This window comes from Dama dama, chromosome 10, assembly GCF_033118175.1.
Source record: "Dama dama isolate Ldn47 chromosome 10, ASM3311817v1, whole genome shotgun sequence".
In the NCBI taxonomy this organism is placed as follows: domain Eukaryota; kingdom Metazoa; phylum Chordata; class Mammalia; order Artiodactyla; family Cervidae; genus Dama; species Dama dama.
Genome location: NC_083690.1, coordinates 26708003 through 26768950, shown reverse-complemented (window position 1 = coordinate 26768950; position 60948 = coordinate 26708003). Strand labels below are relative to the sequence as shown.

Sequence of the window (60948 nt, the reverse complement as noted above, 5' to 3'; positions counted from 1 at the left end):
TCCCAGGTCACCGCAGCAGTCTGCTTCCGGGAGGGATTTATTGGACCCGTGAAAAGGGGGAGGCAAGGAGCACTGTGTCCTTAAGTCACCTGAGAGGTCACCCTCCCCCCAAGTGCAGGCAGAAGAAAGGATGAGCATGGGTGGGGGGGGCTAAATCCTGCAGGGCCATCCACCCCTGCTGGCCTACCCACCCCCCAAAAGTGGGGGTCCCCTTTCCTTTGCCCCACTGTCTCCTATACCACTGTCTGCTTGGGAACTTGGGCGCCAGACAGGGAAGCACCCGTGAGAACACTTGCAGCGGTCCATGTGCCTCACTGTGCACTTAGGAAACTGGGCCCCAGACAGAAGAAGGACTTGAGGCCAGGGCTGCTTCCACGAGGCTGCTGCTTCACCTCACTGACCTCGCACCATTCTCTCACGGAACCTGCCTCCTCTCTGCCCCCGTTTTCTCCCCTGCCCACGCCCCATGCCACCCTCTGTCTGCTCCTCCCGCCGCTGCCCTAGTAGTGACCAACAGACGCCCCTATCCCAGAGCAGGAGTGGGGGCGGGGGGTTCGGAGCAGCTGCTGCTCCAAGGAAGCTGACACCGAAGCCAGCCGCTCAGCAACAACTTGTGGCTTTGCACCCAGCTCTGGGCCCCCACCCACCTGGCTGCCGCCTGCCAGCTCCCTGCTGTCCGTTTTCCCCACTGCTCCTCAGACTTCCCTCTGACCCCGGCAGCCTTGTCTCTAGTCCCCCAGCTCCGTCTGTCCTTATTTCCCCTAGACCTGTCCCCATCAATCTGCCCGTGTCCATTCCTTGCATCTGGAGCCTCTGCTTCCCTGGCCCCTGCCTTTGATGCCCCTTCCCTTGCACCTCTGCCCACAGGGTATGCCCAGCGCCTGAGCACACAGCTCCATCTTCACTCCCCTTGAGCACAGCTCCTTCAGGGCCAGGGTGGAGTACAGACCACACACCATCCAGGGTCTGCCATGTAAACCCTGTGGATTGAAGAGAGCACAGTGTGGGACGAGGTGACCCTCATTCCGTGACTTGGGGTGACCCCTGCCCCCATTCTGAAACTTTGATCCCTCTCTGTCTTCCATCAGCACATTCTGTAGGCTCTTGGGTTTCCCGGCTGCCTGGGTATCCCATTTTCTTGGGGGGGGGGGGATTCCCTCTCAAGGGTGGGGGGGCCCTGAAGGCTCTGTTCCCAGAGGCTGAGTTAGAGCCATGGGCGGGGGGGGGCGTTTAGGGAGAGATGAGCAGTCCTGGCTCTGCTTAGCGGGGCCTGGACACTAAATCCCTTGTTGATAGCTGCAGCAACCCCTCCCTAGGGTAGGGTTACCGTCTTCTGCCCTGTCCCCTTGACCCTCTCCCCTCCCTGCTTCCCCTTGTCCCTCTAGAGCCACTTCCTCTTGCCCCCAAAGGATGTTCTCCCCCTTTTCAGCCCCAGTGAGGGTTGGGTATCTCTGCTGCCATTTCAACAAACTCAGGAAGGAAGGATGAGACTGCAGCAGTAGAAGTAGGTTCAGGAGGGATGAGATGGGAAGGGGGTTTGAGGAAAGGGAATGGAGAGAAGTGGGCTGAAGGGAAGAGCTGGAAGGGGTGACTGTGGAATAAGAAATGCAATGCAGCTGAAGAAGTCAGGGCAATTGGGGAAGGGCTCAGCAGCAGAAGACAGAAAATGAGGTCTCTCTCCCTACCCCCCCCTTCCCTGGGGCTGGGGCCACCTTAGCTTCCCTCATGAGTGACATCTCAGGCTGCAGCCCCACTGTTCCCCCTCGTCAGCAGAAATATCTCTCTCTTCTGACCCCTCCTGCTAGAGTTCCGGCCAGCCAATCCCCGGTCTGAGGGAGGGGGGAGCCTGGCCCCCCCTACTCCCTCATAAGGACCAGCTGGGGGCTGGGGGGGTGGCCGCCTGCTGCAAGTGGAACGGGGGTCAGAGCTTCGTGGAGGGAAGAATAACCTGGGGGGGGGAAGGAAAGAAAGAGGAAGAAACCCAGACAAACAGGCAGGTGGATACACTGAGGAAGGCCCCCGACGTGTGAGAACCCCCCCAGAAGGAACACACTGCCCCCTGGCCCCCACGAAGGGAGCACCATGGAGGCTGCGCACTCCAAGACCACAGAAGAATGTTTGGCCTATTTTGGGGTGAGCGAAACTACAGGCCTCACCCCGGACCAAGTTAAGCGGCATCTGGAGAAATATGGCCATAATGGTAAGTGTTCCCTGGAGGAAAAGGCTGGTAACGCCCTCCTGCATCCCCACAACACACACACACACACACACACACACACACACACACAATCACTCACACACACTGACACACACACACTGAAGCCTCTCCCTCCAGGGTATCTTAGGGAAGAGGCAAGACCTGGTCCTGTGAGGGCAAGGGAGGGGAGGATACTGAGAAAGCAGGATCCCTGAGTCCCTGAGTTTTGGGAAGTTTTTTGGGACAACTTCGGTGAACCTCAGCTTTTTGGTGGCCTGATTCTCTTACCTTACCACAAAGTCCTGGTTGTGGGTGGCATTAGACTGAATGCCAAATAAATAATGTCCTTTTCTTCTTTTTCCCCGGGCAGAGCTCCCTACTGAGGAGGGTAAGTTACTGGAAGCCCTGAGCTCTCATAAATGACACCTCCTTCCCTCTGTGCCCCATTCCCTTCTCCCTGTCCTCTCCTTCCAATTCCTGGGGCAAATGTTCCTCCCCAAAGGTTAGAGTCTGGCTGGGGGCAGAAGTTTCCAGGCACGTTCTCCTTGAGGCATCCAATCCTTGAACAACTGCCCACCACTTTGAGGAGCCTGTTTCTGGACTTCGGGCCAGCTCCCTCTGTCCTTATCTCAGCACCAAATGGCCTGCCCATCACCCTAGACCCTTCCTGCTCCAGGCTGGACCCCAGCCTGCACCTGGAGTCCCTGCATTCATCCGTTAGACCTTAACACACCGCCCCCCACCCCGTCCCCTCCCCTTGCCTCTGCCCTCAGGGAAGTCCCTGTGGGAGCTGGTGTTAGAGCAGTTTGAAGACCTCCTGGTGCGGATCCTTCTCCTGGCCGCCTGCATTTCCTTTGTAAGTGTGTTGGGGGTGAGGTGCATCTAGGGGCTAGCCTGGGCTGTGGGTTGGGGGGATCTGGAGAATATGTTCGTGGGCAGCCCCAAATCAGCGGCTCCTTTGGTCCAAGCCCTCAGCATCCTATCCTACAGACTAGCACTGAGGGAGTGGGGTGACGCTGACTTGCATACTCCTCTGTCCTCCCCCCCACCCCACAGGCAGGTTTTATTTTAAGCTTTAAGGATGTTCTCAGCCAAAACACTGAAGCTAAGCCGCCCCCGGAGCTTCAAGGGCTCCGAGGGCTCGGGTTACCCCCCCAGCGCCGGGCTCCGGGGCTCAGAAGCTACTGCTGTTCCCAGGCCACCGCGGCTCCCAGCATGCCCCGGGGCTCACACACGGCTCCGCCAATCCCCAAGCGTCCCGGAGCTCCTGCCCCGCCCTCCTGGCGCTGATTGGTCGAGACAGAGACTCCCTCCTAGAGGCGGGAAAGAGCTGCTGGTGCGAGGAGGACTCTAAAGGCCCAGACCCCTCACCTGTCCCTGGGCCTCGCCCCGCCTCCCCCCATCAGGGCTGGAACTCCCGGGACCCCCTTCCTCGTCCACTTGACCTGACTCTCCCCTTACCCCTCAGCCTCAGGGCTGCCCCCACCCCCCTCTCTAGGGCCTGCCTCCGCTCCTGCCCTGGAGCTCCCCTGCGCACCCACCATCCCAGCAGTCCCGCCTGCATTTTGGACTTCCTTCCTTAACATTGTAGTCCTCCTGGAAGACAGGACTCTGGAGGCGAAAGCGTCTCCCTGTCCCCTGGTCTCTTAGTAGAGGCCCCGTGGGCCCCTGAGTACTGGCTGGCAGAACCTCACTTCTCCCTTCTCAGATTTGCTCCTTGACATTTGCCTGTGGCTGTTGCCTGGCAGTGGCAACAGCTGGGGTGGGGTGTGTACAGGAGGCCCCGTAACACTATCCCCTCCTCCTGCTCCCTCATGAAATTGGAGCTTCCCTGCCTCGGGCTGTGGGGGAGGGCTGCGGGTGGGCAGGGCGCCTGCGAGGACCACAGGGTTTTTTCTATCGGGTTTTGGCTCCAGTGGGATGGATGTGGCTTGGGGGTAGTGGGCCTGGGTGTCCCCTGAGCTTCGTTTACAAGCCAGCAACTTGGTCAGGGAAACCTGAAAGCATTCCCAGTTAATCCCCGAGCTGTGCATGTCTGTGCCCGCCTGTTCCCGCTGAATAACAGCAGTGGCTGCGCTTGTGTGAGTTAAAGGAGTGGACCGTGTAGGCACTTAAAGGGATGTGGGGCTGCAGTGCCTCCGTGATGCCCCTCCCCCTTTGCTCCTGCACATGTTCTCATCTCTGTCTGCTCCCCTTAACCACTTGAGGGGCTTTATTGTCTGTTGATCTCCTTCCCTTGCTCCCCAGGTGCTGGCCTGGTTTGAGGAAGGCGAAGAGACCGTCACCGCCTTTGTTGAACCCTTTGTCATCCTCTTGATCCTCATTGCCAATGCCATCGTGGGGGTTTGGCAGGTTAGCTTTGACCCCACCCCCCATTCTTTCACATCCTGATGCTGGACCTGAGGTCCGCCTCCCTCCCTGTCTCCTCCTTCTCCATCACTTACCCTGGGCTTGCCTGGCATCTGATCCTTTTGCCCAGTTCAGGAGACTTGGTATTCCCACTCTCACTTGCTGGTTGTTCAACCCTGGGCAGGTGCCTTCATCTCTTGAGTCTCAGTTTCCTCATCCATAAAATGGGACTCATAATCCTGTCCCTTGAGTTGTGGTGAAATTTAACAAGATGATGAGTGTGACAGTACCCAGCCCTGTGTCTGGCCTGTAGGAGGATTTCAGTAAATGCTCATTTGATATCCTTCTTCCTCTTGCTTTCCACCATCCTCTGCTTTTCCTATCCCCTGCTTCCTGATTTTCCTTGATTCTCCTTCTTTTTCTTCCCCAAACCCCCATAGTAGTAGTGGCAGTGTTAGTCGCTTAGTCCTGTCTGACTCTGCAACCCTATGGACTGGAGCCTGCCAGGCTCCTCTGTTCATGGAATTCTCCAGGCAAGAATACCAGAGTGGGTAGCCATTCCCTTCTCCAGGGGATCTTCCTAACCACGGATCAAACCCACATTGCAGGCAGATTCTTTACTGTCTGAGCCGCCAGGAAAACCCCTAAACCCCCTTACCTATTCTCAGCTATGGGTGACGGTTTCCTCACTCGTCCTGTGAGGTTTGTCTGCTCCCCTGGGCCAGGAGCCAGGACCACATAACCTGCCTCCTTCTCTGTGATGCCCCAGCTTCCCCCATGACTCTGGCCCCTGCTCCTTCATCTCTACCCCTCCCCATCCTCCTTGACCAGTTCCTTCTCACCCCACCACCTTCCTTTCTCTGCTGACCCTCCTCTCCTCAACCCTGTTCCCCCCAGGAGCGGAATGCAGAGAATGCCATTGAGGCTCTGAAGGAATATGAACCCGAGATGGGGAAGGTCTACCGGGCTGACCGCAAGTCAGTACAGAGGATCAAGGCTCGGGACATTGTTCCCGGAGACATCGTGGAGGTGGCTGGTGAGTGATGGGAACGAGTGGTCCAGGATGGGTTCGAGGCCAAGAAGATGTGTATGTGGGGGGTGGCGGCTGCTCAGCCCCGATCCCGTGTCCAGGAGGTAGCCAGGATGGTGTCTGGTAGTCTCTGCTTCTCCTTGTCAGACTCCTCGGGGGTCACTCCAGGGCACTGTGGCCACGGCACATCCTCTCCATCAGAGTCTGAGCAGGAACAGCCAGTCCTGTCCCCGAAGCTGCAGGCAGACCCCTTGTTCCCCCTCCTCTCAGCCAGCTCTTGCGAGCAACAGGTGGAACCCAGTCCCTGCCAAGGGCCCCGTCTCCACCCCCTCCTGAGGCCTGGCTTCCCTCTCCTTCCACCCACCCCCAAGCTTGGTCAGCTTTAAATCTTGACCTCTCAGTGCCCTTGAGGCCTCTCAAAGGGGAAGGAGCGATGGTAGAAGGGAAGGGGGGGCCAGAGGCTCGAGCCCCCGACCATGTAAGGGAAACTCAGGCCCCAGCAGAGAGCACGGGACCTGGAGGAGGGGAGCTCAAGGAGGGCCCCGCCTCTCCGGTGAGGGACACTTAATGCCTGACCAGGGAGGGGTGGGGGCCAGGAGGCTAAGATTACTGGGATTCTGCCCCCTTCAGCGGTTTTTATATTTGCCCCACGCCGGCCTTCCCACGTCTCCAGGCCCCTGGCATAGGGAGCCATGTCTTTCTAGGGCCTGCTTCCCTCCACCAGACACCCAAGTCGCCACCCTGGGAAGCTTGGTGAAAGGGAAGGCGGGCGGGCTGAAGACCCCAGTGCCGCATCCCAGGGCCCATCTGCCACCGTGACCCTTTGGAGTCAGCGCCATGAATGTCTATAAATATCCCTTTGGCTTGGGTGACAGGGTGTCCCGCCCAGCTCCATTGCTGACCTCCTCCCTCCTCCGTCAGCTTCCTCTGGCACGGGAGGAGGAACCTTGGGAGCAGCGAAAGGAGAGCAGTCAAACCCCATCCCTAGGACCAGCCTTGGGACCAGGCGGGAGAGGCTGGGGGGCGGTTCTCTTCCTTGGAGAGGTCTCTAAGTCTGGTGGGGCATCCGCCGTGTCTCCCAGGCAGTTTCCTGGGCTGACCCCCTCCTTCTGTGAACATCCCTTGGCCTCCCCCCACCTTTCTCAGCTCCCTGCTGTCTATGGCCCCCACCCCCACCCCCCCACCCCCCACAGCAACCCCCACTGCCTGTTTCCTGCAAATGCCCCTTCTCCCCAGCCCATCTCCCCAGCTCACTCACACTGGCTTCCTGCCTTCCCTTGATGCTCAGACCACGGCCCAGCAGGCTTCTGATGTTCATCCATCCCCTCCATGTGGACCTGGCGGGCCTGCACCCTCTGCCTCCACCTCTGCCCCCTCTCCTCCAGCATCTTCTCTTCTCACACTTCCCTGTCCTGTCTTCTTCCTCCACCTTTTGTCTGGGTTGATACTGATTTTCTCAATTCCCAATTTTTTTTTTCCTGTTTCTTGCTACCTTCTCCAGCTGTTCCACTTTGTTCTCGTCCATGAATACACGTCTATCTGACTTACCCTATATTTTGGGGGCCAGGGCTGCCTCTTGTGGCATGTGGGGTCTTTCCCAACCAGGGATTGAGCCTGCAACCCCTGCATTGGAAGCATGGAGTCTTAACCACTGAGCTGCCAGGGAAGTCCCTGACTCACCCTATTTACTCTAGTTCTTTTCATGCCTGTCCCTCCTCACCTTTCTCCCTCTCGTTTCCCCCTCTGTTTTGCTGTCTCCCATCCTCACTTTTAGGGCTTCCCTGGTGACTCAGTGGTAAAGGACCCGCCTGTCAATGCAGGAGACTCAAGAGTCGTGGGTTCAATCCCCGAGTCAGAAAGACTCCCTGGAGGAGGGCACGGCAACCCACTCTAGTATTCTTGCCTAGAGAATCCCCATGGACAGCAGAGCCTGGTGGGCTACAGTCCGTGTGGTCGCAAAAGAGTTGGACACAATTTACCGACCAGCAACAGGAAATAATCCTCAGTTTTAGTTTCTTGTTAGATGACAAGATTGTCCCGTCTCCCCTGTATCACACAGTGTACACGTATTGAGCACAAGCTGTGTGCCCAGCCCACCCCTCACCAGGCTCACAGCCTAATAGGGAGAAGAACATTCGGCAGGGGGACAGTGGGAGTGAGGGTTAGAGGGAGAGCCTTGCTGGGATGACAGGAGCATAGCCCAGGCGACCCCCCCAAGACCTGAAGGAGGAGGTGAGGTCTTCAGACAAAGACAGTTTTTTTTCGGAAGGGAGAAAACTCCCTTCTCTGCTGACTTCACACTCCTCTTCTCTCTCCACAGTGGGGGACAAGGTCCCGGCAGATATCCGCATCCTCACCATCAAGTCCACCACCCTCCGGGTCGACCAGTCCATCCTGACAGGTCTACTGGCCAGGGGGCGGGGGGAGGGGTACATCACAGGAGGATTTGATGCAGGAGGAACTGAGTGGACAGAGAGAAAGGGGACCCCTGACCATAGGGCCCCCGTCCTGGCCCCATCATGGCAGCGACGTCTGCCCTGGTCAGCTTTGCTCACAGCCTGAGCCTGGAACACAGTGGGTCATGGGAGACAGTGGGATTTTGTGCCCATCTCCAGATGGCCAATAACCCATCCCTTCCACACAGATACATGGGCATGGTTGCCCAGAGAACTGTCCTGCATTTTCAAAAGCCCCCAAGTGAGGAAGCATAGGTCCTAGGATCAGAGACAGGGTTCAGATCCACTTAAAACCTCAGCTGCTTCTGTTCCTGCCCTAGGAGAGAGAGGAGAGAGCCAGTGAGCTTGCTCTGTGGTCCAAGGAGGCCAGCTGGGTTGGCTCAGGGTGATTGCCTGAGCTCCTGCCCTTCTGGTGAGGGAGACAAGGTCCCCAGGGTGGGGGCCTCTCCCTTCCAGGAAAGCGCTCTCCAATTGAGAACGTACTTCCACGTACATCTGCTTATTTGATTTTCACCAAGACTGTGTTCTGAAATGTACACATCATTGTCCCCATTTCACAGAAGAGCAAACCGAGGTTAAGTCATCCAAAGCCATGCTGCTTGTGAGTAGTCAGGCGGGGATTGGGGTCAAGGCTTTTTTACTCTAAGGGCAATGAATTTCCCATCTGCCTCCAGGGGCTTCTTTTCAGAGTCCATACTTCCTCCAGGATTATTGCTTGGTCCTTCCTAGGCTGAGAAGGGAGAGAGTTACGGGCGGGAAGTCTGAGAGGAGGACATGACGTTATCTGAAAACCCCTCCGGCCCCTCTCCACAGGCGAGTCTGTCTCTGTCATCAAGCACACAGAACCTGTTCCCGACCCCCGAGCTGTCAACCAGGATAAGAAGAACATGCTTTTCTCGGTGAGCCCTCCAGGGCCAGCTGTCCTGTGCTCAAGCCAGGGGGCCCTGGTCTGGGAGAGATGCGATGGCAAGGGAAGAGATGAGGCCCACAGCTGGGCGTGGGGTGCATTGCAGCACGAGGGGCGTCGCCTGACTCCCTGCCTCTTCTTCCCCTTCCCAGGGCACCAACATCGCAGCCGGCAAGGCCATCGGCATTGTGGCCACCACCGGCGTGGGCACCGAGATTGGGAAGATCCGTGACCAAATGGCCGCCACAGAGCAGGACAAGACCCCTCTGCAGCAAAAGCTGGATGAGTTTGGGGAGCAGCTCTCCAAGGTCATCTCCCTCATCTGTGTGGCTGTCTGGCTCATCAACATTGGCCACTTCAATGACCCCGTGCATGGGGGCTCCTGGATCCGTGGTGCCATCTACTACTTTAAGATCGCCGTGGCCCTGGCTGTGGCTGCCATCCCCGAGGGTAGGGCGACCTCTCTGTCTCCTCCCTCTCATCTGCAAAGACCCTTTATCTGAATAAGATAACATTTACCAGTCCCAAGGATTAGGACCCGATATCTTTGGGGGCTGCTCTTCAGCCAGGTGGCACAGCTGTTAAAAGAATCTCTCTGCTAGTGGAGGAGACGCGATGAGACATGGGTTCAATCCCTGGGTCAGGAAGATCCCTCTGGAGAAGGAAATGACAACCTGCTCCAATATTCTTGCCTGGGAAATTGCATGGACAGAGGGCTACACAGTCCATGGGGTCCCACAGAGTTGGATATGACTGAGCATGTGCACACACACGCGCGCGCACACACACACACACACACACATTCAGCCTACCCCACTAGGTCTTCCTCTGTCCCCTGGTTTAGTTCCCTCACCCCCTCTCCTTCTTCCCCACAGGCCTTCCTGCAGTCATCACCACCTGCCTGGCCTTGGGTACCCGTCGGATGGCAAAGAAGAACGCGATCGTGAGGAGCCTGCCCTCCGTGGAGACTCTGGGCTGCACCTCTGTCATCTGTTCCGACAAGACGGGCACCCTCACCACCAACCAGATGTCTGTCTGCAAGGTCAGGGCAGGGTGGCAACTCTCACTCAGATGGGAGGTGAAATGGTGGGGTGGTCCCTTCATCACGGGCAGCTTCTCATTTTGGCCTGAGAAAGAAATGCTCAGAAGGCACAGGGTGCCATCCTGCCCGCTATGAGAGGGAGCAGAGAAGTCCCCCTGTCCTGGGTAGACAGCTCTCTGTGGCCTCCATCCATGTGCCAGACACTGCCGTGTGTTATCTCTAATCCCCCACAGCTGCCCCATTAGGGGAAGGTTTTGTTACCTAGTTTTCCAGAGGAGGAAACTGAGGCTCTGGGAAATTCCATGCATAGTTAATAAGGAGGAGAATTGAGTTTCAAACCCAAGTCTATCTGGCCCTAGAGTGCCTGCCTGTGCACCAGACTACCCTCCAGAGTGGTTCTTCATGACGGGGCAGGAGGAACCTGGTTACATGAATCCCAAATGGCATTTCCTAAACCAGGGCCCTTGATCTTTTCTGTGCCTTGGACCCTTTGGCTGTCTGGACCTCTACATTTAATATTTTCAGTGTATAAAATAAAACACACAAGATCCTGTTTTTAAAATACACTGGATTGGGAATTCTTGCTGATCCAATGGTTAGGACTTGATGCTTTCACTGCTGTGGCCCAGGTTCCATCCCTGGTCGGGCAACTAAGATCCTGTCAAGCCGCGCAGCACAGGCAAAAACAGAAATAAAATACACTGGATTACAGAGGAAACCACTGATTGAAATACAGCAATCAAAATATTTTAAAAACAGATTCGTGATTTGGTAACACATATGCTCCTTTAATAATGTATTAAGTAGCAAGTCCAGCAGTAGTTCTCATAAGCGCCTAACGCTGAGGCAGGGATGAGTATAAATGCTATTTTGAGAGCCCTGAAACAATGCAACGTGATAGGAGAGTGTTTATGATTTTATTGGTGGCCAAGTCACAGGTCTTGCTAATGCTAACGTGGTGCATTGCCCACATTCATAACTGGACGGAAATGCTAAATATCAGAAAAAATGAAACGTAATTTAAACATTTTTATTCATTTTTAATTGAAGGATAATTGCTTTACAGTACTGTGTTGGTTTCTGCCAAACATTAACATGAATCAGCCATAGGTATACCTGAAAAAGATGTTAGTTTTGTTTTGCGATCAAAGTTCACAGATCCCTTGGTCTGTGGGGTCATCCATGGACCCCAGGCAAAGAACCCCTGACCTAAACACAATTCTCGGGACTAGCATGTCTGTGAAATAAATTACTGTCCTAAGCATCGAGGCCTCTCAGACCAGGCACAGAAAGGCTGTACCACAGGCCTGCTGGGGTTTGAAAGTCTCGGAGAAGGCTGACCACAGAGAGGGTGGATTTCACTCTGTTTAACCCAGATTTTCGCAGACTTTGCTGGCCACAGAACCATTTTATCTTGGAACGTGTCTTAAGCCCTGTCCCTTCCACACTTGCGCTGGTTCAGGGTGGCCTTCTCACCTCTGTGCTGCGTGACCTACATTCCCTCCAAAGCACAGGCGTCAAAGCCAGGCCACTGGGCTCCTGTCGTGTTTCATAAAAATGAACTCATTGCCCACATTTGAAAACTTAAGGGATTTCGTAGAAGAATAACCTGAATTTCTAGTTCTTCCTGCAAAACTGGAAGATCTGGCTGCAAGAGGCTGGAGCTGTAGATGGGTCACGTGCTGACACGTGGACTGGCGGCCACAGTCCCCAGAACACCTTGTGATGCACCTCTTATTTTACCAGTTGGTCTGGAGGGACCTTCAGTGTGACCTGCAATAACTTTTTTTAAAAATAATTTTATTTCTTTATTGGCCATGCTGGGTCTCTAGTTGCGTGAGCTTTTCTCTAGTTGTGGCGAGCAGGGTCTACTCTCTCGTTGCACTGTGCAGGCTTCTTCTTGTGGTGGCTTCTCTTGTGGCCGAGCTTGGGCTCCATGGCACGTGGCCTCAGTAGTTGTGGCTCCTGGGCTCTAGAGTACAGCTTGACAGTAATGGCAGACGGGCTTGGTTGCTCCGTAGCATGTGGGATCTTCCCAGATCAGGGATCGAACCTGTGTCTCCTGCATAAGCAGGCAGCTTCTTTACCACTGAGCCACCAGGAAAGCCCTGCAATAATTAAAAATATATACATATTCATTTTATTTATTTGTCTGTGCAGGGTCTTAGTCGTGGTACCGGGACCTTTGGTCTTCACTGCGGCATGTGAGCTGTCAGTGGCAGCACATGGGATCTAGTTCCCTGACCGGGGAGCCAGTCCCAGACCCCTGCCTTGCGAGTGTGGAGTTTTAAGCACCAGATCACTGGGGAAGTCCCGTAACTTTTAAGGCCATGGACACAGAATAAGAAGAATGATTTGCAAGGGAGTGGTGGGCCAGGGGAGGATGCAGGAAGGAAAAAGAAAGAATGAGTGGGGAGGATGGTGGGGGAAGTTGGGTGAGTGTGTGCAGCTGGCTGGACAGGGATGCTCGTGGCCCAGGCCTCGCCTTGGTGCAGACTACCTTTGGACACAGGGAGAGTTAGCCATGTGTGTGCACCCCCTTCTCTTCAGATGTTCATCATCGACAGGGTAGATGGGGACCTCTGCCTGCTGAACGAGTTCTCTATCACTGGCTCCACTTACGCTCCTGAAGGAGAGGTGTAAGTCCCCCCAAAGGTCGTCTTCCATGTCCCTGTGCCCCTTCCCCACCACACACACAGACACACAGACACACACACACCGCCTCTCTCTCCCAGGGCCCTCCCTCTAGTTTTGTCTTCCTGTTTCTCTCCTGTTCCTTCCCTGACCTTGTTCTCTCTCCCCCCGCCGCTCATCACCACATTGGTGCCACCTCCCCACCCCCCGTCCCTCGCTGCTTTCCCCAGGCTCTCTCTGCATCTCATCCCCCATCTTCTCTACCTGTCTCTTTCCCTTCCTTCCTCCCCACCCCGCCGCCAGCCTGAAGAATGATAAGCCAGTCCGCTCAGGGCAGTATGACGGGCTGGTGGAGCTGGCCACCATTTGTGCCCTCTGCAATGACTCCTCCTTGGACTTCAATGAGGTAACCTCTCCTCTTCTGAAGTGGACCCTCCTTCCCCCTCGAGCTGTCTGCATCCAGGCCTCCCTGACAGGCCTTAAAGAAGGGGTCTGGGGGAGGGGGTCCCTCGTACCAAGCCTCTCTAGGGTGTAAGGGGAAGAGAGTAGCTTGCTCCCTTCCTGTTCTAGGTGGAAGGTGGGAGCAAGGGGCCAGGAGCCCAGGGCACCTACTTGCTCTTCCTCCTCTGCCCTCTCAGACCAAAGGTGTTTATGAGAAGGTGGGAGAGGCCACCGAGACGGCCCTCACCACCCTGGTGGAGAAGATGAATGTATTCAACACTGAAGTGAGAAACCTCTCGAAGGTAGAGAGGGCCAACGCCTGCAACTCGGTGAGTCTGGGCGCTCCCTCCCGTTTGTCTCCACCCTGTACAGGCCAGGACCTAAGGAGACGGGGCCCCGCAGGCACTTGTGCTGGGAGCCAGCCCGAACAAGCAGCCAGCCTGCCCACAGCTTTCCTTGGCGAGGCTGACTCGGAGCGGGCCTCCTGTCCCTCACTTACACCGCTCTTTCTGGCGCCCAGCTGGAGCATCCCTGGAGGCACCGACAGTCACCTTCCCCACCATGTTCCTAGGGACTGAGCTCGTCCCAGAAACCATAAGTGACCCATCCTGGGATAGCCCAATGCCAGCGGCTACCCACTGCCTCTAGGAACACACTCATTTTTTTTTTTTTATCAGCTCTCAAGACTTGATTTGTGGCTTCCCTGGTGGCTCAGATGGTAAAGATTCTGCCTACAATATGGGAGACCCTGGGTTCAATTCCTGGGTCGTAAAGATCCCCTGGAGAAGGGAATGGCTACCCACTCCAGTATTCTGGCCTGGAGAATTCCATGAAGTCCAGGCTCCTCTGAGCCTGGCGGGCTACAGTCATGGGGGCGGGCTACAGTCTATGGGGCTGCAAAGAGTCAGACATGACTGAGTGACTAACACTTTCAATACCTGATTTAGGATTTGAGAAATATGACTACCTCATATGCATCTGCTTCCCTGATACACAAGTCCAAATCTGAGATTATTACTCTAAGTTCCCACTGTTAATATTTACTGAATGTCTTTATTGATTTCCTCAGGGGTGTCTCATTATATTCCCCACACCACTCATTCTTTTTTTCTTTTTTTGGTAAAGGCAAGATGCTCATTGCTGTTTTAATATAACAAAAATATTGAAAACCACCTAAGTATCAATAGAGGATTCATTTAAAAAAATTTACAAATGATTATATAGACATCAACATATTTAAAATTTTATCTATTGTTGCTATTATTGTTTTGTGGAGAAACATCCAGGCTGCATTTGGCACATTCATTTTGATGAGATGCTTAGTACTGCATGCCAGGCACCAGTTCCCCACTGTCTAACAACACAGAGACCCACACATGTGGTTGCTTACGTTTAAATTATTAAACAAAGTAAAAACTCAGTTCTTCAATTGCACTAACCACATATCCTGGACTCAGCAGCCATTGTTCAGTTGCACTGCATTCAACCACCTAGATTATTAAACATCCCCATCATTCTGGAAGGTTCTGTTGGACAGTGCCACACTACGTCATCTTGTTTCTATCATGCTTTCAGTTGGACACTAAGACTGTAGCACCACTAGCCTTGGAATTCTCTCCATTTCTGCTGTAGGTAGCAGACTCAGCTTGATCTCAGACTCAGCTTGCGGTCTGCTCTGACCTCCAGATCTTTTTTGGCTATGCTTTTAGGGGTCTGGGACTCTTCCCCTCTAGCACAGCATCATCGCTCTTTCCCCGTCCGTCTCAAGTCTGGCCTCTCCCTCCCTGTCTCCTCTCTCCCAGGTGATCCGCCAGCTAATGAAGAAAGAATTCACCCTGGAGTTCTCCCGGGACAGAAAGTCCATGTCTGTCTATTGCTCTCCAGCGAAATCCCGGGCTGCTGTGGGCAATAAGATGTTTGTCAAGGTCAGGACTTTCCGCGTGTGCCTTGGCCCCTCTTCTTCCTAATCCTGAGCCCCTCTCTTTGCCCATGCTGCCTCACCGTGTGTTGGAAAGAACAGCGGTCTCTGAGTGTTGTTCTGCTCCACTAGGGTGCCCCCGAGGGGGTCATCGATCGCTGTAACTACGTGCGAGTTGGCACCACCCGGGTGCCCATGACAGGGCCGGTGAAGGAGAAGATTCTGTCAGTGATCAAGGAGTGGGGTACTGGCCGGGACACCCTGCGCTGCCTGGCGCTGGCCACCCGGGACACCCCCCCCAAGCGAGAGGAGATGGTCCTGGATGACTCTACCAGGTTCATGGAGTACGAGGTGAGTCACCTGCCTCACCCCTTCTGCCACCCGTCACGTCCTCCCTCGTCACGGGGCCTGGAGTCACAGGATGTCAGAGTTTGAAAGAATCTCAGGAGTCTTCCAGTCCAGGCCGCTTGGCCTGTGGTCCGTGGACTCATCTGATACGAGGGTGAGGCACTTGTTCCAGAACAGAAGCCAGCCGGCTTGGGTTCAGCTTGGGTGTTTCCACAGTGAGGTTTTGTGGGGGGGTTTTTTGTCTTTGTTGAATTTGTTATGATATTACTTCCGTTTCATGTTTTGGGATTTTTTGGGCCCCGAGGCATGTGGGATTTAGCTCCCCGACCAGGGATCGAACCCACACCCACTGCATTGGAAGGCAAAGTCTTAGCCACTGGACTGCCAGGGAAGTCCCACAGTGAGGTTGTCTTAAGAGGTGCACCCACCTGTATTCTGGCACTGGCTCTTTATCTCGTGGACCTGCTCTGAGTAGGACGGAAGTCCACTCCATTTTATAGAGAGAACGGTGTGGCCTGGCAGGTAACACTCAAAGCTGGAGACCAAGCAAGTGGCCCTGCTGGAAGCAGAAAGCACCTCCCTCACATCCAGGTTGTGTTCTTTCTATGAAAGACAGGATCTGCCACCAAGGATGCCCTGGCATCACCAGGCCCACAGGCTGTCATGGGAACAAGGAACGTTTCCGGCCCCTGCGCTTAGAGCCCTGGCTGAGGTCTGAGCACCAGGCGTAGACACAGCTCTCCTGCCCCCGCCGAGCCTCCTCCCCTGAGCCTGTCACTCTCTGCTCTGCCCCCCTAGACGGACTTGACGTTCGTTGGCGTGGTGGGCATGCTGGACCCGCCCCGCAAGGAGGTCATGGGCTCCATCCAACTATGCCGAGACGCCGGAATCCGAGTAATCATGATCACTGGGGACAACAAGGGCACGGCCATTGCCATCTGCCGACGGATTGGCATCTTCGGGGAGAACGAGGATGTGGCTGACCGGGCCTACACTGGCCGGGAGTTCGATGACCTGCCCCTGGCCGAGCAGCGGGAGGCCTGCCGACGCGCCTGCTGCTTCGCCCGCGTGGAGCCCTCCCACAAGTCAAAGATCGTGGAGTATCTGCAGTCCTACGATGAGATCACGGCGATGGTGCGGGGACCGGGGCATGCGGGGTCTGCTCCGTGGCTATTGAGATGTTGGGCTTGGGAAGCTGGGGGCCCAGGGAGGACATGGCTGAGCGGGGGCCCTGGTGAGATGCGCAGAGGGGAGGAATTTGGGCCCAGATGGGAGAGTGTCAAGGAGGGTATGAGGAAGGCGTCAGCTCCCATCTTCTCTCTCTTCCTGCAGACAGGTGATGGCGTCAATGACGCCCCTGCGCTGAAGAAGGCAGAGATCGGCATTGCCATGGGATCTGGCACTGCCGTGGCCAAGACGGCCTCTGAGATGGTGCTCGCTGATGACAACTTCTCCACCATTGTGGCCGCCGTGGAGGAGGGCCGCGCCATCTACAACAACATGAAGCAGTTTATCCGCTACCTCATCTCCTCCAACGTGGGTGAGGTGGTCTGGTGAGCAGCAGGAAGGGCGATCGGCGGGGAACCTGGGGCTGGTGTGGGGGACAGGGTGACCACAGGCCTGGGAGGCAGGACAGACCTGTGACCGCCTCCTTCTGGCAGCATCTTCCTGACAGCCGCCCTGGGGCTGCCTGAGGCCCTGATCCCCGTGCAGCTGCTGTGGGTGAACCTGGTGACGGACGGGCTCCCGGCCACAGCCCTGGGCTTCAACCCCCCAGACCTGGACATCATGGACCGGCCCCCCCGGACCCCCAAGGAGCCCCTCATCAGTGGCTGGCTCTTCTTCCGCTACATGGCAATTGGGGGTGAGCAGGATGGAAGCCCAAGCTTCTTCCCCACCCTCAGCTTCCCCATGGCAGCCACCCTGGCTGGCGGGCCCTCTGCCTCCACCACTGTTCATGGCCACCAGGCCCTCTCAAGCCCTCCTATCTCCCAGCCCTGGCCCCCCAACTCCCATCGCCTCTCCTCCATAGGCTATGTGGGTGCAGCCACCGTGGGAGCAGCGGCCTGGTGGTTCCTGTATGCCGAGGACGGGCCTCACGTCACCTACAACCAGCTGGTAGGGCAGGACCAAGGCGTGAGGAGGGGGCAGTGAAGGAGGGTGACATGGAGACTTCTGGGGGATCCCAGCTTCTCCCCTCACCCCCGGCAGACTCACTTCATGAAGTGCTCGGAGCACAACCCCGACTTCGAGGGTGTGGACTGTGAGGTCTTCGAGGCCCCCGAGCCCATGACCATGGCCTTGTCTGTGCTGGTTACCATCGAGATGTGCAATGCTCTCAACAGGTGGGCCCACGCCCCCTCCCCCTGCCTGTGTGGAGACCACCGCCTTTGTCCTCCGGCCCTCCTGCTCATCACTTCTCTCCCCTGTGCGCCCCCCACCCTGGCTCTACCCGCCGCCCCCTTGCAGCCTGTCTGAGAATCAGTCCCTTGTGCGGATGCCACCCTGGGTGAACATCTGGCTGGTGGGTTCCATCTGCCTCTCCATGTCCCTCCACTTCCTCATCCTCTACGTGGACCCTCTGCCGGTGAGCCCTCTTCTGGCCAGGGGCCGCCTGCCTCCCACGCACGGGGGCCTCTGCAGGGGTCCAGAGGGAGGGATGGTCAGGCTGGTGCAGTGGCGGCTCTGCTGGCTCCTTCTCACTGCCGTTCCTGCCTCCCCGCCCCCCCCCCCGCCCCCTCACCCAGATGATCTTCAAGCTCCAAGCCCTGGACCTGTACCATTGGCTCATGGTCCTCAAGATCTCGTTACCAGTCATCGGGATCGACGAAATCCTCAAGTTTGTTGCTCGGAACTACCTGGAGGGTAAGAGGCTCCCCACCTCGGAGCCCCATCCACCCCCCTAAGCCCTGGCACAGCCCCCTCCCTCCGTGCTGCGAAGGCGCCTGCCCCCCCCCCCCCTTCCTTTTCAGGTGGGTGAGTTCCCGGGGTCCGCCAGGCACGTGCCCTTCGCCAAGCGGCCCACTCGGCCCCTTCCCTCCTTTCCCCCTGCTCGCCCCTCTGAGCCCCATGCAGACATGGTCTCCTAGGCACCCCCACAACCTCCCCAGCTTTCCTGGCCCCTGTGCCTGCCTCCCTCCCTGGATAACGGTGTCTCTCTGTCCTCTCTGGCCATAGGATAACCCGTTTCCCCCTCCTCCATCTCTTTGAACCGTGTCACAGGTATCACCCCTCTTCCTGCCCTCGCCCCAGCTGCTGTGCCCCTTGCCCGCCCCTCTCCCTTTAGGTGGCGCCGAGGTCACTTGTCCTCGCAGCTCCGCCTAGAGCCACTGCCGCTGCCACTGCCGCGCTTCCAAGTGGGGCCGGGTGTCGGGCACCACTGTCTGCTGGGCTGCGCTGCGTTGCGCTGGCTGGGCGCTGAGTTGTCTGCCGCTGGGGCTGCAGTGGTTGGGAGGAGGGGGGCTGGGGACACAGGAGAGTGGGGGGTGGGGGGGGCCCTCTAGGTGAGTGTGCCAGGGGACAGGCAGGGAGCCGGGAGGGACTGTTCTTCTCGGGTCCTGCCCCATGCCCCCTAAGATGAGAAAGTCTCATCCTTCCCTTTCCCCTTCCAGATCCAGAAGATGAAAGAAGGAAGCAACCAGGCCTTTTGCCCTCCCTCCCCACCCCATAGTGACGCATCTTCGGCCAGAGCTGTGGCACAGGCCCCCCCACCCCCCACAACGTTCCCGACTCCTCCCGCCCCGACATTCTTGTTTATAAACACAATGTCCCCTTCACTTCTCCTCCCCCCTCAGCAACCTGTCCCCCTTTTGCCCTTGTGAAACCTCCCCTCCCCGACCCCGTGGGGCTCGCAGGGACAAGGCGACTGATTGAGCTGAGCTGCTTATTTATTGAAAATAAATGACAGAAAAATCTGGCCTTGTCTCCGTGCACACGTCTTGGGGCCTGGCTTGGGCCCCTGGGGACAAGCATCTTAGTGTCAACGGGGTCCGGGAAGCAGCCACCTGGCCCAGGGTGCGGGTGCGGAGGGGCCTGGGGACGTACCCCCAAGGCTCCCGGCCACCACTCGCAGCCGTCCCTGGGGGCAGGGGACGTGAGGTGACGGGTGTGGCTGTTAGTCTGGGTGGCAGCGGGAGCAGGAGGGTTGGAACCCAGGAGGCAGCATGGCAGCCAGAAAGCCGCAGGGCTGAGCCGCCCCACTGGCTCATGGAGGGGCCTGGGACCCTTGCCCGGGTGTTATCTTTGGAAGCAGAAGGCCCAGCCTCTGTGGGAGGAGCGCTGCAGGAGACGGGGCAGCGGCGGCCCCATCACCTCAACCCCGGCCTTGGAGAGGGTGACGACTCCATCCTGAGACCACCCCCCGCAAGCCTCAGCCTCACGGTTCAGGAGGGGAGAAAGGCGGTCTCTCCCAGGGTGGGTAGGCGCCGGCCCCTCAGGTGTCCTTGATGTCCCTGACGTCCCGAAGGGGCGCCTCGTCTATGATGCCGCGCACCTGCTCCAGGCTCTCTGCCTGGCGGATCCGTTCCAGACGCACCTGTGGGGGCGGCGCAGGAGGCAGAGGGCCCTCCGTGGGAAAATGCAGCCTCCACCCCGCTGGAGGCAGCCACCCCCCCAATCCCACGAGGGGCAAAGGCTCAGGACTCCTCCTCCCCCAACCCTCAGTGAAACTGGCTTCAAGGGAAGAAGCGGGTCCTCAGACAGCAGGCCAAGGAGGGGCGGGCAGGGGCCGGGGCAGGTGGGACTGTAGTGATGAGCACGTGGCATGCCCACATGCCAGGCCCTGGGCCATGGGCTTCGCATGACCGAGAAACACGGACACACAAGATCGCCAGTGTTTTTTGAGCAACAGCTCAGAGGAAAGGGCCGTGCCAGCCCCAGGGGGAGGAAGAAGACTCCTCTAGCTGGGGGCCTGTCCTTGTGAGACCTAGGACAAGTCGCTGGGAGTCACGCCAGCCCGGTGGGGAAGGCACACACCGTACCTGCAGGGCCTGGGACAGTCGTACGAAATCCCGCTGCACCTGCTCACTGGTCTCCAGCTCCGCCTGCAGCCGCAGCATCTTTGCCCGCTGCTCCGAGAGCAGGTCTGTGAGCTGGGCCTGGGGGGCACAGGACATAGAGCTGGGGTCTTGGATGGGAAGTCTGGATGGGGTTACCCCTTCAGTACCACCCCGATCCTGACCTCTTCTGTGCGGCCCGAGCCCTGTGGTGGCCTGAGGACCTCCTGCCGCTTGGCCTGAGGGAGACATAAAGGGCAGCAGGGACCGGTGAGGGTCTTGTCTGTGCTGCCAGCCTCCCCCATCACCCCGGCCTTACCCGGGTCCTGCCTCACCTTGCTCTGTTCCTCCTGGACACGCTCCATCTCAATCCTCAAGCTGCACAGGGAGGCTGGGGAGTCAGGCAAGGCCAAGACATCAGGCCCACACCCTCGCTCCTTCCCCTCCCGGCCGGCCGGGGACAGGCTCCCGCCCATACTCACCCTCTAACACTTCTGTGCGGGAAGGAAAGAAAGACAGGTCAAGCAAGGCTCATCCTTCTCGCCCTGCACCCTCACCCCTCCCAGAGCCCAGGCGGGGGCGTTCCTCGTGGGAGCTGGCACCCTCCCTCTCACCTGTCTCCTCCCGCTGCACCCTCAGCTGCCCCTCCAGGCTGGCCCTCGCCGCCGTCTCCTCGTCCAGCGCCTCCCGCAGAGTCACGATCTCAATCCGCAGCCTCTCCGCCTCGTGCTCCTGGGCCTGCTGGCGGGCCCGCGCCTCCTGCTGCGTGCGGTGCACCAGCTGCTGCAGCTCCTGGGAAGAAGCAAGTCACAGGCTGGTTGCAGGGTGGTGTGTGTGTCGGGGGGAGGGGGGCAGAGGCCCTGGGGGCCAGGGACTCGAGCGGGATGGTGGGGAGGGTGGACACACACACTCTTGGATGGCTGCTTCCTGCAGCACAAGCCCGGGGAGGAGGACCCTCGGGAGTGGAGCTGATGCAAGTTCCAGACTACCCAGAGGAAGATTTGGAGTTCTTGTAATGCTCAAAAACAACTAAAGTTATGAGCACTCCACAGTTTAGGCAGATGTGTGTATGTGTTGGGTTGGCCAAAACATTCATTCGGGTTTTTCTGGGCGCTGTTATGGAAAAACCGGAACGACTCTTTAGGCCAATCCAATAATAAAAATGACACCAAAGAAGGGCAAAGGAATAATAAAGTTGGGGATGGCAGAAGCAGAGCCAAGGAATGTGGGGCGGGGTTGCACGTAAGGAGATGTCAGTCAGAGTTCTCAGGGTAGGCAAGGGTTCCAGGTGATCTTCATACTCTTAATGAAGTCAATTGACGGACAGAGGCCATGCACGGATCAATGACAATAGCTTTCAATGAACCCAAGATTCCGATGAATTCAATTTTGTGGATCTCCTGCCACTTAAAAATAAGTAGGGACTTCCCTGGCAGTCCAGGGCTTCGGAAGCAGTGCTTCCACCGCAGGGGGCGCAGGTTCAATCTCTGGGTGGGGAATTAAGATCCCGCATGCTGTGCAGTGGGCTTCCCAGGTGACACTAGTGGTAAAGAACTCTCCTGCCAGTGCAGGAGACCTAAGAGACATCAGTTTGATCCCTGAGACAGGAAGATCCCTTGGAGGAGGGCATGGCAACCCACTCCAGTATTCATGCCTGGAGAATCCCATGAATAGAAGGGCCTACTGAGTTACAGCCCATAGTGTCCTAATGAGCTGGACGTGACTGAAGTGACTTAGCACACAGGCATGCTCTGTGAGGCCAAAAGAATTGATAAAGTAAAAACAACAAGCCAAATGACTGCTTCCTTTGTGTCAAAGTGAAAGTGTGAGTCGCTCAGTCGTGTCTGACCCTTTGCGACTCCATGGACTGTAGCCTGCCTGCACTACGGGCAGATTCTTTACCTTCTGAACCACCAGGGAAGCCCCTCTTCATGTCAAGGGCTCTGTGAGCTCCTTTTCTCTCCGTGCCAATGCTGGGAGGGGTTGTAGTCCCATTTTGCAGAGGAGGAAACTGAGTCTTAGCAAAGCCACGTGACTTGACCGTGGTGATGCAGCTGATACAGCAGCCTGGGTCTGGCCCTGAGTCCCGTGGCCCCGGCCCTGAGTCCTGTGGCCCCAGGCCAGTGCTTTGCTGCGGGTGGAGAGGAAGGGCCCGCACCCCCCTTACCGGCAGCGAGCTGGGCAGCGACTCCTCCCCGCCCTCATCCTGCTCCAGGCCCCGGGGGGCTGAAGACGGCAGCTGCTCAGCGCGGAGCCCTTGGTTCTCCTCCGTCAGGCGCTTTACCTCGTGGCTCAGGCACTTGTGGGAGGTGGCCAGCTCTGCCTGGGGGTGGACAGTCAGGACAAGGCGGTGAGGGGACAGGCATCTCCTGTGAGGCCAGACCCTGAGCCCTCCTCCCAGACACTGGAAGGAGAACCAGGAAGCCCACGCCCTCCTTCTCAGCTGAGAAAGGAAGAAATACCCTTGAGTAAGTGTCTTTGGCTCCCAAGCTCATTGTTTTGTTTTTTTTTTTCCTTGTTTTCTTGAGGGATCTTAGTTCCCCAAGCACGGATGGAACCGGGCCCCCTGCAGTGGAAGCATGGAGTCCTAACCACTGGACCACCAGGAAGACCCTTAAGCTCTTTCTATAGCCCCCTCGATGACTTCAAGGTCACACAGTGGCAGCCACAGGCCACATCGGTTGTCTTATGTGGTCCCTGGATATTCATTGGAAGGACTGATGATGAAGCTGAAGCTCCAATACTTTGGCCACCTGATGCGAAGAGCTTTTCCACTCATTGGAAAAGACCCTGATGCTGTGAAAGACTGAAGGCAGGAGGAGAAGGGGATGACAGAGGATGAGATGGTTGGATGGAATTACCGACTCCATGGATGTGAGTTTGAGTAAACTCCAGGAGACAATGAAGGACAGGGAAGCCTGGCGTGCTGCAGTCCGTGGGGTTGCAAAGAGTCGGACATGATTGAATGACTGAACAACAACTTTAAAACCTGGGAGACTACACATAAATATCTGGATCCGGCTTCTCTTGACAAACGAGAAAACCAGGCAGCATGAAGCCTGAATTCCCACGTGCCGCGATCAGCAGAGTTCTCTCTGTTTGCCTGCTGCTCCTTCTGGCCATACACCTGGCCCCATTCAATCATTTGCCTCTCGTCTCGTCTTGAGAAGCATCCGATTTTGCAATCTCTGCTTTTCATCCTCATGACTCTGCAAGCTAGGACCCATTATCTCAATTTCAAGGCATCAAGGCTGAGGCTCTGGGCTTGTGGGATTAGCTTAAAGATCACGGAGTTGAGTGTGTGGTGGGCTCTGTCTGAATTCAGTACCGGGTGCCCTGGAAGCCCTCTTATCTGCCTGGCACCAACTCCAAGGCGAAGCCAGAGCAGATCGGGGTTGGGGAGGGCAGTAGGACAGGTGTCTCGACCTTCCACGTGGGCCTCAACCAATTCCCCTCCCACTCCTCTCCTGGCCGCCCTCCCCCCGACCCCCCAGCCCTCACCATCTGCAGCTGAACACGCTCCTGCGCCTGGCTCACGGTTCCCTGCAGGGTCCGCAGCAGCTGCTCTGAGTTCTGGACCTGAGCCAGGAGGACTTGCATCTGTGGGTGGAGGCGGGGGGGGCAAGGGTGAGGCGGGGCCAGAAGGAGGCCAGGAGTAGAGGCCCCTCGGGGCTGGAGCTGAACCCACCTGCTTGGCGCAGTCCTCATTGCTCCGTCTCAGGCCCTCCTGCAGCTCGTCCCGCTCTCGGGTGACGCTCTCCAGGTCCTTCTGCAGCTGCCGCCCCTGCCATAGATCCCAGCCTCAGCCTCGACAGCCAAGGGGAGGCCTCCCTCCTCTCTAGGCCTCTCACGCCTTGTCTCCTGCATCTCCCTGGGCAGTGCCAGCGTCCGCCCAGTCGTTCCAGCTAAAAGCTCGGGAACGGATGTTGACTCTTCTCTGTCCTCCACTCCCTGGGTCCAGACCACCAGCAGGCCCTGCCTGGCAGCCTCCAGAATGAATTCCAAATCCACTCACTTGTCTCCATCTTGGCCGCCACCTCCTGGTCCCAGTCACCACCTTCCTCTAAACTACGTCAAGCGTCACCCTTCCAACCAGCCACCTTGCTTCTCCCATTGCCCTTTCCCCCGATTACAATCCATTCTCACCCAGAGACCCCAGTGACCCATTATAAGCCTAAAGCAGAGCAGGCCTCTCTCTGTCTTAAACCCCACAGAGGCTTCCCACAGCTCCTGGTCTGAAATGCAAACATCATGGCAGACCCCGAAGCCAAACCCAACCTCCTGTGGCCCCTGCCTGCCTTTCTGACCTCATCTCTCTTCCCCTCCTTGGCAGCCTTCTAGCTCCTCAGACACACCATGGTATGTCCATCCTCTGGTCCTTGGAACCTGGAGTTCCTTTGGTCTCCGATCCTCAAAAAGCACCTCTCGTGCCAGCTAGGAAGATCTCCTGCCTGCCAGTCTCCACCCCATAATCCTATTTTTTTTTAAAGACTTTTTTTTTTGTATGTTGATCATTTTTAGAGTCTTTATTGAATTTGTTCAATGTTACTTCTGTTGTTTCCGTGTTCTGGGTTTTTAGCTGCAAGGCATATGGGATCTCAGCTCTGTGACCAGGGATCGAACCTACAGCCCCTGCATTGGAAGGTGAAGTCTTAACCACTGGACTGCCAAGGAAGTCCCCCCACAACCCTGTTAAGTTTTGTGGTGAGAGTCTCACCCTGTGACACTCTTCCTCATGGGCCCATGTGCATGTCTGGGCCTGGCTCCCTCACGAGAGGAAGCTCCAAGAGGGTAGGAGTTTTCTTCTTCACTGCAGGATGCCTGGCTCTAGCTCAGGGCTGGGACAGAGAAGGAGCTCAGTAAGGACTTGAAGGGAGAGATAGATGGATGGATGCGTGTGTGGTGGCAGACTGCCCTGCCCTCTCCACTCACCTCCAACTGCAGCTGCTCCCACTGGTTGTCTGGGACCAGTTGGTAACCAGGAGGGGGCAGGTAGATGCCTTCGGGGACCAGGGTGCCCGTGGACACCAGAGAGGCTGTCTCCTCCTGCTCAGGGCTCAGGCCCTGGCGGCTGCGGGGCAGGGAGGCGCTGCCGCTGGCCCCCATGCCGAGGGAGAAGGAGGAGATGGAGGCGCTGTCGTCACAGTTGTGGGCAAAGGCCTCGGCCGCTGGGCCCCCATCCTCACTCAGCTCCTCAAGAGGCTCCAGCGGGGGAGATGGGTCCCGGGACAGGAGCAACTCCGTGGAGCCGTGCAGGGAAGGGGGATGCCGGGGCCGTCTCTAGGGAGAGGGGGCAGGGAAGAGGCTGAGGGGCCGGGGTCCCGCAGCGCCCCTGCTCCCTCAGCGCCCCCTGGCCACCCCCTCACCTGGATCTCTTGGATTAGCTCCTCGGCCCTCAGCAGTTTCGCCTTCAGCTCCTCGATCTCCTGCTCCATGGGCAGCACGATCTCCCGCAGCTTCTCCGAGTCCTCATGGGCCTGGGGAAGGGGAAGGGGCGTTGGGTAGTGACAGGCAGTCCTCCTGACTGCAGGAGCCTCAGGCCTATTCAGAGCTTTCCCTCCAAGCACATCAGCTCTTCTAATCCTCCCAGGTACATGTTATCACCCCCATTTTAGAAAGAGAAACACAGAGGCTCGGAGCGCTTACAAGGCTTACCCCAGGTCACACGGTAGGTGGCTAAAGTCACAACCGCCTTCCTGTTGCCCACTTGTAGAGTGACATACTTATCTCCCCCAATATCATGTGTCCCTTTTTTTAATCATAGAACCTCACATTTTTAGCTGGGCTAATGACCTGAATCCTAGAATACCATCTACATTTCTCAGCTTTCCTATAACTAAGCATGGTCATATGACTAAGTTTCAGCTAATGAGATGTAGGCAGACATGCTGGGTGTAACTTCCAGGTCAACCGCTCAAGGGGAAAGGGTGTATTTTCTTTACTCCTCCTCCTCCTCCTTCTGGCTGGCTAGAATGCAAACGTGATGGCTGGTGCTCAAGCAGTCATCCTGGACCATGAGGCAGTATGCTACCTATGGCAAAACAGCAACATAGGAGGAGCCTGGGTTCCTAACAACTTGTTGAGCTGCCACATCAGTCCTAGAATGTCTACTTCTGAACTCTAATAAAAATAAAAGTGAAAAGTGAAAGTCATGTCTGACTCTTTGTGATCCCATGGACTATATAATTAATGGAATTCTCCAGGTGAGAATACTGGAGTGCGTAGCTTATGCCTTCTCCAGCAGATCTTCCTGACATAGGAATCGAACCGGGGTCTCTGCATTGCAGGTGGATTGTTTACCAACTGACTGAGTTACCAACTTTCCTGAGTCATCAGGAAAGCCCAAGAAAAATAAATTTTTACCTTATTTAAGCCACTGTTGATTTGAGTTTTCAAACTTTGTCCTACCTGACGTGTCTTCCCACACTTCCATCACTGCCATATTGCTGGCCTCTTCTTTTTTGCTCTTTTCAGGTCTGGGATTCTGTTGAACTTGCACAGTCAACAGCCTCTGGACACCTCAACTTGGGTGTTAGACAGGCTCTTCTGTCCTTGAACAGCCAATCTAAACCGACTCACACTGCCATTTCTCCTCTCGTAGCACTAGGTCAGCAACAATGACCCTGCTATCCACCCAGCTGTCCAAGGCAGAAATTGGCCAGTCATCCATCCTCTTCCAATTCATACAATTTCTGCCTCTTGAGTAACTCAAAAACCCATCTCAGACAAGTTCAGTATAATCCTCCAAATCTCTTATGTGAACACTGCCAACAGGTAGGGTAAGCCTGTGTGGCCCAAACAAAACACCTCCGATCCCATCTCAAGCCCTGCAGTACATGCTCTGCAGATGCCCACACAGTGGATGAATGATGGCTGGATGCAGGGCCAGGATCGGAACTTCCTGACTCTGGGCCTGTGACTCTTTCCACCATACCTGGCAGATTTAATTTAGCAGAACCTTCTCCTTCACTACCCCGCGAACCACTCCCTGAGGAACACTTGGAATGCAAGTATAGTGGCAGCCTCTGCAGGCAAATTGTAGGTTGAAAGCCTTCCTTTCTTGGGCTCCTGTTTAGATCTTCGTCCTTCTCACCAGGAGATTTACTCCATCTCCCTGAGCCTCATGTATACGGTGAGCCTCATATTCCTCACGTATAATGTGAGGTAAGTACCTACCTCACAGGGCAGCTGTGAGGCTCAAATGAGGCGGAGATGTGAACTTGTCCTGAAAGGTGAAGAGTTTGGTAATATGTGTTTCCTATGACTGTTTATGATAGCAGGAATAAAAGTGATGATATACCACAGAAACTAAGAACAAAGCTTTAGAACTAGACTGCCTAGATTTTAAAATCCCAGATCTGCTCCTTTTTTTTTTTTTTTTTTTGACTGTGCTGGGTCTTCCTTGCTGTGCATGGGCTTTCTCCAGTTGCAGCGAGCAGGGGCTACTTTCCAGTTGTGGCGCGTGGACTTCTCATTGTGGTGGGTTCTCTCGTTGTGTAGCATGGGCTCTAGGGCTCTTGGGTTTCAGTAACTGTAGCATACGGGCTTAGTTGCTCTGCAGCATATGGAATCTTCCGGGACCAGGGATTAAATCCGTGTCCCCTGCATTGGCAGGAGGAGGATTCTTAATCTCTGGACCACCAAGAAAGTCCCAGATCTGCTCCTTTTTATGCGTATAACCTGTCGAGAATGACTATACTTCTTTGAGCCTCACCTTACTCATCTGTTAAATGGATCTAATGGACCTGTCTTTCAGGGGAAAGACTGGGGAGACTGAGTCTGTCCACAGTACCTAGTGCGTAAGAGGTATCCTTAAATGTTAGCTGCCCCCCCCACATGACTTTTCTTAATTTTTCTGAGTCATGCCACACAGCATGCTGGATCTTAGTTCCCCAAGCAGGGAATGAATCTGTGGCCCCTGCAGTGAAAGCAAGGAGTCTTAACCACTGGACCACCACAGAAGTCCCAATTTTCCTGTGCTGAGTACAGGGTTAGTACCTAGAATTATTTCTGGGTGCCCTGCTCCCAGTGACCTGGCAGTGGGACATCAAAAAACCCTGTGCCCCAAGGTCACCTTTGGCTGCCTCAATATCTTCCCAAGTCCCTGGAGAGGGGGCAGGTAGGCTATCCCAACCCCAACCTTTTCCATCTGCTTCTCCAAGGAGTCCAGGGGGTGAGCCCGAGATAGCAGCTGCTTCAGGCGCCCCAGCTCCCGCTCCTTCTCCTCACAGTCCTGCTGCTGCTGCTGCCGCTCCTGCTTCAGAGACGTGATCTGGGCTTCATAGCTGCTGATGGAGTCTGGCAGGGCAGGAAAGGCAGAGGAGAGGGAGAGTCAGTGTGTCAGCCCTACCTGGGGGCGAACAGGGAGCTCTCCATCACTGCCGCTCTCTGTAAGGCAATTTACCATAGCGGTGATGACAGTAGGCTCCGTGGTTGGACGGAGGAGATGGCAACCCACTCCAGTATTCGTGCCTGAAAAATCCCCATGGACAGAGGAGCCTGGCGGGCTACAGTCCATGGGGTCGCAAAGAGTTGGATATGACTGAGCGACTGAGCACAGGACAGCAAGGTCCTGGGCAATCTGCCTCTCTGCATAATGTCCTCAGCTAATGATTACCCTGCTGGCTTGTTACAGGATCAAATGACAAGATATCGGGAAGGGCTTTAACCCTCTTCCTGGTGCATAATAAATGCTAAAGATAGGCTATCTGTTGCTATTAATACATAAGAATAACAAGCAATATCTAATAATAGTCATAAATATTCATCCTGGACCAGACTCTGAACTGGGCCCTGGAAATAGAGAAATTAATCAGACACAAACCCTGACACCAGGAGCCCACAGTTCAGTGAGAAAGATAGCCGTGGAAAGTTACAAAGCAGTCTGAGAAGAGCTTGTGAGAGGACCACTCCTGGGCTTGGCGGTCGCAGAAGAAGGAGACCCTCGGTCTGCCTGCCTGGCCAGGAAAGACACCAGCAAGCGCTAAAGGACAGAACGGACCCATTAATTAAGTAACGGGCTCGAAGGCTCACGGGTGGGAAAGTGGATGGTGTGGCTGGGGCATAGTGGACACGCTGGAAGAACAGCAGTGAAGATGCAGAATGCCATGCCAGGATTTAGAATTCATCTTCACAGGTCAGTGGGAGTTAAAAGGCGATGTTGAGTGGAACATGGTCATTTTTCATTTCCATAGTTATTTAACAGGTACTAACATCAGAAGTGAAGATTCTGTTGTCAGACTGCCGGGGTTCAAATCTTGTCCTTTCCAGCTATATGACCTTAGGCAAGTTATCTAAACTCTCTGAGCCTCAGAGCTTCCTCTGTAAAACGGAGATGGATAGAAGTTCCTACCTCATAGAAATTCTGATGAAGATTAAATATTCATCAAGTATTTAGTTCAGTGAAAGTGCCAGTTGCTCCGTCGTGGCCTGCTCTATGTGAACCCACAGACTTTACCCCACCAGGCTTCTCTGTCCATGGAATTCTCCAGGCAAGAATACTGGAGTGGACTGCTATCCCCTTCTCCAGGGGATCTTTCCAACCCAGGAATCAAACCCAGGTCTCCTGCATTGCAGGCAGATTCTCAACCATCTGAGCCACCAGTGAAGCCCAGCACTCAATAAATATTGGTTACCGTTATTATTTAGGACACAGTTTCTTATAGGAATAGGAAGTTCCCTTTAAAATAGATGTATGCAAGTTTTTAAAAAGTGGATCTATTTGAAGAACAAATATCAAGTAGATTATACAGTAAGTCATACAAGGAGACAATCACATTGCACAGATGGGACACGGATGCCTGAAATGTGAGAAATATGGGCCCAGAGAAGTCTGGAGCCAGGAGTGGTCGTTAGAAAAGGAAATGACATGGTGGGATGGGAATTGTAAGAAATTTAATCTGGAAGCCAAGGTCAAGGACAGACTGGAGGAAGACTTGTAAGAAGGCTGGGGCAATAATATGCGGGAGCAGACAGAGAGCTTCACTACAGCAGTGGCCATGGAAGCAGAGGGGTGGGACGTGACTGGAAGCTATTGCAGAGAATCTGGCCTCTGACTAGGGGAGAAGCAGGAAAAGAGGAAAAGACACTGGGTGATCTGGGACAAGGGGAGTTGATGTATCCCAAGTACAGAGGACGTGAGGGAAGAGGGAAGTTGGTGCATGTCGGGGGAGGTGGAGGTCATGGGAAGATATAGGGGTGCTTGGAGAAGCAAGGAAACCAGATAATGAGATTTACAGAGATAAGGCCCAGGGCTGAGTCTGAAGGCCAGAGACTCAAACGAGTTCTCGGGGAACTGAGAAACTGCTCACTTTCAGGGTTGATCAGTCATTAGTGAGGGACAAGAAATGACATGAGGCCAGGGAAGAGGTAGCCTTCTGAGCTAAACTTAGCTGAACTGACAGAGCTGCTGCTGGAGCCCAGGCTGGGGTTCTATGCAAATTTAAAAAGCAGGCTTCTGCTTCTTCCTCTGAGTCCCCGAGCCTGCCTGTGCTAGGCAGTCCTGCTCAACTACCCCATGGGTGTAGGTCATGACTCCTTTCTTGTCGTGCACTCCCCCTCACGCGGCCGAGGGAGTCTGGGAGGACCGACTGCCTCACCTTTCAGGATGGCTTGCAGCGAGGCCACCTCCTCTTGGCATTGCCGCTGCACCGCCGCCACAGCCTCGGCCTTCGTGCTCTCGCTCACCTCGGCCACAGCCTTCATGGTTTCCATTTCTGCCAGGGCGCCTGCTAGCTCAGCCCGAAGCCGCACGAGCTCCCCGGACTCAGCCTCAACTTTTGCCCCCTCCTGGGGCTGGATGTCCATTGCTGTGGAGGACAGGGATCAGCCTCTTTTCTCATCATTCTCAGATTCCCAATATTCCCAACGTATCAAGTCCTCAAGTTCTGCAATTTAGTACTATAGCCAAGGTCCCTGCACCTTTACCTAACCCCACCCTGCTCACTTGGCCCCGCCCCTGCCCCGCCTCCTTCTCACCTAGCTCTGCCTCGTGTTGTCTAGAGCCTCGCCTCTTCCTCTCTCGGTTCACCCAATCCCCTCTTTCCTCTGACACGTCCCCTCCCTTCCAGTGGCCCCGCCCCCTCCCACTTGGCCCCGCCCCACCCTCCCACACTGGGCCCCACCTCTAACCTGCCACTGGCCCTCCACCTTGCATCGCTAGGCCACGCCCCCTCCATATTTTTCCCGGCGGCGTAGTCCCGCCCCTTTCTCCAGGCTCCCCCCACTCCCCCCCGCTTCCAGCGACGCCGAACTCGGCCCCGCCTCCGGCCTCACCGCCCCTCGCGTGCACGGACGAGCCCTCACGTACCGGCCCTCGGCAGCCGCCGCCGGCCATCCTCGCCAGCGGCCGCCGGCGCTGCTGCCGCCATTGCCTCCGCGCAAACGGCGGGTTCCCGCACTCCCTGGTGACGGCGCTCACCGCTTCCGGGTCTTCTCGGCTGTTTCCGGATCCGCTCGGCTGTTTCCGGATCGGCCCTGGGCTCGAGGCTGAGGCCGGAGTTGGGGGGGCGGTGGCCGAGCCTCAGCCGAAGATTGCCGAGTGGACGCTCGGCCGCGGCCCCGGGTCCCGGCGCTCCCCGCCTTCTTTCTTGAGTAGCACTGTTGGACAAGGACGCCTACCCTTCAAACCCCAAAGTAGCTCTTTCATCAAAGGCCTCGCGCGTCTCCGCGTGAGCTTGGAAACTCTGCTCAAATTACACGTCCTCCGGGACGCCCGCCGGCTTCAGCCTAAGGAGGACAGAGTTCTCGCGGTCTCGCCCAGTCCCCGGAGCTGACCCCTTTGATCGGTTCCTGGCCGCCCTTCCGCCGGAGCTTGGCTCAGGTTACAACGAATTGTGGTCGAGCCTCCCTGCACCTCCGCTTTCGTGGAGCGTCCCTCGGGGCAGGGCTGCTGGGTCGACTTCACTTCTCTGGGCGCGTCCCTCGGGGAAGGGCTGCTGGGTCGACTTCACTTCTCTGGGCGCCTGGCCCCCCGCGTCGTCGGTCGTGGAAGTCAGAAACTTCCATGTCCCAACCCCAGTTTGATATTCAGCCAGTCACCGCTTCCTGCTAATCTTCCCCTCCCAGTGCCGCTCAAATCCCTCCTTTCCTCTGTCGGCCACTGCCCTAGGTCAAGCCCTCATTATCTGTGACCTCTCCCTCCAACAGCCGACCTGAGATCTCCCCTAGTCAGTGACAGGCAACTCAGACTTAAGTCTAGAGTCTTGATTCCCCTTCTCCCAAACCTTCTCCTTCTGTAAAGTACATTCCAGGAGCCTGCAAGTCTTGCAAGCTCTACCTCCAAAGGACTGAATATTCCTGAATGGGTCCCTATTTCTGCATCCTCAGCGCTGACACCCAGCCTCAGTCCCCATCATCTGTCTCCTGAACTTCTACACTGCCTCCTGCTCCGCCTGTGTCACCGTTTGGTTCCCTTAGTTAATTCTCAAAGCAGTTAGAGTGATCTTTGTAAAACAGATCTTGTCTCATCCCCGCTTAAAATCTGGTTCAATCCAATTTGAAAATGGGCAAAGGACACGAGTTTCACTGATGTAGATGGCAAATAGAGCATGAAAAAAAGGTACTCAACCTCATTAACCATTAGGGAAGTTCAAATTTCCTATTTGCACACCTACCAGGATGGCTAAAATTTAAAAAGAGTAATAATACCAAATGCTGGTGAATAGATGGAGAAACTGAGTTTCTCAAGTACTCCTGATGGGAATGTAAAATGATATAGCAGCTTTGTGGAAGGGTATGACAGTTTTTTTTAGAGACTAAACATGACCTTACTTAAACACACCAAGCTTTTCTCCACCCCAGGTCTTGGCTCAGAAGTCACCTCCTCGGACCTCCCTGGTGGTGCAGTGGATAAGAGTCCACCTGTCAATGCAGGGGACACAGTTTTGATTCCTGTTCCTGGAGGATACCACAGAGCAGAGCAACTATACCTATGAGCCACAACTACTGAGCCCAGATACTGCAGCTACTGAAACCCAATTGCCTAGAGCCTGTGCTCCACAAGAGAATCCACCTTAATGAGAAGTCCACACACTGCAACTAGAAAGTAACCCTCACTCTTCGAGACTAGAGAAAGCCTGCACGCACATGGCAATGAAAAGTTGATACAATCAAAAGTAAAAATAAATAATTTTTTAAAAAGTCACCTCTTCAGTGAAGCCTTCCCTGACCATGCTGTCTAAAGTTACCAGCTCAATAACCTGTCCACCATTAGATCATGTTAGAGAGACGTCTCACCATTTGTTTATTGGTTAATAATAAATAATTGTTTATTGGTTAACTTTATTACCTGGCCCCCTTTAGCCTTCTGTGGCCCCAGGACTTGAATCAGAGCTCCATGAGATTAGGAATCTTGTCTTTCTTGTCCCCTGTTATTTTCCCAGCACAAGTACAGTGTCCAGTAAATAAACAGTAGTAAACAGGACTTCCCTGGTGGTCTGGTAGTTAAGAAGCCACCTTGCCTTTCAGGGGACATGGATTCCATCCCTAGTCTGGGAAGATTCCACGTGCTGTGGCACAACTCAGCCCGTGTGCCACAACTGCTGAAACCCAGGTGGTGCAACTACTGAAGCCTGCTCGCCCTAGGGTCCATGCTCCAAAACAAGAGAAGCCACTGCAATGAGAAGTCCGAGATCCACAACTAAAGAAAGCCAGCACAGCCAAAATAATAATAATAATAAATAAACCGTAACACTATTAAAATAGTAAATATTTGGTAAATGAATGAATGAACACTTCCCTTTCTGATCTCTCTGGACTCCCTCTAACCCCCTCCTCTGCCACTGCAGCAGGAGAGTTTTAGAAAATATAAATCTGACCATGTCAACTCCTAGCTTACAAATCCCCAAGAACCACTTGTCCTCAGAATAAAGTCCAGACTCCCTGTATATGCGGCAGGGTTTCTTGGGAAAGGCATGAAATGAGGGCATGAAATGATGCCTGTAAGTCAGTCAACTATCAGGTTTGGATTTTAACCTGAGACCCTGGGAGTCATTGAAGGCTGTTGAGCAGGGGAAGCACATGGCTGATCCCAAGGAAAATCTCTCTGTGAGCAATGTGGATGGGAAGTAAAAGGTAGAGGACAGAGAGCCCAAAGGAGAAGCTATTGAGGGACTTTCCTGGTGGTCCAGTGGCTAAGACTCCAAGCTCCCAATGCAGGGAGCTGGGATTCAAGTCCTGGTCAGGGGACTAGATCCCATGTGCTGCAATTGAGACCGAAGCAGCCAAATAAATAAATATTTTTTAAAAAATGAAGCTGTTGAAATTGTTCTGGTTTGAGTAGAGTCCAAAATAGGGGAAAATTGACACTAGAATTATTAAGGATCAGAAATGGAGTAACTTTGGTGACTTCGTACATGGGGGAAAGAGAAAAGCTTTCTGTCACTCTTCCTAACTTCCTTTCCTTTTTATTTTTAATTATTTTATTTTATTTTTATTTTTTTTAATTATTTTTTTATTATTATTATTTTTTTTTTGGTCATACATTGATATGAATCAGCCATAGATTTACACGTATTCCCCATCCCGATCCCCCCTCCCACCTCCCTCTCCACCCGATTCCTCTGGGTCTTCCCAGTGCACCAGGTCCGAGCACTTGTCTCATGCATCCCACCTGGGCTGGTGATCTGTTTCACCATAGATAGTATACATGCTGTTCTTTTGAAATATCCCACCCTCACATTCTCCCACAGAGTTAAAAAGTCTGTTCTGTATTTCTGTGCCTCTTTTTCTGTTTTGCATATGGGGTTATCGTTACCATCTTTCTAAATTCCATATATATGTGTTAGTATGCTGTAATGTTCTTTATCTTTCTGGCTTACTTCACTCTGTATAAGGGGCTCCAGTTTCATCCATCTCATTAGGACTGGTTCAAATGAATTCTTTTTAACGGCTGAGTAATATTCCATGGTGTATATAATTGATTTACAATATTGTGTTAATTTCAGGTGTATGGCAAACTGATTCAATTACTTTTTTTTCAAATTATTTTGCATTATAGGTTATTACAAGATTTTGAATAGAGTTTCCTGAGTTATACAGTAAATCCTTGTTTCTTAGCTATTTTTTGTATAGCAGTCTGTACCCGTTAATCCCATACTCCTAGTGTATAACCCCCCTCCCTTTTCCCTTTGGTGACCATAACTAACTTCCTTCCTTTATACGACCAACACTTAATGAGCACCTTCTGGATGTCAGTGAACCAGGCAGTAAAGACCCTTGTCGTAGCAGAGTGAGTAATCTAGGGCAGGAGGCCAATGAGAAGACTTGAAAAATAATCAAGCAGACTTTGGGACTGGGGCAAATGATGGGAAGGAAATAAAACAGAGGTGTGAAATTAAAAGTCCCAGGGGTGGGACTTCCCTGGTGGTCCAGTGGCTAAGATTCCGTGCTCCCAATGCAGGGGCCTTGGGTTCGATCCCTGGACAGGGAACTATTACTAGATCCCACATGCTGCAACTAAGAGTTGGCATGCTGAAACAAAAGATCCCACATGCAGCATCTAAGACCCAGCTCAGCCAAATAAATAATTTAAAAAAAAAAAAAGTACCTGGGGTGTCAGGGAAGGTCTCTGTGAGGAAGTAACATTTGAACTGAGACTTGAGTGATGGAAAGGAGCCAGTGGAGCGCAGAGCCGAGTGTCAATCCAGGCAGAAGAGCAGCAAATGCAGAGGCCCTGAGTGGGGGCAGACTGGCAGAGGGTTGAGACAGCAAATGTAGTCACGGGTAGCCTCACTCAGACCTTTGGAGGCCGTAGTTTGGAATGTTGACTTTAGGCAGATGACCGTTGTTGGAATGTTCTAAGCAGGGGGCTGACATGCTTTAGCAAGAAGACTTGGCGTCTGAGGCAGCTGAGTAGCCAGTGAAGGGATTAGAGAGATTCTGTTGAATGAAAGGCACACGGGGTGGGGTCCTGCTCCCTTGCCCCCTCCATTCTCCCAATGCTCCAGTCTTTCCCCTGCAGCCACCCCAACCCGACCAAAGGGAAGTGGGGGCCCTGGCAGCTGGAGGGTCCCCTGAGGTTCGACTCAGGCAAACAGGAAGCCACAGCCCAGTGAGACGGGCCTGGGAACCAGCAACCAAGAGAGCCGGTCTCCTGGGTCCCTGGCCCTTTTCCCTGCGTGACTGCAGCAGTGACAGACACAGAGCTTCACATACGGGGTGGGGCGAGGTGAGAGAGGAAAAGCAGGGTGGGAGGAGACGGGGTTGTGTGAGGCAGAGAAAAGATTTAAGAGTCAGGACGCCTGCGTTCTGATGTCTAATTATACCACCAGCGGAATGCCTGCTCTTAGACAACTCTGCCCTTTGGGGGGCCTCAGTCTTCCCATTTCTGAATGGGTTCCTCCCATAACTGAAGCAGGAGCTTCATGGGGGATCTGGAGACAAAGGGGCATTAACCATCAGTTATTTCTCAGGACCTCTGCAAAGGAGCCCCAGTGGCAAAATGACTTGAACCCTTAGCTCTTAATGGACCTCGTCTTTCACGGACAAAGAGGGCTTGCTATGTGCTGTGATGGGCTACAAATGCTGTATGTATATCATCCAGTTTAATCTCCACAAACAATTTTTGGATACTACTATTATTATCCCCAGTTGATAAAGAGAATGAAGCTCAGGCTTAGAAAGATGAAGACATTTAGCCAAGCAGCAAAGGCAGAGGATTCAAACTTAGGTCTGCCGGATCCCACCCTATGTGTGATGGGCTGATTTTACGGAGGTGGAAGAAGGCCCAAGAGATATTGGTTGAATGAATGAAGCAGGGTGGTGTGTGTGTGTGAAAGGAAACACATTCAGAGCTTGAGGTTGAAGGAGGGAGGAGGGGGAGAAGGAAGGAGTCTGAACCCACTCATTCAGCAAATATTCCTTGGGCAACTACAGCGTGCCAAGCCCTGTTCTGGGGCACCGTGTGTGCAGTCTGAACCAAACAATCTCTGCCACAGGAGGCTTACATTCTAGGGAGGTGGGGGACAGAAAGCGATCAAATAAGGAAACACACACAGACAAGGTCATTCACATGGTGGTAAGCACTGAGATGAAAATAAAACGGGGTAGCAGGGAGGAGGTGAGTTTTGTGGTTCAGGAGGGGTGCATGGAGACAGGGCCTGAGGCGTGACCACCCCTTCCTCTCCGGGGGGACTGCCCGCCCGCCCCCACAGACGCCCATGCTTCAGTGCCCACCGGGTCCCCGCCTGCCCCAGCATCCCCCGCGCGGCGAAGCTGGGCGCCCCGGGGAGTCTGGCCACCATGCCACCTCCTCTCCTCTTCCTCCTCTTCCTTACCCCTATGGGGGTCAGGCCCGAGGATCCACGCCTAGTGGAGGCTAAAGGTATGTTCGGAGGGCAGAGGTGGATGGAAGGGCTGGAAATCTGGGTTCCGGCTGGGTGCCCTTGGCTGAGTCACTTACCCTCTCTGAGCCTCCATTTTGTTATCTGTAAAATCCAGGGCGGGATTGGAAGGACTCTGAGGACTCATCCACTCCTGGCTGTGGGGTTGGGGGCTCCTCACCCAGTGTGAGGAGTGAAGGGGCCTAGGGGTTCCTTTCTCCCCGCTTCCACCCACCCACCCCACCCCGTCCCTCTCTCTCTCTCTCTCTCTCTCCGCAGAGGGAGGCAATGCTGTGCTTCCATGCCTTGAAGGTTCCTCGGATGGTCCCCCTGAACACCTGGCCTGGTTTCGGGGCTCCCAATTAAAACCCTTCTTAGAGTTGAGCCTGGGGTTACCAGGCCTGGGCATCCATGTGGGGCCTCTGGGCACCCTGAAGGAGCCCCAGGGAACCCTGCTGTTTCTCTTCAATGTCTCCAAACATATGGGGGGCTTCTACCTGTGCCAGTCAGGCCTGCCTTCTGAGCAGGGCTGGCAGCCCGGCTGGACGGTCAGCGTGAAAGACAGCGGTGAGGTCCGGGCTGGGGCAGGGAGGGCTGGGTGAGAAGAGGGAGGCCCACCAGAGATGGAGGAGGTCCAGTGGCTGAAATAAATCTGGAGGGAGGGGCCGGAGGGGCCGAGGGACAAGCTGGAAGCTAGTTTTAGGTGGCTTCTAAAAACCCCTGTGGCTTTATGACGTCAGCGCCGTGACTCTATGTCTTTCACTCTTTTCTCTGAGTCGCTCTCTCTCTGTCTCTCTCTGGGTCTTTGCCTCTGCCTTTCTGGGTCTCTGTATCTCTCTTCCTCTCCTGGATGTCTCTGTATTCTGGTTCTGGGTATCTTCCCAGGGAAACTGTTCCGGTGGAATGCTTCAGACCTCAGTGACCTAGGCTGTGACTCGGGGAACATCTCAACGGGCCGCAAGCCCTCTTCTGGTCACCTCACAAAGTCCCAGCTGCATGTGTGGGGCTGGGACCACTTTAAGGAGATCTCACACACAGAAACGGCCTGTGCTCCATCAAATAGCACATTGAACCAGAGTAACAACCGTGGTAAGGTGATGGCAGAGAGGGGGTGCCAGGAAGAGGGGGGATGGTGACTGGGACCTGGATGATCTGCAGGGGAGGAGGACCCCCCCACCCCAAGCATTACACCTTCCTAGCCGTGGCTCTCCCTGCCCCAGACCTCACTGTGGCCCCGGGCTCCACGCTCTTGCTGTCCTGTGGGGCCTCCCGTACCTCCCTCGTCAGAGGCTCTGTCTCCTGGATCCACAAGTATCCCATGAAGCCTGATGTCAAATTGCTGAGCCTAAACGTGAGCGAACATGCCCAGCACAGAGAGATGTGGGTCATGGGCACCCTTGGGGGAAAGGTGGTTCTGTTACTGCCCGAGGCTACAGCTCAAGATGCTGACACCTATCGTTGTAACCACGGCAACAAGACCACCCAGATGCAGCTGAAGGTCACGGCCCAGTCAGGTAGAGTTTCTCCCAACTGTGGCTCATCTGAGTGGCTGGGGCAGGGAGGGCTGGCTGAGGAGAGGGAAGAACTGGATGCTAGGCAACCTTGGCCCCTTGACCTGAGACCCAGTACCAGCCTCATCATCCCAAACTCCAACCTCTACACTGAACACTGACCCCAGCTCTTTTCCTCCCTTGCTTCTGAGATACCCACTTTTCCCTGTCTTCTCCTACCACTGGTTATTTTTTCCCATAGACTTTGGGGGAGTCTTCCTCCCTCCCTCACGCCTCACTGTTGAAGCCCTGAGCCCTCTTCTTGTGTCTGTCTACACTCCCGCATCCTGTTTGACTCCCAGGCCTCTTTAGGCCACCAGGCTTTGTGACTCAATTTTAGGCTCCATCACACCCCACACCCAGCCAACACCTGGAACTGCCATTTGATATCCCATGGACACTGCAAGCTCAACCTTTACAAAATCAAGCTCAATAGTCTTCTGGGTGGCCCTGTGTAAGTGAAGGACACCTTGCCCACATGCCCACGCCAGGAACCTGGGCATCCTTCCTTTTTTCTTACCCATCCATCAAATTGATCATAATGTTCTGCCCATTCTGTCTCCCTTCATTCAGTCCTACCGTGCTACTGCAACCACGCTCTCATACTCAGTCTGAATTTTCCCTGCTAACTTAACCTCAGCACATGGCCACATCCCACTTCTAACCTTGTGAACTCCACTCTGCCCTTCACACTGACCATGGCTGTTCTTAGCTGCAGCAGGAAGCTGATCATCTTGCTCCTCTAAATCCTAACATAGCATCTGATGATAGTCATAGTTTGTCCATGGTTTGCTTAATAGATGCCGCTGCAGGCCCTGTGCGAGGTTCCAGGTCCTCATAGGAAGGGAAGAGAGCACTCCGTGTAGCTTGGGATGTTGAGGATCTATATCTGGCCAGGGTCTCTCAGACTTATGGCGCTTTGAGGAACTGAGGCTGAAAAGCAAAATGCCAGCCTGGGGTCTTCATCTCATAGCTCCTTCCCCCTACCAGTATGGCATTGGCTGCTGGAGACTGGTGTCTGGAAAGTCCCTGTTGCGACTTTAATTTATCTGATCTTCTGCCTGACTTCCCTGGTGGGTTTTCTTTATTTTCGAAGAGGTGAGTCATGTTCGTCTTCCAAAGCCTTACCCCTCCTTCCTCAGGAGAGCCCACTCTGGTCAGTCTGACAACCATTTTCCCTCCCACACCTCCCCAACAGACCTCAGAATCCCGCCCTCCCTCCTTTTCTACCCTCCCCAAATGACCCGAGCCCTTTGGAATTTGAACTCCCATCTCCTCCAAGTTATCTCCCCAGCATCTCCCAAATCTTCACTCTTGAGTCTCTCCTCTGATTATTCCCCTTAACTCCCACCAGCCCTGATCCTGAGGAGGAAAAGAAAGCGAATGACAGATCCCACTAGAAGGTAATTATTCCAGTGCCCTCCACGCTGTCACTCCTACACTTTGACTTTACACTTTGCACTCAGTTTCCTCTGTTCATGGTGTCTTTTCCCCATCTCTATGGTTGAAATGCTGCCCAGGCTTCAAAGACCAGCACCAAAGCCACCTCCTCTGTGAAGTCCTCCTTGGATGATCACAGATCCCTCTGTAGGCTATGTCAGAAGAGAGATGCTAACTAATAACAAGTGACCACTTTTTTTTTTTTTTTTTTGGCTTCACTGGGTCTTCGTTCAGGCATGCAGGATCTTCTATCTTCCCTGCTGTATGCGGAATCTTTAGTTGCGGCATGCATACTCTTGGTTACAACATGTGGGATCTAGTTCCCCAATAAGGGATGGAACCTGGCACCCTACATTGGGAGCACGTCTTAGCCACCGGACCACCAGGGAAGTTTCAACAAGTGACCACATTTTAACCTCGAAGGGTTTAGCCTGAATCTTTTAAAAAAATATTTCTATTTATTTATTTTTGGCTGTGCTGGGTCTTCTTGCTTCGCGGGCTTTTCTCTAGCTGCCGAGAGTGGGCGCTACTCTCTAGCTGTGGTGCCCGGGCTTCTCATTGCGGTGGCTTCTCTTGTTGTGGAGCACTGGCTCTAGGGTGAGCAAGCTTCAGTAGTTGCAGTGCGTGGACTCAGTAGTTGAGGTTTTGGGGCTCTAGAGCACAGACTCCATAGTTATGGCTCACAGGCTCAGCTGCTCTGCGGCATGTGGGATCTTCCAGGATCAGGGATCGAACCAGTGTCTCCTGCATTGGCAGGCGTATTCTCTACCACTGAGCCACCAGGGAAGCCCTAGCCTGAATCTTGAGGCCTGGCCTCAAGTGCAACTCCCTTTTCCTCCCCCAGGTTCTTCAAAGTGACGCCTCCCCCGGGAAACGGAGCCAGCAGCCAGTACGGAAACATGCTTTCCCTCTCCATGCCCCACTCTGGCACGGGTAGGTACCTGACCCAGAGCGGGCACCCCACGCATCTTCCTCCAACCTCCTGAGCTCCAAGTCTTCCCGAGCTCGGAGCGCCGCCTTCAGTGAAGAGCCCGCCCCCGCGATGCTGAGCCCCGCCTACATCTGAGCCCCGCCCCCAAGACTAAGGCCCGCCCCCAGAGCTCATATCCCCGCCCCCAGGACTCGGGACCCTAAGTCGGGTTGCGAGAGCAGAACCTCGTCTCTAGATTTAGGTCCCGCCTCTGCCCTGGCTCAAGGCTGGGTACCAAGATGCGGAGTCCTCCAGCAGGGCCTGGAAGCATCCTCTGCCCGTAGCCCTGATCGCCTCCATCTCTTCTCACCCGCCAGGACGCGCCCTGCGGTGGGCTGCGGGCCTCGGAGCCGCCGCGCCGTCCTACGGAAACCCGCGCAGCGACGTCCAGGAGGCTAGAGCCGCGGGGTCCCGGAGCCCGCCAGGAACCGGTGATTGATGGGGGTGGTGATTACTCACATGAGAGGTGTCGGAGCGGTCTGGGGTAGGAATAGTGGACTGGGGCCTAAAGGAGGGGGCCCGTGACCCGGTTCCCACCTCCATCCCGAACCCCAGGCCCAGAAGAAGAGGAAGGGGAGGCCTACGAGGAACCGGACAGTGAAGAGGGCTCCGAGTTTTACGAGAACGACTCCAAGCTTGGGCAGGACCAACTCTCCCAGGGTAAGACTGCTCTCCCCCATCCCACCTCCTCGGGGCCGTGGGCTGTGGGCCCTCGTTGGATGCCCCTCCTTTCCCACCAGATGGCAGCGGCTATGAGAACCCTGAGGAAGGGAGCTTGGATCCTCAGGATGAAGACTCCTTTTCTAACGGTAATCTGGGGACCTCGTGGGGCCTCGGAGACTCGGGAGAACCCACAGGGCTGGGAATCCCCTACAGGGCAGAGTGGTCCCTGGAGTTCTCTTTTTCCTGCAGGAGCTGAGTCTTATGAGAATGAAGATGAAGAACTGGCCCCGACTGTCACCAGGACAACAGGTGTGTGTGAGGATGGTCACGTTCCTGTGGGGAGGTGGGGTGTGTGTGTGTGTGACTCAAAAGCCAGAAATGACTTCCCTCTTCCTTCTCCAGACTTCCTGAGCCCCCATGGATCAGCCTGGGACCCCAGCAGGGAGGCAACCTCCCTTGGTGAGAAGTGCTTGGGACCTGCCTGTCTTGCCCAGATTGGGTTCATGTGGCCTTGGCTCTGAAGTCAGGCCCCACCTTGACCTTGGCTCTGACCCCCAACACAAGCCTAATCCTGACCTTAGACTTGACTCTTAACCCTAACTTCAGCACTGACCCCACAGCCTATCCTGACCCCCAGTATCCATCCCCATCCCTCATCATCAACAGCAGCCCCAGTCTCAATGTACTTCCAGCCTGGACTTTGACCTCCAGTCACCCCAGCCCCAGTGCAGACCTCAGCTTTGACCCAAGCTCTCTCTACAACCTCCTGACAACTCTGACTCTGACTCCTTCCAATTCTGTTCTTGACTTTTTCTCTGACCATGAATGTGATCTAACCCACATGTGACCAAACCTTACAATGAACAAGGGCCCAGAACCTGGTGCTAACCCTTCCTAGCACAATATTGCTCAAGCCCCTAAGACCCCCCTCCATTTCTTAGGCTGCGCTTCCCTTCCCCAAGTCCCCAGGATGGCTCCTAGGCCTCCAACTCTCTGTGCCCTGCCCATACAGGGTCCCAATCCTATGAGGATATGAGAGGGATCTTGTATGCAGCTCCCCAGCTCCGTTTCGTTCGAGCCCAGCCTGGTGCCAACCATGAGGAAGGTGGGTGCATCTCCTGCCACCTCCTGTGGTCCTCTGAGACTTCCTCCCTCCTGGCTGACTTCTGGCTCTACTTACATCTTACCCCTTCCTGGTTCTGGCCAGATGCAGACTCTTATGAGAACATGGATAATCCCGATGGACCAGAGCCAGCATGGGGAGGAGGGGCTCGCATAGGGTGGAGCACCAGGTGACTCCCTTCAGGTAAGCTGGGAACTGCCCTCCAAGGATGCGAAAGAAGGGAGATGAATAGGGATGGAAGTGGGGTGCTGACTGCTGGACCCGTTCCCCATCACCCTTTCTTCTGCATAGCCTGAGCCTCTTCAGGGCCCTGAGGTCCTCACCCGACTTCGAAATCTGGGACCCCAAGAAGACAGCGTCAGCCTCTGGAACAATGTTTTGTCAGCCTTTGGATGTGTGTAACTCTGTGTGTGTGTGTGTGTGTGTGTGTGTGTGTGTGTGTGTGTGTACACAAGCGAAACTTCAGCCCCCTTTGCACTCCCCAAATAAACTGTGTGTGTGTGTGCTCAGTTGCTCAGTCATGCCTGACTCTTTGCAACCCCATGGACTGTAGCCCATCAGGCTCCTCTGTTCATGGGATTTCCCAGGCAAGAATGTTGAAGTAGGTGGCCATTTTTCTCCTCCAGGGGATCTTCCCGACCCAGGGATCGAACCCACGTCTCCCATGTCTCCTGCATTGGCAGGCAGATTCTTTATCACTGACCACCTGGGACCCCAAACTCAGTGAGCCCTTCCGATTCCAGGACACAGTGCCCTTATGGGGGAGGGGAAGGGAAGATTCGAACGCTGGTGCTCCCAGCCCCTCTGGAATCCAGCGGAGGAGGGAGAAATGTGTCTTGGGGACCACAGGGCCTTCTCCCCAGTGACTTGGCTTGCACTCATCCCCCTTACTTGCCTGCCATTCCCGCCATTCAGGCATTCAGTCATGGTTCATTCAGCAGTTGTATGAGGGGCACCAACTGAAGAGGAAGCAATCCAGGAATTGGCAGTCATCACTTCCATTTATTATTTTATTTATTTGGCTGTCCCGGGTCTTAGTTGCAGCACTCCCGATCTGCAATCTTGGATGTGGCATGTGGGCTCTTTAGCTTCGGCATTTCCCCCCCTTACTGTGTAGGCTCTTCATTGTGGAGCACAGGCTTTTCTTGTTGCAGAGTATGGGCTCTAGAGCGTTCAGTCGTTACAGCACGTGGCTCTCTTTAGTTGTGGCACACGGGCTTAGTTGCCCATGGCATGTAGGATCTTAGTTCACTGACCAGGGCGCGAACTCTGGTCCCCTGCTTTGGGAGCACAGAGTCTTAGCCACTTGACTACCAGGGAAGTCCCATCACTGTTATTTACTGAGCGTCTACTATAGTCTGACATCAATGAATACATTTAATCTTTCCAATCACCTCACAAGGTTATTAAGCTCTTATGTGCCAAGACTGTATCAAAATATTTTATATTTATTACATGTGTATGTATGTTTATGTATATTAACTCATTTTACCTCCACAAATAACCGTATTTCGTAGATGAGGAACCTGAGGCAGAGACACTAAATTACATGCCCAAGGCTTGCCTAGTTAATAAAGATCGGGGTCAGGATTTGAACTCTGGCAGTCTAATTCCAGAACCTATATCATTCTTGACACCCTCCCTTCCTAAGTGCAGTTTTGTAAATGGAAATCCGAGTCAGAGAGGCCAGGTCACATGACTAGCACTTCACAGAGCTGAATCCAGAAATCTGGCTCCTGTTCTAGCCACTGTGCCTATTACCTGGTAAACTGCCTGTGATGTAAACCACAGACACCAAGACTTCAGAGCTAAAAGTCTCCAGACCCTGAAACTTGATGTAGCAATCTCCACCACACCCAGATTCCTGTCTCAGGCAAAGATGGACTCAGTCATTGACAGTTTTGGTATCTTCTGCCTGGCCGCCCCAGCTCTAATGTTCTTCTGAAAATTGGTATCTGAAACCTCATCCCTCTCCTGCTCTCTGTAAGACTGCCTGGACTTTTTCAATACCTACATTTTTGTTTCTAGAATTCTTTTTCAATTAAACTTTTTATTTTGTATTGGAGTATAGCTGATTAACAATGTTGTAAATAGTTTCAGGTAGACAGCAAAGGGACTCAGCCATACATCTTTTTTTTTTTTTTTCAATTTTTTGCTGCACTGGGTCTTTGTTGCTGCAAGCAGGCTTTCTCTAGTAGCGGTGAGTGGGGCTACTCTTCACTGGGGTGTGTAGGCTTCTCATTTCAGTGGCTTCTCTTGTTGCAGAGCACAGAGCTCTAGGGCGCATGGGCTTAGTTGCTCTGCGGCATGTGGAATCTTTCTGGACCAGGGATCGAATCCGTGTCCCCTGCATTGTTAGGGGGATTCTCAACCACCTTAACCACAAGGGAAGTCCTAGAATCCCTTTTATTAATGCTCCAGTTCTTTCTTCATAATGTCCTGTGTTTATTATTGAGACTCTGTTCCTTCTTATCTCTGAAACTTTAAAACTTACTTTTTCCCTGGTGGCTCAGATGGTAAAGAATCTGCCTGCAATGCAGGAGACCCGAGTTTGATCCCTGAGTTGGGAAGATCCCCTGGAGTAGGAAATAGCAACCCACTCCAGTATTCTTGCCTGGAGAATTCCATGGAGAGAGGAGCCTGGCAGGCTGTAGTCCATGGGGTTGCGGTGTCGGGCACTACTAAGCAACTAACACTTTCATTTTAGCTATTTTAGTATACCTTCCTCATAGGACGATGTATCAGACATAGTTCTAATATTAATAAATGCTTTACAAGTAGCATCTCATTTTATCTTTATGACAATCCTATGAGGAAGGTACACTAAAGTTATTGTTGCCTTAAAGCTGAGAAGACTGAGGCACAGAGAAATTAAATACTTTAATTGCTAACCAACTTTAAGTAACTTACTCAAAATCATTGACCCTCAGTGTTCCCAGTTATAAAGTAGGATTAGGGAGGAGGTGATTACTGTCATCTGTACATGGTGATGTCACCATGGAAGCATTCTTAGTTTCTCCTGCAGGAGTCCCCTGAGTTCCCAGGGCCCCACTCACATCTCCTGGGACCAACTTGATTTGGCTTCTGCCACAGTTTTACAGGCTACACGGGTTTCTTATCATTTTATTCAGAGCAAGCTTTTACCCTAGAGGTTTGGTGTGAATCCAAACCCATACTCCAATGGCTTTGGGAATTCTGATGACTTTTTCCAAGCTGTATGCCAAGGTGTGTGGGTGGATTTTTCCCCCCTCTGTCTTCTGTGCCCCAGAGAGAGTCTTTTCTCAGCTCCCAGCTTTGTGCAGGGGGCTTAGTTTCAGCTCGATGCTCTTCCTGAAACTGCAGACTTGACCTCTGTCCCCAGGTGGTCATTAGAACTCCAATCTTAGGGACCCCAGCATTCTGATGGGCTTCTGTTTCACTGCTGTGACTTTGATTTCCTTCTTGATTTCTAGCACTGGGAAAATTCTGTCCTGCTTTTGAGCTCAGGTATGTACTAAGAGGAAGAAAAGAAAGAAAGTGATGCTTCCTGTTATATTTGCATAGTGTATGTTTGGAGTGTGGGGGTTGGGAAATGAACCTTCAGCATTTTCTTAGGCTTCCATCTTGGACACAGTCCATGTGGCAAAAAAGAAAATAAAATTCCCACATCTAGCTCAAGATTCACCCTCTCCCTACCGTACCCGTCAACTAATGTAAACTTTCCATATTGCCGTAGTCCCCACCATTCTCTATTGTCTCTCACCCAGCCGTGCTTCATTCACGTAGGTTTACTGTCTATGCCTGAAGCATGTAAATTTGTGACTCCTAGTGAAAACATCCTTCCTCCTTGAGGGTGAATTCAGGTCTGGGTCTTCTCTGTGCCTCTGGTACCCAATCAGAGGATGGCAAAGATGAAGAAATGAATGGGACAGGAGGAGTCAATGAAGGACTCTGGCAAGTCCTAAGATTTGGAGGGCAAAAACAGGAGTCTTGTGAGCTCGGTTACCTGGGGAATGCTTGGGGGAAGAGAGGAACCAAGGTGTGCCAACTCCAGCCCAGTGCTCTGGAATCAGACTATCTGGGTTTGATCCCAGATCCACTCTTTTCTGACTGTGTGACTCAAGCTCTCTGTGCTGCAGTTTCCTGCTCTGTAAAATAGGCATTGTCATGATAGCTACATTAATGAGTCTTAAGTGAAATATGAAGCATGTGACAGCGGCATAGTAGTCACTCGAACATTGGCTATTTTTACTATTATTTTTAAAATATGTATTTACTTATTTGGCTGTGCTGAGCCTTAGCTGTGGCACACAGGGTCTTTGATCTTTGTTGCACCATGAGGAATCTTAGCTGGGGCATGTGGGATTCTAGTTCTCTGACCAGGGATTGAACCCCGGCTCCCTGCATAGGGAGCACGGGGTCTTAACCACTGGACCACCAGGGAAGTCCTAGCTATTATAATTATTTGGCATTTATTAAGGGCCTCTGTGTCCCAAGAGCCAGAGGACACCCAGAACATTTGGGTCAGGACTTCCTCTAGTGTAGGGACCTGCTCAGAAGACGGCCAGGCTCAAAGTTTCCCAACTTCCCACCTCATGATCTGTTTCTTTGGCAGGTACTGGACCACTTATAGCTCGTGAACAGGATTTAGGGAGACGGAGGCTTGAGGGAAATTTCAGGCCCTCAGAGTCACCCCTAGTTTGCAGGAGCCTCTCAGGTAGGGAGGGGCTCCCCAGGTGGCACAGTGATAAAGAATCCACCTGCCAATGCAGGAGACACAAGAGACGTGGGTTCAATCCCTGGGTTGGGAAGATCCCCTGGAGGAGAAAATGGCACCCTGCTCCAGTATTCTTGCCTGGGAAATCCCATGGACGGAGGAGCCTGGCGGGCTACAGTCCTTGGGTAACAAACAGTCGGACACGACTGAGAGGCTGAGCATGCTCAGGTAGGGACCAAGGTGGCAGAAAGACTTTTGGTGCAGTCTCTATTCTTTCAGCTTTGCTGCAAAGAGAAGATGATTTCCTGGGGCTGGGAAGTCCTTGGAGTCCACGCTGCCAGAGCCAGAGTCTTTGTCCCTTGGGAAACAGCCCCACCTGCTGGGCTTGTGTGACTTCAGTCTTGACTTTGGCTGAGTCTATTTGGAGGACTTAAGATGTGGGCTAACTTGAGGTATATGTGTAGTGGATATCAGTGTGGCAGAGGAGGGGGATGGGATAGGATGTGGGTGGCTGTCAAGATGCTGTATTGGATGGGTGTGTGAAGCACAAGCCATGTGAACCCTGTGTGTGTGAGAGACAGGTGGTATTGGCTTTATGCTGTGTGGGCGTTCTGTGTGAAATATGGTATGGCATGTATAGTGTGAGGTGTCAGGGGTGTGAAAATTAATAAAGGGAACCCTCACCAAAGTGCAGTTGAAGGGGATGCTTTCATCAGTTACAGGAACAGTTGTCAGTTGAAGACACTCATCATCAATTACAGGAAGAACTGTCAGTTAAAGACCCTAATGGAAGAACCATGGACCGGAAAGAATCTTCAGTTACAGGTCCCAAGAGGAAAAGATGTACGTTTCATCTCCTAGAAGAAATCCATTACCCCAGCAACTCGGACAGTGAGAAGCCATCATTACCCTGAACTCCCACTTTTCTCCAGTGGACATTCCTTCAAAACAACCCCTCCCAATGTCTTCCCTTTTTTTCCTATACAATGACCTTCTCTGTTTATTGGCCTTGCCTATGGCTTTTGCTATAACTTCCTTGTTCTCTACTGTTCCTGAATAAATCTATTCTTGCTGGTAAAAATAACTGACTTTGGTTTTGTCTTTTTGGCTGTGCCACTCCCCTTGAGGAATCTCTAACCAGGGATTGAACCCTGGCCCTTGGCAGTGAAAGCGAGGAGTCCTAACCACTGGACTGCCAGGAAATTCTCTACAATAACTGACTTTTATTTAGGTCAACAGGGGTCATGCTATTGGAGGCAATGTGGGAGGTGTGACATGTAGGAGGGGGTGTGTCTGTACTGTGTGTGTTGAGGTGCACCTGATATAGGAGTTGTGAATACTGTAGCGTGTGGAGGGTAGGTAACCTCTGAGGTACCCAGTGTCTTTGCTGGGTCAGTTGGGAAAATATAATGAAAAAACAAAACCTTCTTCCAACTCAGAAAACCTCTCTACAGAGGTGGTAGAGACAGAAAACCATTTTATTACTAAATAAGCATTAAATAGAATGCAATGCACATCACAGGCAGTCCCCTAAGAGACTGATTGCAAAAGCCGAAAGAAATCTCACACTTTCATATAAGCCAAGCAGGTATAACCCATTATCCTCTTTTCAATATAAATATTCAAAACCATATCCTGTTTCCGATGACTAGGCCTCAAGAAGGGGACTTGACTTCACCTTTAGACATACGTAGTAGATCACACTTTCTCATGGCGATTGGCTTTTATCCAAGGGTGAAACAAGCTTTTAGCATCTTTCAGATGGTAAGTGGTTTTGTATATTGCAGGAGAGCTTCTACAAGTTAGGCTGTTAGTCTCCCGTTGGAGCTGGAGCTATTTCCCCTGACACTTGCCTTTCAAAAAGATGGCTCCAGAACTTATTCACAGAACAGAAACAGACGCACAGAAGAAGAAAACAGGTTCATGATTACCAAAGGGGAAAGGGTGGGGGGTGGGTTGGGATCAATTAGGAGTTTGCCATTAGCAGATACAATTACTATATATAAAATAGATAAACAACAAAGTCCTATTGTATAGCACAGAGGACTATATTTAGTATCTTGTAATAAACTATAATGGAAAAGAATTTGAAAAAGAAAAAATATATAAAACTGAATCATGGACTTCCCTGGTGGCAAAGTGGATGAGTCTGCCTGCGTTAGCAGGGGACATGGGTTTGATTCCTTGTCTGGGAAGATTCCACATGCTACCGAACAATTAAGGCTGTGCACCACAAATACCGATCCCGTCAAGCCCATGCCTAGAGTCTGTGCTCTACAACAAGAGAAGTCACCACAGTGAGAAGTCTGGGCAGCACAACGAAGAGTAGCCGCCCACCCCCCCTCCCCCAACTGCAACCAAAGAAAGCCCGCACAAAGCAAGGAAGACCCAGTCCAGCCAAAACAAGAAAAAATAAAATAAAACGTTGGCGACCCACTCCAGTATTCTTGCCTGGAAAAGTCCACGGACAGAGGAGTCTGGCAGGCTGAAGTCCATGGGATTACATGACTGAGCATGTGTGCACAAGGGTGGAGGGAGATGGGTTGGTAGCAATAAAGTGGTAGAACTAAAAAAAATAATAATAATAAATAAAATAAAATAAAACGTTGATGTAAAAAAAAGCTAACCTTAAAAAAAAAAAAAAAAAAAACAAAACGGAATCACCGTGTTGTACACCAGAAACGAACACAATGTTTTAAATCAACTCTACTTCAACTGAAACACACACACACACAGATTTACACAAATTTTGAAAAGTTTCAAGAAAGAAATTCTGAAAGAGTGAAGGGGGAGAAATCACGATCCTTATTTTCAACAGGGAGAATTAAACCTCTTATTTTTCATTTGTGTTTGCCCTTCCAGGTTTTTTGCGAGGTGAGTGTTCTTAGGTGCATATCGAGGGAGAGTGTTTCAAGAGTGCATGTTGTGTTGATATGGCCCGTGTAGTCTGTCGGGACGTCCTGTGTGAGGAACGCTGTAGGAGGGAATTCGGAGAGTTGTATGGTGTTACGGAGAAGGCGATGGCACCCCACTCCAGTACTCTTGCCTGGAAAATCCCACGGATGGAGGAGCCTGGTGGGCTGCAGTCCATGGGGTCGCTAAGAGTCGGACACGACTGAGTGACTTCACTTTCACTTTTCACTTTCATGCATTGGAGAAGGAAATGGCAACCCACTCCAGTGTTCTTGCCTGGAGAATCCCAGGGACGGCGGAGCCTGGTGGGCTGCCGTCTATGGGGTCGCACAGAGTCGGACACGACTGAAGCGAGTTAGCAGTAGCAGCAGTATGGTGTTGAAGTGTGGCTCCGGGTGTGTGTTGCGTCGATTCTGCACATGAGGAGGGGCGTATGCGAGGGGTCGGCGTGTAGTGTAATTACTGAGCCCACCATGCACTTGGGGGAAAGAGGAAAGTGGACACTCATGAGATTCGCGGTGTCTGAAAGCTATTGCCAGCCCGATTTCCTCCACGCTAGCCTGAGGGTTTGCGGATTACAATTCCCAGGATGCCTCGCTCCTCTACCAACCAGGAAAAAGACTCCATTCGGTGGGCGGGCCTTGTAGAAGGCAGGTCAGGCCAATGGGTGAGCCGGACCGAATCGAAACCTACGACGATTGTGCCGAGGTTGATTGGAATCTTTGGCGCCTTGGTTTCAGTGGTGAATGCGTGATGGGCGGGTGCAGCGACCAATGAAAAGGCGGAGAGGTGGAGCCAGAGGGCGTGGGCGGGGAGAAGTGTTGACTAGCAGGCGGTTCGCCCAGTGAAGGGCGGAATCCGCTGGAGGGGGCCGGGCAAGTCGACCAGAAGCTGGCGACTGTGGAGACCCGGTGTGTGCCATGGCGGAGCCCGTGAGGAGACGGGGCTGTCCCAGAGGTGGTGGCGTCGGCCGAAGGGCTCGGGGATCCCGGGGCGGCCGGAGCCGACGTCCTGGTGCTCAGCGATCCCCAGCTCGACACACCTTGGACTCGGTGCTCGTGGACTTGGTCAGCGACAGCGATGAGGATGTCTTGGAGGTCGCAACCGCGCGCGGCGCTGCGGCCGCGGCCGAGGTCCCGCTCCCCGAATCCCCCGTGCCGGCCGCGTCCCGGGACGATAGCGACAGTGACAGCGAAGGGGCGGACGCAGAGCCGGGTGGAGCCCCTCGGGTCTTGGTCAGGCGGCGGCGGCGGCTGCTGCTGGATCCTGGGGAGGCACCGGCGGTTCCAGTGTACTCGGAGAAGGTGCAGCCGGGTTCCCGGGACGGTTAGCGCGGAGGGACTGGGTTTAGGAATGCTGAGGATAGGGTTCTAGGGTTGGTCTTGGGAGACGAAATGGAAGCAGGGGCTAGGGGCGTTGGAGGCAGAAAGATACAAATTGGGGAGGTTGAACGGGTTTGGAGTGTGCTTGGAGTTTGGGATTCCCAGGAGCTGGAGTGTCGGGGGCTATAGGGAGCCTAAGGGATTGGGATCCTTGATGGTTAAGGGAAGAACTGGAGGACCTAGGGCTGGGATTTGGGGCATGTTGGGTTTTTAGGTTGGGGCTCGATGCTAAAGATTCAGGAAGATGGGGACTGGGGTCCATGGAAATTCAGAGAGGACTGAAGTCCCCACTGGGTATGGTGAGCGAGGGGCCTGAAATTGCCAAGGATTCCAAGGCAGCAGGATGGCTAGCTCCTTCCTAAGAAAGGGGAATGAAACTTGCATCCTTAGAGTGTATTAGGGAAAGGGTGCTCCTCATCAGGGTACTCCTGTATTTTTTAAATTGAAGTGTAGTTGATGTACAATGTTGAATTAATTTCTGCTGTACAGCAAAGTGACTCACATATATGTTCAGTTCAGTTCAGTCGCTCAGTCCTGTCCGACTCTTTGCCACCCCATGGGCTACAGCACACCAGGCCTCCCTGTCCATCACCAACTCCCGGAGTTTACTCAAACTCATGTCCATTGAGTCAGTTTTGCCATCCAGCCATCTCATCCTCTGTCATCCCCTTCTCCTCCTGCCCTCAATCTTTCCTAGCATCACGGTCTTTTCAAATGAGTCAGCTCTTCACATCAGGTGGCCAAAGGATTGGAGTTCAACATCAGTCCTTCCAATGAATATTCAGGACTGATTTCCTTTAGGATGGACTGGTTGGATCTGCTTGCAGTCCAAGGGACTCTCAAGAGTCTTCTCCAACACCACAGTTCAAAAGCATCAATTCTTCAGCATTCAGCTTTCCAACTCTCACATCCATACGTGACTACTGGAAAAACCATAGCCTTGACTAGATGGACCTTTGGTTGGTCATAACTTTTATTCCAAGGAGTAAGCATCTTTTAATTTCATGGCTGCAGTCACCATCTGCCCCCCCCAAAATAAAGTCTCCCACTGTTTCCACTGTTTCCCCATCTATTTCACATGAAGTGATGGGACCAGATGCTTAGTTTCTGAATGTTGAGCTTTAAGCCAACTTTTTCACTCTCCTCTTTCATTTTAATCAAGAGGCTCTTTAGTTCTTCTTCGTTTTCTGCCATAAGGGTGGTATCATCTGCATATCTGGGGTTATGTATATATATATATATTCTTTTCCATTATGGTTTATCCTAGGACATTGACACTGTACTATACAGTAGGACCTGTTGTCCATCCATTCTATAGTAATAGTTTGTATCTACTAACTTCAAACTCCCAGTCCATCTCCCACTCCCACCCCCACAACTTCCGCCATCTCCCTGCTTGGCAACCACAAGTCTGTTCTCTTAAGTTTCTGCTTCCTAGATGGGTTCGTTTATGTCATATTTTAGATTCCACATACAAGTAATATCATATGGTAGAGTACTCCAATTTTGGATCCTGGGGAAGCTGAGCTCCTGAGTCCCTGTGGGACAGTGGTAATATCTACATCCTCAGGGTGGACTTGGGAGCTGGAGGAGGCTGGGCGTGAGAGAATTGACCCCAGTTTTCTCTTTAAGTGAAGGGAGCATTTGGTACTGACCTACTCTTTCTTTGCAGGTGAAAAGCAGCCTCCACCTTATCCCAGATAATGTGTCCCTCCTGAAATTATGTCCCCCAGAGGCTGAGGAAGGTAAGGAGGGCTTCTAGGGAGAGGTGTCCAGAGCTGGCCTCTCTGAGAAGACCTTTTAGAGTTTGCATTCGTGCAGTTAGTTGTTTCCTGAGGCTCAGGGGAAGGACATGAGAGAGGTGACTTCTGCCTCCTAGCCAGAAAAACCTCCAGTCCTGAAAGGAGCTGGCTTGTTAACCAGAAGGCACAGAAAGTGTTGTCCAGACACCCTTCCCCCAGCTCTAATAAGCATCAGAATGTGCTAGGTTTTTTTTTTTTTTTTTTGGCCACACTGCATGGCTTTGGGATCTTAGTTTCCTGACCAGGAATTGAACCTGGACCCTCAGCAGTGAAAGCACCAGAGTCTTAGCCACTGGACCACCAGGAAGTCTCTAATATACAGGTTTCCAGGTGTCATCCCCAGAGACTCTGATTGTGTAACCTTGGGAGCAGTGGAAGGGAGAAGTGTTGAGAATTTGTAACATCTTTTTACATCTGCAGCAAGTTTCCTGGGAACACTCTGAGCCAACAGGGTATTCTCTGAATCTTATCAGGGCTGCCCAGCCTTTGTCCTCCCGCAGTGACGTGATTTTTTGCAAACTTCTCAAGGGCAGTGAATAGAAATCAGGTCTAATAGAGAAGAGATCCAGCGGGCAAATGCAGACCTTGGACTAAGACTTTTGTGCCATGAGGGAGTATGGCAGGGTGATGAAGAGCTGATTTAGGAACCAGCTCTCCCCCTTAGCAGCTGTGTGACCTTGGGCAAGTTAATCTTTTAAGGCTTCAATTCCCTTATCAGCCCAATGGGGATAAATAAAGGACCTGTGTCAAAGGATTTTGGTGGGAATTAATTAAAGAGAATATATATTAATAGAAAGCCCTCCCCCCTTGGGCTACATATATGGTTTACATATATGGTACTTGGAACCACATATGTATGTGAAAGTCGCTCAGTCATATCCGACTCTTTGCCACCCCACGGACTCTACAGTTCATGGAATTCTCCAGGCCAGAATATTGGAGTCGGTAGCTGTTCCCTTTTCCAGAGATCTTCCCAACCCAGGGATCGAACCCAGGTGAATTGCATTGCAGGTGAATTCTTTACCAGCTGAGCCACCACCAGGGAAGCCCAATTAAAGAGAATATGTATTAATAGAATGTCCCCCCTCCCACCTTGGGCTGCATATATGGTTTACATATATAGTACCTGGAACAGAGAAATCCCAAGGCACCTCTGTCCTTGCCACTCAAAATGAAGGGCCCAGGGACTTCCCTGGTGGTCCAGTGCTTGGGATTTCACCTTCCAATGTTGGGGGTACAGGTTGAATCCCTGATCTGGGAGCTAAGATCCCGTATGCCCTACACGGAAAAAACCAAAGCATAAAACAGAAGTGATATGGTATCAAATTCAGTAAAGACTTTTAAAATGGTCCACATAAAAACAATCTTTAAAATAAAAAAAAAATGTGGGCCCCGGAGTGTTGGGTATCTCTCAGGAGCTTGTTAGCCATGCAGACTCTCAGGCCATTGGCAGCTCCTAGGACAGGGTTTCTCACCCTTGGTGCTACTGGCATTTGGACTGGATCCTTTGTGTGGGGCTGTCCTGTGCCCTGCGGGGTGTGGAGCAGCATCCTGGCTTCCACCCAGCAGACGTCATCACCCTCAACCCCTTCTTCCCCTCGTTGCGACAGCCAAAATTGTCTCCAGACACGGCCACATGTCCCCCAGGAGGCAAAATTGCCTCTGGTTGAGAACCACTGATCTAGGAAATATTATCATTGTTTTGTATTCACGGTATTTATTTATAAAAATAAATAACGATGGTTAATGATGATCTGGTGGCAGGCAAACGGAAAAGAGCTTCTGTGGTCTGGAATAATACCTGGTTTCCTTTTCTAAGACATTTAAGTGAACATGAGTGATTTAAAGAAACAAATCACGTAATACGGAGATATGGCAAAATACAACGATGACACTCACATGGATGACATTTGAGAAGCCTGGACTTAGAGGGCCTGTACTTAACCTCTTTACCAAAGACCCTCCCTGCCCCCGCCCCCACCCCAGAGATGTCTTCTTTGTGCCCACCAAATTGAGTAGGGGCAGAAAACAAGAGAAATAGTTGGGGGAAAAAAAAATCACCTTTTGGTAGCATTTGTTTTAATGTATGATTCATAGCATATATAGTGGTTTGTACACGTATAGTAAGTAGGACATGTGTATTAAGTAAATACACGTTTTCTGGGTTGTGTGCTCAGTGCTTTTCACTTGTGAGGTGCAGGTGATCAAAATGAGAAGCGCACGCTTTAGTTGGGGTGAGCCACTTCCTGTGAGTCCACTCTTGCCCCTGTGTCATGCACTAGTGCGAGGTGTGGACACTTTCCTAATCTCACTTGTCAGACTCCAGTTCATCCTTCTCTCTAAGGCTCCCCCTTCCTTTTTTTTGGCCACACGCCTGTGGGATCTTAATGCCATGACCAGGGGTCAAACCCATGTCCCCTGCATTGTAAGGCAGAGTCTTAACTGTACCACTGCAGTGCTGCTGGGGAAGCCTTCTAGGCTTTTCTCTTGATTCATGCCCCCAAACCCTTCCCCAGTGGTCATGTGTGTCCGGGGCCCCCTTAATCTCCTCCTCTTTCAGAACCTTCTGAAGCCCCTGACTTGTCTCTCCTTGGTCTCCCACTGCCTTCTCTTGGCTAACCCTTTCCACTTCCTCCTCCTCTGTCTCCAGAGGCAGATGTGGAGGAGGCCAGCAGTCCCCACACAGTGGATTTCCCATGTCCCAGTTCTCCCTGGAAGAAGAAGCTGAGGAGTAAGGATGGAGAAGAGAAGAAAAAGATGTTACTGTGAGTGAGGCGAGACCACTGGGGCCATAGGAGCAGAACAGGAATTGGAAGGGTGGGCTGAGGCGGGCAGGACCCTTGGGTGGCTCCTGGAAGGGTAAGAAGTTTCCCAGAAGGCATCCTGAGGCTTGGATGAGGAATGAAACTCTTGGGAGAAGCAGTGAGTCCCACTGGAGGATGATAGCAGATCCTCCAGACTGGCCAGGAAGTGGAGGGTTTCAGCTTTGTGTCTAAGAAGGTAGTGATGCAGAGCTGAAGGGTGTGGCTCTGGAGACTGCCCTGTGGTTCACATCCTGTCTTTTGGCCATCTTCTTTCTCTTTTTTGGCTGCAAGCGGTCTTCATTGCAGTGTACAGGCTTCTCTAGTTGTAGCATAAGGACTTAGTTGCATGTGGGATCTTAGTTCCCCAACCAGGGATCGAACTTGTGTCCCCTGTATTAGAAGGCAGATTTTTAACCACTGGGCCACCAGGGACTCCCTGGCCATCCTCTTTGTGCTTTAGTTTCCTCTTCTGTAAAATGGAGATAATAGTGGTACTTGGGTCAGAATTTTAGGGTAAATGAAGAGTTAACCCTTAGCATATAGTAAATGTTTGGTGTCATTTGGATTTTATCAGATATTCACCTGGAAAGCAACTTATCTTAAAAGTTAGACATTCTCCCTCATATTTGGGCCATATAAGTATAAAATTCATGACTCAGGTTTTCCCTGTCCTTCCTCACCCGCTACACCCACCCCGCACCAGTCTTCCAATAAGATAGATGTCACCAGAAGTGCTCCCTCTTGATTCCCCTGGTCCCCTTCTGGTTCCCAGGGGCCCCCTGGAAGGAGAGGTGTGGGTGGGGCTGGGGTCTCATCTCTTTGCCCATTCTTTCCCTCTCTTCTGTCTGCAGGGCTCAGGACACCTCGCCTTTGCCCTCACCTCTGCCACGGACCAAAAGCAAGAAGCATACTCAGGCACTCCGGAAGTTAAGGTACCAAGGGCAGGGGTTGGGGGGGTGCTCTGCTTTCGGCTAGATTGGAGAAGGAGCAGTAGGGAGGGGGCCCACCCTGACTGATGCACAGTCCTTTCTGCACCCCAGGGAGGTGAACAAGCGTCTCCAAGATCTCCGTTCCTGCCTGAGTCCCAAGCAATCCCAGGGCCAAGACCACCTGAGCCAAGAGGATGAGGTGGTCCTAGTGGAGGAGCCCACTCTCCCAGAGCACCCTCGACTCTTGCCACTCAAAATCCGGTGCCGAGCTGACCTTGTCAGGTTGCCCATCAGAATGGTAAATGCCCGAAGGGTCTGGGAGCAGGGTCCCAGGAGCTGCCCATGGAGAGACTAGTGTCTTCCTTTGCCCATCCTGCCATCTGGAGCTGCTCAGCGTGCTTTCAGCCCTGTGCACCTTTGCCTCACTGTTCCCTCTGTCTGGATCTTTTCCTCCCTCTGCCCTCTCTTTTCTGGCAAATTTCCCACCCATTCTTCAAGGCTCCACTAAAACATCCTAAGAAACTTTGCTTGGTAGGCCCTCCCCAGGGGGCATCCCTCCCTCCTTCCTTCCCTTGGAACCTGTACTTTCCTCCCGTGCTTGCTCTTACTGCCTTGGACACCCAGGGGTCACTTGGTTATTCCAAGCTCCCCTAGCTTCCTGGTGAAGACTACTATTATAGGGATGACCCCCATTCCAAAAGAACAGAAGTGACTATTTATTGAGTAGTAACAGTGCATCAGACAAGCAGCTAAGCCAGAACTTGCCAACTAGCAGCCCATGGCCTTGTCAACAGTGCATCTTCTTCTTTTTTTTTTTTTCCTGTCCATGCCATCTGGCATGCGAGATCTTAGTTCCCCAACCAGGGACTGAACCTGTGCCCTCTGCACTGGGAGTGGGGAATCTTAACCACTGGACCACCAGGGAAGTCCCATGCATCTTCTTTTGAGCTGTACGGTGATTTTAAAACCACATAGTTCATTGCCAACCTTCGCAATGGGTGATTGGGTACTGAGGTCCAGATTTCTGGCTTCTCTTAAATAGGAAGATGCAGTACCTGGCCCATATTCCCACCTGGTACCAATTAGCCAGAGCTGCGGAATAGCTGCCCAGGCTTAGATGGGGCATATCCGGTTCTGGTTGGCCACAACTCCACCACTCCCTCTTTTTCCCTCCTAAGTCATGGCTGCTTCGTGTCTTTGTGTCACTTGCCTGAACCCCTTATTGACATGATTTTATTTTGTGCCTTTCCAGATAAATATGATGGAACTCACTGTTGAGGAATTCAGCGAGTAGTTAAGGCCAGAATTGGGGGTGGGGGTGGGGAAGCAAGTCAAGGCAGGAAGGCCTCCTTTACTTTCTGTCCCCCTCCTAGTCGGAGCCCCTTAAGAGTGTGGTGGACCACATGGCCGCCCACCTTGGGGTGTCCCCAAGCAGGATCCTCTTGCTATTCGGAGAGACAGAGCTGTCCCCTACTGCTACCCCCAAGACCCTAAAGCTCGGCGTGGCTGACATCATTGGTGAGAGGAAGGAGGCCTGAGGAGGCTTTTGCCACAGGGAGGGGATGTGGGGAGAGGCCCAGAGGGGGCCCGGCTTCCAACCCTTGCTTAGGCCTGGCTTCCTGATCCTGCCTGCCACAGACTGTGTGGTTCTAGCAAGTTCTCCGGAGGCCGCAGAGACGTCGCAACTGCTCCAACTTCGGGTCCAGGGCAAAGAGAAGCACCAGACGCTGGAAGTCTCGCTGCCTCACGTGAGTGGGGGAGCCGGCTGTCCACCCCCTTGCCGTGTGCTCTTCAGTCTCCTGTCAGCAGGTGGAGGATGGAATCTCTGCTCTCTGTGGTCTTGGGTCCCTGCCCATCCTAGAGAGTGTATAAAGTTCAGTGTTCTGGTTCCCTCCCCCTTCTTCGGGGAAGCTGGCTCTGGTCTCCTGACTCCTCCTGGTTAAAGTGGAAATCACCCGTGAATAGGAACCAGTAAGACCAATCAAAAGTACAATTGAAGTGACAGTCCCTGTGTAAGGTTAATTACTTCACATTCAGGATATTATTGAAATTCACGGCAGTCTTGTATGAGAAAGCACTGTTGCTACCGTCATTTAACAGATATGGAAACCAACATTTGTAGAGGTAGAATAACTTGCTGTATTTGTTCCTGAGAGCTGCTATAACAAACTACTACAAACCGGGTGGCTTAAAACAATAGAAATGTATTCTCTCCCAGTTCTGGAGGCTACCAGTTTGAAATCAAGTTGTCAGCAGGGTCATGCTCCCTCGGAAACTCTGGGCCCTTGCTTCCTCCTACCTTCTGCTGGTGGCCAGCAGTCCTTGACTTGCAGCCGCATCCCACCTCTTTTGTCATAGGACGTTCTCCCTGAGTATCTCTGTGTGTGTCTGTTTTTCCTTCTTATGAGAACACTAGTCCTGTTGCCTTAGTGCAGACCATAATCAACCATGACCTCATTTTTTTTTTAAAGAGGACTAAAAAAAAATTTTTTTAATGTGTATTTATTTATTTAGCTGCACTGGGTCTTAGTTGTTGCAGCATCCAGGATCTTTAGTTGCAACATGTAGCATCCAGTTCCCTGACCAGGGATTGAACCTGGGCGCCCTGCATTGGGAGCGTGGAGTCTTAGCAGCTGGACCACAGGGAAGTCCCAGCCTCATCTTATCTTGATCATATCTTCCAAATGAGGTCACATGCACATTTCCCAAGGGTTAGGACACACGATATGTTTTTCGGGGGACACTGTTGTTGTTCAGTCACTAAGTTGTGTCCCAGTCTTTGGGACCCCATGGACTGCAGCACACCAGGCTTCCCTGTCCTTCACTATCTCCGGAGTTTGCTCAAACCCATGTCTATTGAGTTGGTGATGCCATCCAACCATCTCATCCTCTTCTCCTTGCCCCCTTCTCCTGCCCTGAATCTTTCCCAGCATCAGGGTCTTTTCCAATGAGTTGGCTCTTCTCATCAGGTGGCCAAAGTATTAGAGCTTCAGCATCAGTCCTTCTAATGGATATTCAGGGTTGATTTCCTTTAGGATT

General features: G+C 53.0%; 4 protein-coding genes across 11 annotated transcripts in view; 3 read left to right on the top strand and 1 right to left on the bottom strand.

Annotated features, from left to right (window-relative positions):
* The first annotated feature begins 1909 nt into the window (after positions 1 to 1909).
* Positions 1910 to 18998, top strand: ATP2A1 (ATPase sarcoplasmic/endoplasmic reticulum Ca2+ transporting 1). The gene is made up of 23 exons (XM_061153090.1): positions 1910 to 2200; positions 2568 to 2585; positions 2971 to 3053; positions 4445 to 4549; positions 5444 to 5582; positions 7897 to 7977; positions 8846 to 8931; positions 9092 to 9389; positions 9815 to 9981; positions 12532 to 12620; positions 12919 to 13021; positions 13254 to 13385; positions 14859 to 14981; positions 15107 to 15325; positions 16121 to 16456; positions 16655 to 16875; positions 16984 to 17186; positions 17355 to 17440; positions 17534 to 17667; positions 17792 to 17909; positions 18070 to 18187; positions 18500 to 18544; positions 18934 to 18998. The coding sequence occupies exons 1-22, from the start codon at positions 2083 to 2085 to the stop codon at positions 18502 to 18504; spliced, it is 2982 nt and encodes a 993-aa protein (XP_061009073.1). The 5' UTR covers positions 1910 to 2082; the 3' UTR covers positions 18505 to 18544; positions 18934 to 18998.
* Positions 18999 to 19191: 193 nt separating this feature from the next.
* On the bottom strand, positions 19192 to 31854 carry RABEP2 (rabaptin, RAB GTPase binding effector protein 2). 2 transcript variants are annotated; one of them, XM_061153091.1, is made up of 14 exons: positions 31625 to 31854; positions 30915 to 31124; positions 28457 to 28614; positions 25683 to 25793; positions 25249 to 25596; positions 24005 to 24100; positions 23818 to 23916; positions 22484 to 22639; positions 20931 to 21108; positions 20799 to 20810; positions 20652 to 20707; positions 20502 to 20555; positions 20302 to 20418; positions 19192 to 19856 (listed from the first exon to the last, which is right to left on the bottom strand). In XM_061153091.1, exons 1-14 carry the CDS (start codon positions 31683 to 31685, stop codon positions 19755 to 19757), a joined length of 1758 nt encoding a protein of 585 aa, XP_061009074.1. In that variant the 5' UTR covers positions 31686 to 31854; the 3' UTR covers positions 19192 to 19754. The 2 variants fall into 2 exon arrangements, 1 of the variants encoding a protein (XP_061009074.1); XR_009694443.1 differs by lacking the exon at positions 19192 to 19856 and having other exon boundaries at positions 20377 to 20418; positions 20652 to 20694.
* Positions 31855 to 37497: 5643 nt separating this feature from the next.
* Positions 37498 to 49163, top strand: CD19 (CD19 molecule). Of its 7 annotated transcripts, XR_009694442.1 has the most exons (17): positions 37498 to 37639; positions 37917 to 38204; positions 38523 to 38726; positions 38858 to 39151; positions 40178 to 40285; positions 40542 to 40590; positions 41472 to 41560; positions 41915 to 42028; positions 42153 to 42257; positions 42338 to 42406; positions 42510 to 42569; positions 42663 to 42719; positions 43273 to 43365; positions 43468 to 43566; positions 46836 to 46869; positions 47978 to 48079; positions 48841 to 49163. XR_009694442.1 is itself a non-coding variant. In XM_061153088.1 (16 exons), the coding sequence occupies exons 1-14, from the start codon at positions 37558 to 37560 to the stop codon at positions 43554 to 43556; spliced, it is 1701 nt and encodes a 566-aa protein (XP_061009071.1). In that variant the 5' UTR covers positions 37498 to 37557; the 3' UTR covers positions 43557 to 43566; positions 46836 to 46869; positions 48841 to 49163. The 7 variants fall into 7 exon arrangements, 4 of the variants coding, with proteins under 4 accessions (XP_061009071.1, XP_061009068.1, XP_061009072.1 ...); XR_009694441.1 differs by lacking the exons at positions 46836 to 46869; positions 47978 to 48079 and adding an exon at positions 43675 to 43777; XR_009694440.1 differs by lacking the exons at positions 46836 to 46869; positions 47978 to 48079 and adding an exon at positions 43675 to 43777 and having other exon boundaries at positions 48796 to 49163.
* A 2695-nt stretch (positions 49164 to 51858) lies between these two features.
* The window catches only part of NFATC2IP (nuclear factor of activated T cells 2 interacting protein), an 11629-nt gene continuing 2539 nt past the window's right edge, over positions 51859 to 60948 (top strand). Inside the window, exons 1-7 of the mRNA XM_061153084.1 lie at positions 51859 to 52296; positions 54047 to 54119; positions 56827 to 56941; positions 57832 to 57912; positions 58021 to 58207; positions 59283 to 59427; positions 59548 to 59657. Coding sequence (XP_061009067.1) covers positions 51913 to 52296; positions 54047 to 54119; positions 56827 to 56941; positions 57832 to 57912; positions 58021 to 58207; positions 59283 to 59427; positions 59548 to 59657 — 1095 coding nt within the window. The 5' untranslated portion in view covers positions 51859 to 51912. The remainder of the gene's footprint in view (positions 52297 to 54046; positions 54120 to 56826; positions 56942 to 57831; positions 57913 to 58020; positions 58208 to 59282; positions 59428 to 59547; positions 59658 to 60948) is intronic.

Bases quoted from the DNA above. Each gene is read 5' to 3' on its own strand.
- ATP2A1 (XM_061153090.1), top strand. From the start codon at position 2,083: ATGGAGGCTGCGCACTCCAAGACCACAGAAGAATGTTTGGCCTATTTT. The intron at 4,550-5,443 runs GTTAGCTTTGAC...TGTTCCCCCCAG, and splicing joins CCATCGTGGGGGTTTGGCAG to GAGCGGAATGCAGAGAATGC. The intron at 17,668-17,791 runs GTGGGCCCACGC...GCCCCCTTGCAG, and splicing joins ATGTGCAATGCTCTCAACAG to CCTGTCTGAGAATCAGTCCC.
- RABEP2 (XM_061153091.1), bottom strand. From the start codon at position 31,685: ATGGCGGCAGCAGCGCCGGCGGCCGCTGGCGAGGATGGCCGGCGGCGG. The intron at 28,615-30,914 runs GTGAGGCAGTCG...CTGCCCTGCCAG, and splicing joins GCTGCAAGCCATCCTGAAAG to ACTCCATCAGCAGCTATGAA. The intron at 23,917-24,004 runs GTGGGTTCAGCT...CTCCACCCACAG, and splicing joins ATGAGGACTGCGCCAAGCAG to ATGCAAGTCCTCCTGGCTCA.
- CD19 (XM_061153089.1), top strand. From the start codon at position 37,558: ATGCCACCTCCTCTCCTCTTCCTCCTCTTCCTTACCCCTATGGGGGTC. The intron at 40,591-41,471 runs GTAATTATTCCA...TTCCTCCCCCAG, and splicing joins ATGACAGATCCCACTAGAAG to GTTCTTCAAAGTGACGCCTC. The intron at 42,029-42,152 runs GTGATTGATGGG...CCCGAACCCCAG, and splicing joins CCGGAGCCCGCCAGGAACCG to GCCCAGAAGAAGAGGAAGGG.